The following is a 72,089-nucleotide window of genomic DNA, read 5'->3' as shown; positions in this document are numbered from 1 at the left end:
GATATGGCATCAATGTCTAGGAGAAATTGTCCGCACAGAAATCCCATGGAATTGCGTAGAGCCAAAAGTCTAAAATTTTCACTTAACAAAGCCCTAGAAGTCCACATTACATACCTGATATTACCTGAGCAGTAGAGGTGAAGAAGTACAGTAAAAGAAACAGGAAGTACCATTTTCAGTTCCAAAGATATTGAAGGCCCAAAAGATAAGCTTTCAAACAACTAGACTGCAAAACGCTATCCAGACCATGTGTTGAAAATGGAGGTCAGGAAATCACTGAAAAACAACAGTGTCTCAGAATCACATAAGGCAGAATACCGGAAAAGGGGAAGAGAAAGTCTAAAGACGAGCCAAAAAATATCAGGAAACTCAATGGATGTGATAATATCAGGGCTAAAATTTAGTCGTAAGCAGACTAGATAATGCAGAGGGACGCGTGAATGACTGTGAAGACATGGGATCAGAAAAACCTCGGTCAGAAGCAGACATAGGAAAGCAAGTGCAAAGCAATGTAAACATTGCTGTTGAACCCTGGGTTAAGACAGGGCATGAAAGACTAGAATTCATAAGGGTCCCAGATGGAAAAGCAAGAGATAAGGAAACAAAAAATGTCTGAAAATTTATCTGTAGAAAAATCAGACTGAAACTTCCTGAAAGCCAAGAAAGAATCATGTATGCGAATTCAGGAATTACACAGCATCCAAAGGAGGTGGAATCCCAATAGACCTACCAGCAGCTGTATGATTCAAATCAACAAAGCTCACGAATATCACAGTGATTTAAAATGCACCTGGAGGAAACAACATAGTCACAAGGGAACCTCAAGAGGGGATTCAGCTGATATCTCGGCAGCAATATTGCAGGAGAGGGAGGAGTGCCAGGACACAGACCATATCCTGAATGGCCAAATGCTGCCACCTAGGGGAGCCTATGCCACATGACCGCCAGTCCTAATAACGGCAGAGCTAGAAAATTCCACAAACCGGCCAATCTTAAAAGAATTCAGCAGTTCAAAACTTATCCTACAAGAATGGTTGAGAAATCTACCCTGAATAGAAAAGCAGCAAGATGAAATGGAAAGAAGAAACCATTATTGGAAATGCAAGAAGAGCAGGAGTGGCAAAGAAGAAACAAGAAGAAGGCAAGGAGGACATCAAAACCCTAAAGATGGGAGAGGGAAGCAGGAAATCATAGGTGATTGGAAGCACTCTGTTAAGTGAATCAGCTTATTTGACTCTCTGTTTCATGCTTAAGGAGAGATGCATGGCCTGTCGTGTTTGCAATACAAGCGAGAAGCAGACCAACAAAGAATCAAACCAACAAGCAAACACCAAAATGGTACGGTTGGCTGATATTTACCAAGGGAACCATGATTATTCAAAAGAAAATACTTAAGGTGATGTCAAGGATCATTCAGCATGCATCGACCCATTATCGCGGCTTGCATGTACTCAGCACACTTGTATTCGGAGGCGTGCATTCATATTCGTAAATTTTGATTCATAAGAACATATCGTGACCTAACCCTAATGCCGATTTGGAATCAAATGGATTCCTAGTCCGTGATGTAGACTTGTATGTCTTCCAACAGGATGAAGGAATGCCATATTCTAGGCTACGTAGAGAAGAATTGTAAGAAGCCTATAACAAAGGCAAGTAGCTCTGCCAAAGTGTACTAAGAGCAAAAGAGACTGACAGCAAAGTGCACATTGGGGTTGGTTTCATTTCTTGGAATTTCAGCCCCCATGAAACCAATGGATCCATGTCCTGAGAGTGCGGGTGTTTCAGCAGAAATCAGGCGACGCATATGTGTTCCGGGTGTACGGATATTATAGGAACATAAGTCTCCTTTAGTGGGTCTCTGTGTACTGTGAACTGTTAGAAAGTTTAAAGACGTGTGAAACCATCAACTGAAAAGGGACACACTTCCCTCCATTGGTACTGTGCATAGAGATCTGAACAAAAGGAAAGAGGGAAGAAGAAAGGCCCATGGGACGCTAGTGGGTAGAATCACATTTACCTTAGGAACTTCTCGTCGGATGCAGCCCCTCCCCCAACACTGACAAGATGCAGCAGCCATTGGGGATGGCAGTTAGCGGTTGGATTCCAGGTGGAATGTTGGTGTGTACCGCGAGGCTTGTTGTGGCTGTTGGATCCTAGGTAACCGGGCAGAGTTCTGTGGGTGGATCAGTGTGATGGAGGGGCTGCCGCCCTCTGTGGAGCTTGGCTTAGGTGTTTGGTCCGGGAAGCTGTGTAAGTTCGAGATACTGCTGCTGCCCAAAGACCTGAGGTCACAGGTCAGTTTCCAGAACCTGAAAGGGCAGACAGTGGAAGATCTGCCTGTCATCAGCTTACTGGTGAGGCTCCGAGGTACTTTCAGACTTGCCCAGTCCTGGTGAAGTCAACTTTAGGGGAGACACGAAGAGAAGCTGGCCGAAAAGCTGGCTGAACGGATTGAGGAGAGATGCGAACACATGGATGAGAGATGTTCTGCTACAATGGAGAATACTGGCGTGGAGACAGCTGTAGAGGATACCAGGCTCAAAAGACATTCATGAGACATATTGAACCTCGCTGATACTGGCAGAAACATACGGAGTGCCAACGTGGACTTGAGGAAGTTCCTCAATTCTCTTCTCCAAGAACGGGTCCAAGGTCCCTGACGTCTGCAAGAGAAGAGATGGCAGAGATGATCAAAACGCTCCTGTTCTTGGAAGAGGTCATGGGAATCCACACTTCCCAAGGGGCCTTCCCAAGCCATTCAGACCAGAATTCACCAAGCCCAGGTAAGCCTTTTCCCAGGTTTGGGCCTAGCTAGCAAGCACTTGCCTTCCCTCCCCTCCACACAGGCATCCATTTTGAAGGATCAGTAGCTGAGCTGCAATGAAGCCATTACGAGTAAAACAAGCCCCTCCTAGAATCAGAGTTCCTCCAGCTTCACACTCTGTGAACAACAGTGAACTCCTTAAAGGTCCAATAAACTTGGCTGAAATAGATAGGAATTGAATACTTAGCTCACACCTAGAAACGATGGCCTTCCGCTAGATTCAGCAAATGTTGTGTTTATGTCTTCCCTGGGGTGAAGGGAGTGTGGTAAGAGAGGGGAATCTGACTGAACTTGAATCTGTATTAGGCCTCAATTTTTCAAGACAGTATAGGTAAATAGTACAAGTCAGAAAGAGAACTGTACTGTAAAAGTCGCCAATGATATAAAAGACACAGCTTATGTGGATCGTCTTTCACTTGAGTCAAGCCCCCGTGGGCACTATATCATGCGGGTGCAGACTTGGTTGCGTTAAATGGCTTTACCCAACATGATCGGATGATTAAGCGTTCTCATCACTGATAGAAGAACACCTGGTTCTCCATAGACTAGCATAATTGCAGCAGGGTTCTCCTAGCTAGAATGCCTCTAGGTGCTTTTGGATTCAAACCTACATGTATATATTTGGTTTCTTTCCTCTTGTATTTTCCTAGAGAGGGATGTTACCCCTTGAAATGCCAATATTGGCCAGTAGGTGTCATTGGGAGTAAAGGGCACCAATGCACAAGTTTATCCAAGTTTGGGGGTTATTTCAAGTTTCCAATAGTTATTTCATGGTTCCTGTTGGTTTCGGAGGCTTCAACCGTAAAGAGCCGACATGAACCCTTTAACAGTTTGGACTGCCAATTTGCATTCTATCTGTCTAGGTTTTCCGTCGAGCTGACAAAATGTTACCAAAATTGACAAGTCTGGCTTCTAGGTCGATTGAGTGTGTTTCAAAAAATAACTTCATTTTCGTATAACTCCCAAAACATGTAAATGAATTCTTTTAAACTTCTTAAAGACTGCAAATGAGATATCAACACAATGTCAAAAGAGGTGTATTCGGACCATCCCTCCCACCACGGCTGTATAGAAACAAAGAGCTAAGCAAATATCACATTTCTGTGAAATGTATCTGGATAGTGTTGATTCATCGATGCCCAGTTGGCAGAGAAGAAGTGCAACCTGCACTCACTCGCTCCCATGAACAGAGCAATGGAAACATCCACTCACCCAGCCCTTGGCACAGGACACTTGCCGAAGAGAGGTCTGTTACTTCCAAAGACAGGATGAGGCCTCAGGACACCTGGAAGCAGGAGAAGGCAAAGCAGGAAATGGAATCCAGTGAGGGTCTGACCCCTGGTGATGGAGCAACAAGGGTGAAACTCTGTTTAACTTGGACGCACACTCTCAAGCGGACAGGAGACATGGGATAGAAGGTGATGTGCTGAGATTTACAAGAGTGCACAGCAGATGCTTGGCTGACAGAACTCAAAGAAACCAGCGCAAAATATCCCCACAGTTGATTCGGAGTCCAAGATCCCAGCTGCCACATTTGAGGTAGCAGAGGCAACGTTCTGTGAGGGATAGGGCTACGAATGATGGCACACGCTGAGTCTCAGGGATCTGGAGTGCATTGTGGGATGTGGTGGGTCGAATCAAGAGAGCAAACCAAAATGTGTACCAATGATAAAGCATCAAAACTGGTCACGTGGTTGAGATTACCAATATGTCCCATGGCCACACCCAGTGCATCTGCAGGACCAGGGACCAATTGGGCATTTTGCCAATAGAGCACGTGTGGGGCTGAATCAGAGATATCGTTCATCTGGTCTGAGGGATCCAGGGGGCCTTGGTTTTGAAATCAGAATGAAAAGCCTTAGGATCTGCTACATTCATAACCTGGGCTGGGATTATGGTTTGGTTTGAGGCACAGGATGCGCAACAGCTGTGTGGTTGCATTCGTGCACCCGTGCCACAAGGATGAGAGGACAAGGAAGAGTGGTCCAAGTCCACAGCGTTAGAAGAGGAAGCATTACCTACAGCCTTATCTCCCTAAAGCGGATGCTACATTTTGGATGGCACCAGCACGGTACGGCACCGAGGACACCAAGGTAGGTCTGCGGGATCATTCCAGCAGGCCCTGATATGTGACATCCATAGATATGCTTCCACTGGTGTTTCTGTAGACAGAGAAGATCTGAGAAGAACTGCTTTCATTGGGACATTCCCGTGGAACTACAAAGCACAAGCGCACTCTCAGTTTGCTGTTTTGGAAACACTCCAAAATGACATAGAGCAGAATGCAGAGCTGAGAACCTTTAAAAGCTTCATTTCCACAAGAGGAAGTGTCCTGCGCACTTTCAGAATTGTGAGATAAGCATTATCAAAATGAAGTTATGCAAATCGAAATAGTATTGTTTTTTCATCAAAACTAATGCAACAACAGCAATTGGAGATATACCAGACTACACACACAGGAATACGATATGGCATCAATGTCTAGGAGAAATTGTCCGCACAGAAATCCCATGGAATTGCGTAGAGCCAAAAGTCTAAAATTTTCACTTAACAAAGCCCTAGAAGTCCACATTACATACCTGATATTACCTGAGCAGTAGAGGTGAAGAAGTACAGTAAAAGAAACAGGAAGTACCATTTTCAGTTCCAAAGATATTGAAGGCCCAAAAGATAAGCTTTCAAACAACTAGACTGCAAAACGCTATCCAGACCATGTGTTGAAAATGGAGGTCAGGAAATCACTGAAAAACAACAGTGTCTCAGAATCACATAAGGCAGAATACCGGAAAAGGGGAAGAGAAAGTCTAAAGACGAGCCAAAAAATATCAGGAAACTCAATGGATGTGATAATATCAGGGCTAAAATTTAGTCGTAAGCAGACTAGATAATGCAGAGGGACGCGTGAATGACTGTGAAGACATGGGATCAGAAAAACCTCGGTCAGAAGCAGACATAGGAAAGCAAGTGCAAAGCAATGTAAACATTGCTGTTGAACCCTGGGTTAAGACAGGGCATGAAAGACTAGAATTCATAAGGGTCCCAGATGGAAAAGTAAGAGATAAGGAAACAAAAAATGTCTGAAAATTTATCTGTAGAAAAATCAGACTGAAACTTCCTGAAAGCCAAGAAAGAATCATGTATGCGAATTCAGGAATTACACAGCATCCAAAGGAGGTGGAATCCCTATAGACCTACCAGCAGCTGTATGATTCAAATCAACAAAGCTCACGAATATCACAGTGATTTAAAATGCACCTGGAGGAAACAACATAGTCACAAGGGAACCTCAAGAGGGGATTCAGCTGATATCTCGGCAGCAATATTGCAGGAGAGGGAGGAGTGCCAGGACACAGACCATATCCTGAATGGCCAAATGCTGCCACCTAGGGGAGCCTATGCCACATGACCGCCATTCCTAATAACGGCAGAGCTAGAAAATTCCACAAACCGGCAAATCTTAAAAGAATTCAGCAGTTCAAACTTATCCTACAAGAATGGTTGAGAAATCTACCCTGAATAGAAAAGCAGCAAGATGAAATGGAAAGAAGAAACCATTATTGGAAATGCAAGAAGAGCAGGAGTGTCAAAGAAGAAACAAGAAGAAGGCAAGGAGGACATCAAAACCCTAAAGATGGGAGAGGGAAGCAGGAAATCATAGGTGATTGGAAGCACTCTGTTAAGTGAATCAGCTTATTTGACTCTCTGTTTCATGCTTAAGGAGAGATGCATGGCCTGTCGTGTTTGCAATACAAGCGAGAAGCAGACCAACAAAGAATCAAACCAACAAGCAAACACCAAAATGGTACGGTTGGCTGATATTTACCAAGGGAACCATGATTATTCAAAAGAAAATACTTAAGGTGATGTCAAGGATCATTCAGCATGCATCGACCCATTATCGCGGCTTGCATGTACTCAGCACACTTGTATTCGGAGGCGTGCATTCATATTCGTAAATTTTGATTCATAAGAACATATCGTGACCTAACCCTAATGCCGATTTGGAATCAAATGGATTCCTAGTCCGTGATGTAGACTTGTATGTCTTCCAACAGGATGAAGGAATGCCATATTCTAGGCTACGTAGAGAAGAATTGTAAGAAGCCTATAACAAAGGCAAGTAGCTCTGCCAAAGTGTACTAAGAGCAAAAGAGACTGACAGCAAAGTGCACATTGGGGTTGGTTTCATTTCTTGGAATTTCAGCCCCCATGAAACCAATGGATCCATGTCCTGAGAGTGCGGGTGTTTCAGCAGAAATCAGGCGACGCATATGTGTTCCGGGTGTACGGATATTATAGGAACATAAGTCTCCTTTAGTGGGTCTCTGTGTACTGTGAACTGTTAGAAAGTTTAAAGACGTGTGAAACCATCAACTGAAAAGGGACACACTTCCCTCCATTGGTACTGTGCATAGAGATCTGAACAAAAGGAAAGAGGGAAGAAGAAAGGCCCATGGGACGCTAGTGGGTAGAATCACATTTACCTTAGGAACTTCTCGTCGGATGCAGCCCCTCCCCCAACACTGACAAGATGCAGCAGCCATTGGGGATGGCAGTTAGCGGTTGGATTCCAGGTGGAATGTTGGTGTGTACCGCGAGGCTTGTTGTGGCTGTTGGATCCTAGGTAACCGGGCAGAGTTCTGTGGGTGGATCAGTGTGATGGAGGGGCTGCCGCCCTCTGTGGAGCTTGGCTTAGGTGTTTGGTCCGGGAAGCTGTGTAAGTTCGAGATACTGCTGCTGCCCAAAGACCTGAGGTCACAGGTCAGTTTCCAGAACCTGAAAGGGCAGACAGTGGAAGATCTGCCTGTCATCAGCTTACTGGTGAGGCTCCGAGGTACTTTCAGACTTGCCCAGTCCTGGTGAAGTCAACTTTAGGGGAGACACGAAGAGAAGCTGGCCGAAAAGCTGGCTGAACGGATTGAGGAGAGATGCGAACACATGGATGAGAGATGTTCTGCTACAATGGAGAATACTGGCGTGGAGACAGCTGTAGAGGATACCAGGCTCAAAAGACATTCATGAGACATATTGAACCTCGCTGATACTGGCAGAAACATACGGAGTGCCAACGTGGACTTGAGGAAGTTCCTCAATTCTCTTCTCCAAGAACGGGTCCAAGGTCCCTGACGTCTGCAAGAGAAGAGATGGCAGAGATGATCAAAACGCTCCTGTTCTTGGAAGAGGTCATGGGAATCCACACTTCCCAAGGGGCCTTCCCAAGCCATTCAGACCAGAATTCACCAAGCCCAGGTAAGCCTTTTCCCAGGTTTGGGCCTAGCTAGCAAGCACTTGCCTTCCCTCCCCTCCACACAGGCATCCATTTTGAAGGATCAGTAGCTGAGCTGCAATGAAGCCATTACGAGTAAAACAAGCCCCTCCTAGAATCAGAGTTCCTCCAGCTTCACACTCTGTGAACAACAGTGAACTCCTTAAAGGTCCAATAAACTTGGCTGAAATAGATAGGAATTGAATACTTAGCTCACACCTAGAAACGATGGCCTTCCGCTAGATTCAGCAAATGTTGTGTTTATGTCTTCCCTGGGGTGAAGGGAGTGTGGTAAGAGAGGGGAATCTGACTGAACTTGAATCTGTATTAGGCCTCAATTTTTCAAGACAGTATAGGTAAATAGTACAAGTCAGAAAGAGAACTGTACTGTAAAAGTCGCCAATGATATAAAAGACACAGCTTATGTGGATCGTCTTTCACTTGAGTCAAGCCCCCGTGGGCACTATATCATGCGGGTGCAGACTTGGTTGCGTTAAATGGCTTTACCCAACATGATCGGATGATTAAGCGTTCTCATCACTGATAGAAGAACACCTGGTTCTCCATAGACTAGCATAATTGCAGCAGGGTTCTCCTAGCTAGAATGCCTCTAGGTGCTTTTGGATTCAAACCTACATGTATATATTTGGTTTCTTTCCTCTTGTATTTTCCTAGAGAGGGATGTTACCCCTTGAAATGCCAATATTGGCCAGTAGGTGTCATTGGGAGTAAAGGGCACCAATGCACAAGTTTATCCAAGTTTGGGGGTTATTTCAAGTTTCCAATAGTTATTTCATGGTTCCTGTTGGTTTCGGAGGCTTCAACCGTAAAGAGCCGACATGAACCCTTTAACAGTTTGGACTGCCAATTTGCATTCTATCTGTCTAGGTTTTCCGTCGAGCTGACAAAATGTTACCAAAATTGACAAGTCTGGCTTCTAGGTCGATTGAGTGTGTTTCAAAAAATAACTTCATTTTCGTATAACTCCCAAAACATGTAAATGAATTCTTTTAAACTTCTTAAAGACTGCAAATGAGATATCAACACAATGTCAAAAGAGGTGTATTCGGACCATCCCTCCCACCACGGCTGTATAGAAACAAAGAGCTAAGCAAATATCACATTTCTGTGAAATGTATCTGGATAGTGTTGATTCATCGATGCCCAGTTGGCAGAGAAGAAGTGCAACCTGCACTCACTCGCTCCCATGAACAGAGCAATGGAAACATCCACTCACCCAGCCCTTGGCACAGGACACTTGCCGAAGAGAGGTCTGTTACTTCCAAAGACAGGATGAGGCCTCAGGACACCTGGAAGCAGGAGAAGGCAAAGCAGGAAATGGAATCCAGTGAGGGTCTGACCCCTGGTGATGGAGCAACAAGGGTGAAACTCTGTTTAACTTGGACGCACACTCTCAAGCGGACAGGAGACATGGGATAGAAGGTGATGTGCTGAGATTTACAAGAGTGCACAGCAGATGCTTGGCTGACAGAACTCAAAGAAACCAGCGCAAAATATCCCCACAGTTGATTCGGAGTCCAAGATCCCAGCTGCCACATTTGAGGTAGCAGAGGCAACGTTCTGTGAGGGATAGGGCTACGAATGATGGCACACGCTGAGTCTCAGGGATCTGGAGTGCATTGTGGGATGTGGTGGGTCGAATCAAGAGAGCAAACCAAAATGTGTACCAATGATAAAGCATCAAAACTGGTCACGTGGTTGAGATTACCAATATGTCCCATGGCCACACCCAGTGCATCTGCAGGACCAGGGACCAATTGGGCATTTTGCCAATAGAGCACGTGTGGGGCTGAATCAGAGATATCGTTCATCTGGTCTGAGGGATCCAGGGGGCCTTGGTTTTGAAATCAGAATGAAAAGCCTTAGGATCTGCTACATTCATAACCTGGGCTGGGATTATGGTTTGGTTTGAGGCACAGGATGCGCAACAGCTGTGTGGTTGCATTCGTGCACCCGTGCCACAAGGATGAGAGGACAAGGAAGAGTGGTCCAAGTCCACAGCGTTAGAAGAGGAAGCATTACCTACAGCCTTATCTCCCTAAAGCGGATGCTACATTTTGGATGGCACCAGCACGGTACGGCACCGAGGACACCAAGGTAGGTCTGCGGGATCATTCCAGCAGGCCCTGATATGTGACATCCATAGATATGCTTCCACTGGTGTTTCTGTAGACAGAGAAGATCTGAGAAGAACTGCTTTCATTGGGACATTCCCGTGGAACTACAAAGCACAAGCGCACTCTCAGTTTGCTGTTTTGGAAACACTCCAAAATGACATAGAGCAGAATGCAGAGCTGAGAACCTTTAAAAGCTTCATTTCCACAAGAGGAAGTGTCCTGCGCACTTTCAGAATTGTGAGATAAGCATTATCAAAATGAAGTTATGCAAATCGAAATAGTATTGTTTTTTCATCAAAACTAATGCAACAACAGCAATTGGAGATATACCAGACTACACACACAGGAATACGATATGGCATCAATGTCTAGGAGAAATTGTCTGCACAGAAATCCCATGGAATTGCGTAGAGCCAAAAGTCTAAAATTTTCACTTAACAAAGCCCTAGAAGTCCACATTACATACCTGATATTACCTGAGCAGTAGAGGTGAAGAAGTACAGTAAAAGAAACAGGAAGTACCATTTTCAGTTCCAAAGATATTGAAGGCCCAAAAGATAAGCTTTCAAACAACTAGACTGCAAAACGCTATCCAGACCATGTGTTGAAAATGGAGGTCAGGAAATCACTGAAAAACAACAGTGTCTCAGAATCACATAAGGCAGAATACCGGAAAAGGGGAAGAGAAAGTCTAAAGACGAGCCAAAAAATATCAGGAAACTCAATGGATGTGATAATATCAGGGCTAAAATTTAGTCGTAAGCAGACTAGATAATGCAGAGGGACGCGTGAATGACTGTGAAGACATGGGATCAGAAAAACCTCGGTCAGAAGCAGACATAGGAAAGCAAGTGCAAAGCAATGTAAACATTGCTGTTGAACCCTGGGTTAAGACAGGGCATGAAAGACTAGAATTCATAAGGGTCCCAGATGGAAAAGCAAGAGATAAGGAAACAAAAAATGTCTGAAAATTTATCTGTAGAAAAATCAGACTGAAACTTCCTGAAAGCCAAGAAAGAATCATGTATGCGAATTCAGGAATTACACAGCATCCAAAGGAGGTGGAATCCCAATAGACCTACCAGCAGCTGTATGATTCAAATCAACAAAGCTCACGAATATCACAGTGATTTAAAATGCACCTGGAGGAAACAACATAGTCACAAGGGAACCTCAAGAGGGGATTCAGCTGATATCTCGGCAGCAATATTGCAGGAGAGGGAGGAGTGCCAGGACACAGACCATATCCTGAATGGCCAAATGCTGCCACCTAGGGGAGCCTATGCCACATGACCGCCATTCCTAATAACGGCAGAGCTAGAAATTTCCACAAACCGGCAAATCTTAAAAGAATTCAGCAGTTCAAAACTTATCCTACAAGAATGGTTGAGAAATCTACCCTGAATAGAAAAGCAGCAAGATGAAATGGAAAGAAGAAACCATTATTGGAAATGCAAGAAGAGCAGGAGTGGCAAAAAGAAACAAGAAGAAGGCAAGGAGGACATCAAAACCCTAAAGATGGGAGAGGGAAGCAGGAAATCATAGGTGATTGGAAGCACTCTGTTAAGTGAATCAGCTTATTTGACTCTCTGTTTCATGCTTAAGGAGAGATGCATGGCCTGTCGTGTTTGCAATACAAGCGAGAAGCAGACCAACAAAGAATCAAACCAACAAGCAAACACCAAAATGGTACGGTTGGCTGATATTTACCAAGGGAACCATGATTATTCAAAAGAAAATACTTAAGGTGATGTCAAGGATCATTCAGCATGCATCGACCCATTATCGCGGCTTGCATGTACTCAGCACACTTGTATTCGGAGGCGTGCATTCATATTCGTAAATTTTGATTCATAAGAACATATCGTGACCTAACCCTAATGCCGATTTGGAATCAAATGGATTCCTAGTCCGTGATGTAGACTTGTATGTCTTCCAACAGGATGAAGGAATGCCATATTCTAGGCTACGTAGAGAAGAATTGTAAGAAGCCTATAACAAAGGCAAGTAGCTCTGCCAAAGTGTACTAAGAGCAAAAGAGACTGACAGCAAAGTGCACATTGGGGTTGGTTTCATTTCTTGGAATTTCAGCCCCCATGAAACCAATGGATCCATGTCCTGAGAGTGCGGGTGTTTCAGCAGAAATCAGGCGACGCATATGTGTTCCGGGTGTACGGATATTATAGGAACATAAGTCTCCTTTAGTGGGTCTCTGTGTACTGTGAACTGTTAGAAAGTTTAAAGACGTGTGAAACCATCAACTGAAAAGGGACACACTTCCCTCCATTGGTACTGTGCATAGAGATCTGAACAAAAGGAAAGAGGGAAGAAGAAAGGCCCATGGGACGCTAGTGGGTAGAATCACATTTACCTTAGGAACTTCTCGTCGGATGCAGCCCCTCCCCCAACACTGACAAGATGCAGCAGCCATTGGGGATGGCAGTTAGCGGTTGGATTCCAGGTGGAATGTTGGTGTGTACCGCGAGGCTTGTTGTGGCTGTTGGATCCTAGGTAACCGGGCAGAGTTCTGTGGGTGGATCAGTGTGATGGAGGGGCTGCCGCCCTCTGTGGAGCTTGGCTTAGGTGTTTGGTCCGGGAAGCTGTGTAAGTTCGAGATACTGCTGCTGCCCAAAGACCTGAGGTCACAGGTCAGTTTCCAGAACCTGAAAGGGCAGACAGTGGAAGATCTGCCTGTCATCAGCTTACTGGTGAGGCTCCGAGGTACTTTCAGACTTGCCCAGTCCTGGTGAAGTCAACTTTAGGGGAGACACGAAGAGAAGCTGGCCGAAAAGCTGGCTGAACGGATTGAGGAGAGATGCGAACACATGGATGAGAGATGTTCTGCTACAATGGAGAATACTGGCGTGGAGACAGCTGTAGAGGATACCAGGCTCAAAAGACATTCATGAGACATATTGAACCTCGCTGATACTGGCAGAAACATACGGAGTGCCAACGTGGACTTGAGGAAGTTCCTCAATTCTCTTCTCCAAGAACGGGTCCAAGGTCCCTGACGTCTGCAAGAGAAGAGATGGCAGAGATGATCAAAACGCTCCTGTTCTTGGAAGAGGTCATGGGAATCCACACTTCCCAAGGGGCCTTCCCAAGCCATTCAGACCAGAATTCACCAAGCCCAGGTAAGCCTTTTCCCAGGTTTGGGCCTAGCTAGCAAGCACTTGCCTTCCCTCCCCTCCACACAGGCATCCATTTTGAAGGATCAGTAGCTGAGCTGCAATGAAGCCATTACGAGTAAAACAAGCCCCTCCTAGAATCAGAGTTCCTCCAGCTTCACACTCTGTGAACAACAGTGAACTCCTTAAAGGTCCAATAAACTTGGCTGAAATAGATAGGAATTGAATACTTAGCTCACACCTAGAAACGATGGCCTTCCGCTAGATTCAGCAAATGTTGTGTTTATGTCTTCCCTGGGGTGAAGGGAGTGTGGTAAGAGAGGGGAATCTGACTGAACTTGAATCTGTATTAGGCCTCAATTTTTCAAGACAGTATAGGTAAATAGTACAAGTCAGAAAGAGAACTGTACTGTAAAAGTCGCCAATGATATAAAAGACACAGCTTATGTGGATCGTCTTTCACTTGAGTCAAGCCCCCGTGGGCACTATATCATGCGGGTGCAGACTTGGTTGCGTTAAATGGCTTTACCCAACATGATCGGATGATTAAGCGTTCTCATCACTGATAGAAGAACACCTGGTTCTCCATAGACTAGCATAATTGCAGCAGGGTTCTCCTAGCTAGAATGCCTCTAGGTGCTTTTGGATTCAAACCTACATGTATATATTTGGTTTCTTTCCTCTTGTATTTTCCTAGAGAGGGATGTTACCCCTTGAAATGCCAATATTGGCCAGTAGGTGTCATTGGGAGTAAAGGGCACCAATGCACAAGTGTATCCAAGTTTGGGGGTTATTTCAAGTTTCCAATAGTTATTTCATGGTTCCTGTTGGTTTCGGAGGCTTCAACCGTAAAGAGCCGACATGAACCCTTTAACAGTTTGGACTGCCAATTTGCATTCTATCTGTCTAGGTTTTCCGTCGAGCTGACAAAATGTTACCAAAATTGACAAGTCTGGCTTCTAGGTCGATTGAGTGTGTTTCAAAAAATAACTTCATTTTCGTATAACTCCCAAAACATGTAAATGAATTCTTTTAAACTTCTTAAAGACTGCAAATGAGATATCAACACAATGTCAAAAGAGGTGTATTCGGACCATCCCTCCCACCACGGCTGTATAGAAACAAAGAGCTAAGCAAATATCACATTTCTGTGAAATGTATCTGGATAGTGTTGATTCATCGATGCCCAGTTGGCAGAGAAGAAGTGCAACCTGCACTCACTCGCTCCCATGAACAGAGCAATGGAAACATCCACTCACCCAGCCCTTGGCACAGGACACTTGCCGAAGAGAGGTCTGTTACTTCCAAAGACAGGATGAGGCCTCAGGACACCTGGAAGCAGGAGAAGGCAAAGCAGGAAATGGAATCCAGTGAGGGTCTGACCCCTGGTGATGGAGCAACAAGGGTGAAACTCTGTTTAACTTGGACGCACACTCTCAAGCGGACAGGAGACATGGGATAGAAGGTGATGTGCTGAGATTTACAAGAGTGCACAGCAGATGCTTGGCTGACAGAACTCAAAGAAACCAGCGCAAAATATCCCCACAGTTGATTCGGAGTCCAAGATCCCAGCTGCCACATTTGAGGTAGCAGAGGCAACGTTCTGTGAGGGATAGGGCTACGAATGATGGCACACGCTGAGTCTCAGGGATCTGGAGTGCATTGTGGGATGTGGTGGGTCGAATCAAGAGAGCAAACCAAAATGTGTACCAATGATAAAGCATCAAAACTGGTCACGTGGTTGAGATTACCAATATGTCCCATGGCCACACCCAGTGCATCTGCAGGACCAGGGACCAATTGGGCATTTTGCCAATAGAGCACGTGTGGGGCTGAATCAGAGATATCGTTCATCTGGTCTGAGGGATCCAGGGGGCCTTGGTTTTGAAATCAGAATGAAAAGCCTTAGGATCTGCTACATTCATAACCTGGGCTGGGATTATGGTTTGGTTTGAGGCACAGGATGCGCAACAGCTGTGTGGTTGCCTTCGTGCACCCGTGCCACAAGGATGAGAGGACAAGGAAGAGTGGTCCTAGTCCACAGTGTTAGAAGAGGAAGCATTACCTACAGCCTTATCTCCCTAAAGCGGATGCTACATTTTGGATGGCACCAGCAGTGTACGGCACCGAGGACACCAAGGTAGGTCTGCGGGATCATTCCAGCAGGCCCTGATATGTGACATCCATAGATATGCTTCCACTGGTGTTTCTGTAGACAGAGAAGCTCTGAGAAGAACTGCTTTCATTGGCACATTCCCGTGGAACTACAAAGCACAAGCGCACTCTCAGTTTGCTGTTTTGGAAACACTCCAAAATGACATAGAGCAGAATGCAGAGCTGAGAACTTTAAAAGCTTCATTTCCACAAGAGGAAGTGTCCTGCGCACTTTCAGATTTGTGAGATAAGCATTATCAAAATGAAGTTATGCAAATCGAAATAGTATTGGTTTTTCATCAAAACTAATGCAACAACAGCAATTGGAGATATACCAGACAACACACACAGGAACACGATATGGCATCAATGTCTAGGAGAAATTGTCCGCACAGAAATCCCATGGAATTGCGTAGAGCCAAAAGTCTAAAATTTTCACTTAACAAAGCCCTAGAAGTCCACATTACATACCTGATATTACCTGAGCAGTAGAGGTGAAGAAGTACAGTAAAAGAAACAGGAAGTACCATTTTCAGTTCCAAAGATATTGAAGGCCCAAAAGATAAGCTTTCAAACAACTAGACTGCAAAACGCTATCCAGACCATGTGTTGAAAATGGAGGTCAGGAAATCACTGAAAAACAACAGTGTCTCAGAATCACATAAGGCAGAATACCGGAAAAGGGGAAGAGAAAGTCTAAAGACGAGCCAAAAAATATCAGGAAACTCAATGGATGTGATAATATCAGGGCTAAAATTTAGTCGTAAGCAGACTAGATAATGCAGAGGGACGCGTGAATGACTGTGAAGACATGGGATCAGAAAAACCTCGGTCAGAAGCAGACATAGGAAAGCAAGTGCAAAGCAATGTAAACATTGCTGTTGAACCCTGGGTTAAGACAGGGCATGAAAGACTAGAATTCATAAGGGTCCCAGATGGAAAAGCAAGAGATAAGGAAACAAAAAATGTCTGAAAATTTATCTGTAGAAAAATCAGACTGAAACTTCCTGAAAGCCAAGAAAGAATCATGTATGCGAATTCAGGAATTACACAGCATCCAAAGGAGGTGGAATCCCTATAGACCTACCAGCAGCTGTATGATTCAAATCAACAAAGCTCACGAATATCACAGTGATTTAAAATGCACCTGGAGGAAACAACATAGTCACAAGGGAACCTCAAGAGGGGATTCAGCTGATATCTCGGCAGCAATATTGCAGGAGAGGGAGGAGTGCCAGGACACAGACCATATCCTGAATGGCCAAATGCTGCCACCTAGGGGAGCCTATGCCACATGACCGCCAGTCCTAATAACGGCAGAGCTAGAAAATTCCACAAACGGGCAAATCTTAAAAGAATTCAGCAGTTCAAAACTTATCCTACAAGAATGGTTGAGAAATCTACCCTGAATAGAAAAGCAGCAAGATGAAATGGAAAGAAGAAACCATTATTGGAAATGCAAGAAGAGCAGGAGTGGCAAAGAAGAAACAAGAAGAAGGCAAGGAGGACATCAAAACCCTAAAGATGGGAGAGGGAAGCAGGAAAACATAGGTGATTGGAAGCACTCTGTTAAGTGAATCAGCTTATTTGACTCTCTGTTTCATGCTTAAGGAGAGATGCATGGCCTGTCGTGTTTGCAATACAAGCGAGAAGCAGACCAACAAAGAATCAAACCAACAAGCAAACACCAAAATGGTACGGTTGGCTGATATTTACCAAGGGAACCATGATTATTCAAAAGAAAATACTTAAGGTGATGTCAAGGATCATTCAGCATGCATCGACCCATTATCGCGGCTTGCATGTACTCAGCACACTTGTATTCGGAGGCGTGCATTCATATTCGTAAATTTTGATTCATAAGAACATATCGTGACCTAACCCTAATGCCGATTTGGAATCAAATGGATTCCTAGTCCGTGATGTAGACTTGTATGTCTTCCAACAGGATGAAGGAATGCCATATTCTAGGCTACGTAGAGAAGAATTGTAAGAAGCCTATAACAAAGGCAAGTAGCTCTGCCAAAGTGTACTAAGAGCAAAAGAGACTGACAGCAAAGTGCACATTGGGGTTGGTTTCATTTCTTGGAATTTCAGCCCCCATGAAACCAATGGATCCATGTCCTGAGAGTGCGGGTGTTTCAGCAGAAATCAGGCGACGCATATGTGTTCCGGGTGTACGGATATTATAGGAACATAAGTCTCCTTTAGTGGGTCTCTGTGTACTGTGAACTGTTAGAAAGTTTAAAGACGTGTGAAACCATCAACTGAAAAGGGACACACTTCCCTCCATTGGTACTGTGCATAGAGATCTGAACAAAAGGAAAGAGGGAAGAAGAAAGGCCCATGGGACGCTAGTGGGTAGAATCACATTTACCTTAGGAACTTCTCGTCGGATGCAGCCCCTCCCCCAACACTGACAAGATGCAGCAGCCATTGGGGATGGCAGTTAGCGGTTGGATTCCAGGTGGAATGTTGGTGTGTACCGCGAGGCTTGTTGTGGCTGTTGGATCCTAGGTAACCGGGCAGAGTTCTGTGGGTGGATCAGTGTGATGGAGGGGCTGCCGCCCTCTGTGGAGCTTGGCTTAGGTGTTTGGTCCGGGAAGCTGTGTAAGTTCGAGATACTGCTGCTGCCCAAAGACCTGAGGTCACAGGTCAGTTTCCAGAACCTGAAAGGGCAGACAGTGGAAGATCTGCCTGTCATCAGCTTACTGGTGAGGCTCCGAGGTACTTTCAGACTTGCCCAGTCCTGGTGAAGTCAACTTTAGGGGAGACACGAAGAGAAGCTGGCCGAAAAGCTGGCTGAACGGATTGAGGAGAGATGCGAACACATGGATGAGAGATGTTCTGCTACAATGGAGAATACTGGCGTGGAGACAGCTGTAGAGGATACCAGGCTCAAAAGACATTCATGAGACATATTGAACCTCGCTGATACTGGCAGAAACATACGGAGTGCCAACGTGGACTTGAGGAAGTTCCTCAATTCTCTTCTCCAAGAACGGGTCCAAGGTCCCTGACGTCTGCAAGAGAAGAGATGGCAGAGATGATCAAAACGCTCCTGTTCTTGGAAGAGGTCATGGGAATCCACACTTCCCAAGGGGCCTTCCCAAGCCATTCAGACCAGAATTCACCAAGCCCAGGTAAGCCTTTTCCCAGGTTTGGGCCTAGCTAGCAAGCACTTGCCTTCCCTCCCCTCCACACAGGCATCCATTTTGAAGGATCAGTAGCTGAGCTGCAATGAAGCCATTACGAGTAAAACAAGCCCCTCCTAGAATCAGAGTTCCTCCAGCTTCACACTCTGTGAACAACAGTGAACTCCTTAAAGGTCCAATAAACTTGGCTGAAATAGATAGGAATTGAATACTTAGCTCACACCTAGAAACGATGGCCTTCCGCTAGATTCAGCAAATGTTGTGTTTATGTCTTCCCTGGGGTGAAGGGAGTGTGGTAAGAGAGGGGAATCTGACTGAACTTGAATCTGTATTAGGCCTCAATTTTTCAAGACAGTATAGGTAAATAGTACAAGTCAGAAAGAGAACTGTACTGTAAAAGTCGCCAATGATATAAAAGACACAGCTTATGTGGATCGTCTTTCACTTGAGTCAAGCCCCCGTGGGCACTATATCATGCGGGTGCAGACTTGGTTGCGTTAAATGGCTTTACCCAACATGATCGGATGATTAAGCGTTCTCATCACTGATAGAAGAACACCTGGTTCTCCATAGACTAGCATAATTGCAGCAGGGTTCTCCTAGCTAGAATGCCTCTAGGTGCTTTTGGATTCAAACCTACATGTATATATTTGGTTTCTTTCCTCTTGTATTTTCCTAGAGAGGGATGTTACCCCTTGAAATGCCAATATTGGCCAGTAGGTGTCATTGGGAGTAAAGGGCACCAATGCACAAGTGTATCCAAGTTTGGGGGTTATTTCAAGTTTCCAATAGTTATTTCATGGTTCCTGTTGGTTTCGGAGGCTTCAACCGTAAAGAGCCGACATGAACCCTTTAACAGTTTGGACTGCCAATTTGCATTCTATCTGTCTAGGTTTTCCGTCGAGCTGACAAAATGTTACCAAAATTGACAAGTCTGGCTTCTAGGTCGATTGAGTGTGTTTCAAAAAATAACTTCATTTTCGTATAACTCCCAAAACATGTAAATGAATTCTTTTAAACTTCTTAAAGACTGCAAATGAGATATCAACACAATGTCAAAAGAGGTGTATTCGGACCATCCCTCCCACCACGGCTGTATAGAAACAAAGAGCTAAGCAAATATCACATTTCTGTGAAATGTATCTGGATAGTGTTGATTCATCGATGCCCAGTTGGCAGAGAAGAAGTGCAACCTGCACTCACTCGCTCCCATGAACAGAGCAATGGAAACATCCACTCACCCAGCCCTTGGCACAGGACACTTGCCGAAGAGAGGTCAGTTACTTCCAAAGACAGGATGAGGCCTCAGGACACCTGGAAGCAGGAGAAGGCAAAGCAGGAAATGGAATCCAGTGAGGGTCTGACCCCTGGTGATGGAGCAACAAGGGTGAAACTCTGTTTAACTTGGACGCACACTCTCAAGCGGACAGGAGACATGGGATAGAAGGTGATGTGCTGAGATTTACAAGAGTGCACAGCAGATGCTTGGCTGACAGAACTCAAAGAAACCAGCGCAAAATATCCCCACAGTTGATTCGGAGTCCAAGATCCCAGCTGCCACATTTGAGGTAGCAGAGGCAAAGTTCTGTGAGGGATAGGGCTACGAATGATGGCACACGCTGAGTCTCAGGGATCTGGAGTGCATTGTGGGATGTGGTGGGTCGAATCAAGAGAGCAAACCAAAATGTGTACCAATGATAAAGCATCAAAACTGGTCACGTGGTTGAGATTACCAATATGTCCCATGGCCACACCCAGTGCATCTGCAGGACCAGGGACCAATTGGGCATTTTGCCAATAGAGCACGTGTGGGGCTGAATCAGAGATATCGTTCATCTGGTCTGAGGGATCCAGGGGGCCTTGGTTTTGAAATCAGAATGAAAAGCCTTAGGATCTGCTACATTCATAACCTGGGCTGGGATTATGGTTTGGTTTGAGGCACAGGATGCGCAACAGCTGTGTGGTTGCCTTCGTGCACCCGTGCCACAAGGATGAGAGGACAAGGAAGAGTGGTCCAAGTCCACAGCGTTAGAAGAGGAAGCATTACCTACAGCCTTATCTCCCTAAAGCGGATGCTACATTTTGGATGGCACCAGCACGGTACGGCACCGAGGACACCAAGGTAGGTCTGCGGGATCATTCCAGCAGGCCCTGATATGTGACATCCATAGATATGCTTCCACTGGTGTTTCTGTAGACAGAGAAGATCTGAGAAGAACTGCTTTCATTGGGACATTCCCGTGAAACTACAAAGCACAAGCGCACTCTCAGTTTGCTGTTTTGGAAACACTCCAAAATGACATAGAGCAGAATGCAGAGCTGAGAACCTTTAAAAGCTTCATTTCCACAAGAGGAAGTGTCCTGCGCACTTTCAGAATTGTGAGATAAGCATTATCAAAATGAAGTTATGCAAATCGAAATAGTATTGGTTTTTCATCAAAACTAATGCAACAACAGCAATTGGAGATATACCAGACTACACACACAGGAATACGATATGGCATCAATGTCTAGGAGAAATTGTCCGCACAGAAATCCCATGGAATTGCGTAGAGCCAAAAGTCTAAAATTTTCACTTAACAAAGCCCTAGAAGTCCACATTACATACCTGATATTACCTGAGCAGTAGAGGTGAAGAAGTACAGTAAAAGAAACAGGAAGTACCATTTTCAGTTCCAAAGATATTGAAGGCCCAAAAGATAAGCTTTCAAACAACTAGACTGCAAAACGCTATCCAGACCATGTGTTGAAAATGGAGGTCAGGAAATCACTGAAAAACAACAGTGTCTCAGAATCACATAAGGCAGAATACCGGAAAAGGGGAAGAGAAAGTCTAAAGACGAGCCAAAAAATATCAGGAAACTCAATGGATGTGATAATATCAGGGCTAAAATTTAGTCGTAAGCAGACTAGATAATGCAGAGGGACGCGTGAATGACTGTGAAGACATGGGATCAGAAAAACCTCGGTCAGAAGCAGACATAGGAAAGCAAGTGCAAAGCAATGTAAACATTGCTGTTGAACCCTGGGTTAAGACAGGGCATGAAAGACTAGAATTCATAAGGGTCCCAGATGGAAAAGCAAGAGATAAGGAAACAAAAAATGTCTGAAAATTTATCTGTAGAAAAATCAGACTGAAACTTCCTGAAAGCCAAGAAAGAATCATGTATGCGAATTCGGGAATTACACAGCATCCAAAGGAGGTGGAATCCCAATAGACCTACCAGCAGCTGTATGATTCAAATCAACAAAGCTCACGAATATCACAGTGATTTAAAATGCACCTGGAGGAAACAACATAGTCACAAGGGAACCTCAAGAGGGGATTCAGCTGATATCTCGGCAGCAATATTGCAGGAGAGGGAGGAGTGCCAGGACACAGACCATATCCTGAATGGCCAAATGCTGCCACCTAGGGGAGCCTATGCCACATGACCGCCAGTCCTAATAACGGCAGAGCTAGAAAATTCCACAAACCGGCCAATCTTAAAAGAATTCAGCAGTTCAAAACTTATCCTACAAGAATGGTTGAGAAATCTACCCTGAATAGAAAAGCAGCAAGATGAAATGGAAAGAAGAAACCATTATTGGAAATGCAAGAAGAGCAGGAGTGGCAAAGAAGAAACAAGAAGAAGGCAAGGAGGACATCAAAACCCTAAAGATGGGAGAGGGAAGCAGGAAATCATAGGTGATTGGAAGCACTCTGTTAAGTGAATCAGCTTATTTGACTCTCTGTTTCATGCTTAAGGAGAGATGCATGGCCTGTCGTGTTTGCAATACAAGCGAGAAGCAGACCAACAAAGAATCAAACCAACAAGCAAACACCAAAATGGTACGGTTGGCTGATATTTACCAAGGGAACCATGATTATTCAAAAGAAAATACTTAAGGTGATGTCAAGGATCATTCAGCATGCATCGACCCATTATCGCGGCTTGCATGTACTCAGCACACTTGTATTCGGAGGCGTGCATTCATATTCGTAAATTTTGATTCATAAGAACATATCGTGACCTAACCCTAATGCCGATTTGGAATCAAATGGATTCCTAGTCCGTGATGTAGACTTGTATGTCTTCCAACAGGATGAAGGAATGCCATATTCTAGGCTACGTAGAGAAGAATTGTAAGAAGCCTATAACAAAGGCAAGTAGCTCTGCCAAATTGTACTAAGAGCAAAAGAGACTGACAGCAAAGTGCACATTGGGGTTGGTTTCATTTCTTGGAATTTCAGCCCCCATGAAACCAATGGATCCATGTCCTGAGAGTGCGGGTGTTTCAGCAGAAATCAGGCGACGCATATGTGTTCCGGGTGTACGGATATTATAGGAACATAAGTCTCCTTTAGTGGGTCTCTGTGTACTGTGAACTGTTAGAAAGTTTAAAGACGTGTGAAACCATCAACTGAAAAGGGACACACTTCCCTCCATTGGTACTGTGCATAGAGATCTGAACAAAAGGAAAGAGGGAAGAAGAAAGGCCCATGGGACGCTAGTGGGTAGAATCACATTTACCTTAGGAACTTCTCGTCGGATGCAGCCCCTCCCCCAACACTGACAAGATGCAGCAGCCATTGGGGATGGCAGTTAGCGGTTGGATTCCAGGTGGAATGTTGGTGTGTACCGCGAGGCTTGTTGTGGCTGTTGGATCCTAGGTAACCGGGCAGAGTTCTGTGGGTGGATCAGTGTGATGGAGGGGCTGCCGCCCTCTGTGGAGCTTGGCTTAGGTGTTTGGTCCGGGAAGCTGTGTAAGTTCGAGATACTGCTGCTGCCCAAAGACCTGAGGTCACAGGTCAGTTTCCAGAACCTGAAAGGGCAGACAGTGGAAGATCTGCCTGTCATCAGCTTACTGGTGAGGCTCCGAGGTACTTTCAGACTTGCCCAGTCCTGGTGAAGTCAACTTTAGGGGAGACACGAAGAGAAGCTGGCCGAAAAGCTGGCTGAACGGATTGAGGAGAGATGCGAACACATGGATGAGAGATGTTCTGCTACAATGGAGAATACTGGCGTGGAGACAGCTGTAGAGGATACCAGGCTCAAAAGACATTCATGAGACATATTGAACCTCGCTGATACTGGCAGAAACATACGGAGTGCCAACGTGGACTTGAGGAAGTTCCTCAATTCTCTTCTCCAAGAACGGGTCCAAGGTCCCTGACGTCTGCAAGAGAAGAGATGGCAGAGATGATCAAAACGCTCCTGTTCTTGGAAGAGGTCATGGGAATCCACACTTCCCAAGGGGCCTTCCCAAGCCATTCAGACCAGAATTCACCAAGCCCAGGTAAGCCTTTTCCCAGGTTTGGGCCTAGCTAGCAAGCACTTGCCTTCCCTCCCCTCCACACAGGCATCCATTTTGAAGGATCAGTAGCTGAGCTGCAATGAAGCCATTACGAGTAAAACAAGCCCCTCCTAGAATCAGAGTTCCTCCAGCTTCACACTCTGTGAACAACAGTGAACTCCTTAAAGGTCCAATAAACTTGGCTGAAATAGATAGGAATTGAATACTTAGCTCACACCTAGAAACGATGGCCTTCCGCTAGATTCAGCAAATGTTGTGTTTATGTCTTCCCTGGGGTGAAGGGAGTGTGGTAAGAGAGGGGAATCTGACTGAACTTGAATCTGTATTAGGCCTCAATTTTTCAAGACAGTATAGGTAAATAGTACAAGTCAGAAAGAGAACTGTACTGTAAAAGTCGCCAATGATATAAAAGACACAGCTTATGTGGATCGTCTTTCACTTGAGTCAAGCCCCCGTGGGCACTATATCATGCGGGTGCAGACTTGGTTGCGTTAAATGGCTTTACCCAACATGATCGGATGATTAAGCGTTCTCATCACTGATAGAAGAACACCTGGTTCTCCATAGACTAGCATAATTGCAGCAGGGTTCTCCTAGCTAGAATGCCTCTAGGTGCTTTTGGATTCAAACCTACATGTATATATTTGGTTTCTTTCCTCTTGTATTTTCCTAGAGAGGGATGTTACCCCTTGAAATGCCAATATTGGCCAGTAGGTGTCATTGGGAGTAAAGGGCACCAATGCACAAGTGTATCCAAGTTTGGGGGTTATTTCAAGTTTCCAATAGTTATTTCATGGTTCCTGTTGGTTTCGGAGGCTTCAACCGTAAAGAGCCGACATGAACCCTTTAACAGTTTGGACTGCCAATTTGCATTCTATCTGTCTAGGTTTTCCGTCGAGCTGACAAAATGTTACCAAAATTGACAAGTCTGGCTTCTAGGTCGATTGAGTGTGTTTCAAAAAATAACTTCATTTTCGTATAACTCCCAAAACATGTAAATGAATTCTTTTAAACTTCTTAAAGACTGCAAATGAGATATCAACACAATGTCAAAAGAGGTGTATTCGGACCATCCCTCCCACCACGGCTGTATAGAAACAAAGAGCTAAGCAAATATCACATTTCTGTGAAATGTATCTGGATAGTGTTGATTCATCGATGCCCAGTTGGCAGAGAAGAAGTGCAACCTGCACTCACTCGCTCCCATGAACAGAGCAATGGAAACATCCACTCACCCAGCCCTTGGCACAGGACACTTGCCGAAGAGAGGTCAGTTACTTCCAAAGACAGGATGAGGCCTCAGGACACCTGGAAGCAGGAGAAGGCAAAGCAGGAAATGGAATCCAGTGAGGGTCTGACCCCTGGTGATGGAGCAACAAGGGTGAAACTCTGTTTAACTTGGACGCACACTCTCAAGCGGACAGGAGACATGGGATAGAAGGTGATGTGCTGAGATTTACAAGAGTGCACAGCAGATGCTTGGCTGACAGAACTCAAAGAAACCAGCGCAAAATATCCCCACAGTTGATTCGGAGTCCAAGATCCCAGCTGCCACATTTGAGGTAGCAGAGGCAAAGTTCTGTGAGGGATAGGGCTACGAATGATGGCACACGCTGAGTCTCAGGGATCTGGAGTGCATTGTGGGATGTGGTGGGTCGAATCAAGAGAGCAAACCAAAATGTGTACCAATGATAAAGCATCAAAACTGGTCACGTGGTTGAGATTACCAATATGTCCCATGGCCACACCCAGTGCATCTGCAGGACCAGGGACCAATTGGGCATTTTGCCAATAGAGCACGTGTGGGGCTGAATCAGAGATATCGTTCATCTGGTCTGAGGGATCCAGGGGGCCTTGGTTTTGAAATCAGAATGAAAAGCCTTAGGATCTGCTACATTCATAACCTGGGCTGGGATTATGGTTTGGTTTGAGGCACAGGATGCGCAACAGCTGTGTGGTTGCCTTCGTGCACCCGTGCCACAAGGATGAGAGGACAAGGAAGAGTGGTCCAAGTCCACAGCGTTAGAAGAGGAAGCATTACCTACAGCCTTATCTCCCTAAAGCGGATGCTACATTTTGGATGGCACCAGCACGGTACGGCACCGAGGACACCAAGGTAGGTCTGCGGGATCATTCCAGCAGGCCCTGATATGTGACATCCATAGATATGCTTCCACTGGTGTTTCTGTAGACAGAGAAGATCTGAGAAGAACTGCTTTCATTGGGACATTCCCGTGAAACTACAAAGCACAAGCGCACTCTCAGTTTGCTGTTTTGGAAACACTCCAAAATGACATAGAGCAGAATGCAGAGCTGAGAACCTTTAAAAGCTTCATTTCCACAAGAGGAAGTGTCCTGCGCACTTTCAGAATTGTGAGATAAGCATTATCAAAATGAAGTTATGCAAATCGAAATAGTATTGGTTTTTCATCAAAACTAATGCAACAACAGCAATTGGAGATATACCAGACTACACACACAGGAATACGATATGGCATCAATGTCTAGGAGAAATTGTCCGCACAGAAATCCCATGGAATTGCGTAGAGCCAAAAGTCTAAAATTTTCACTTAACAAAGCCCTAGAAGTCCACATTACATACCTGATATTACCTGAGCAGTAGAGGTGAAGAAGTACAGTAAAAGAAACAGGAAGTACCATTTTCAGTTCCAAAGATATTGAAGGCCCAAAAGATAAGCTTTCAAACAACTAGACTGCAAAACGCTATCCAGACCATGTGTTGAAAATGGAGGTCAGGAAATCACTGAAAAACAACAGTGTCTCAGAATCACATAAGGCAGAATACCGGAAAAGGGGAAGAGAAAGTCTAAAGACGAGCCAAAAAATATCAGGAAACTCAATGGATGTGATAATATCAGGGCTAAAATTTAGTCGTAAGCAGACTAGATAATGCAGAGGGACGCGTGAATGACTGTGAAGACATGGGATCAGAAAAACCTCGGTCAGAAGCAGACATAGGAAAGCAAGTGCAAAGCAATGTAAACATTGCTGTTGAACCCTGGGTTAAGACAGGGCATGAAAGACTAGAATTCATAAGGGTCCCAGATGGAAAAGCAAGAGATAAGGAAACAAAAAATGTCTGAAAATTTATCTGTAGAAAAATCAGACTGAAACTTCCTGAAAGCCAAGAAAGAATCATGTATGCGAATTCAGGAATTACACAGCATCCAAAGGAGGTGGAATCCCAATAGACCTACCAGCAGCTGTATGATTCAAATCAACAAAGCTCACGAATATCACAGTGATTTAAAATGCACCTGGAGGAAACAACATAGTCACAAGGGAACCTCAAGAGGGGATTCAGCTGATATCTCGGCAGCAATATTGCAGGAGAGGGAGGAGTGCCAGGACACAGACCATATCCTGAATGGCCAAATGCTGCCACCTAGGGGAGCCTATGCCACATGACCGCCAGTCCTAATAACGGCAGAGCTAGAAAATTCCACAAACCGGCCAATCTTAAAAGAATTCAGCAGTTCAAAACTTATCCTACAAGAATGGTTGAGAAATCTACCCTGAATAGAAAAGCAGCAAGATGAAATGGAAAGAAGAAACCATTATTGGAAATGCAAGAAGAGCAGGAGTGGCAAAGAAGAAACAAGAAGAAGGCAAGGAGGACATCAAAACCCTAAAGATGGGAGAGGGAAGCAGGAAATCATAGGTGATTGGAAGCACTCTGTTAAGTGAATCAGCTTATTTGACTCTCTGTTTCATGCTTAAGGAGAGATGCATGGCCTGTCGTGTTTGCAATACAAGCGAGAAGCAGACCAACAAAGAATCAAACCAACAAGCAAACACCAAAATGGTACGGTTGGCTGATATTTACCAAGGGAACCATGATTATTCAAAAGAAAATACTTAAGGTGATGTCAAGGATCATTCAGCATGCATCGACCCATTATCGCGGCTTGCATGTACTCAGCACACTTGTATTCGGAGGCGTGCATTCATATTCGTAAATTTTGATTCATAAGAACATATCGTGACCTAACCCTAATGCCGATTTGGAATCAAATGGATTCCTAGTCCGTGATGTAGACTTGTATGTCTTCCAACAGGATGAAGGAATGCCATATTCTAGGCTACGTAGAGAAGAATTGTAAGAAGCCTATAACAAAGGCAAGTAGCTCTGCCAAATTGTACTAAGAGCAAAAGAGACTGACAGCAAAGTGCACATTGGGGTTGGTTTCATTTCTTGGAATTTCAGCCCCCATGAAACCAATGGATCCATGTCCTGAGAGTGCGGGTGTTTCAGCAGAAATCAGGCGACGCATATGTGTTCCGGGTGTACGGATATTATAGGAACATAAGTCTCCTTTAGTGGGTCTCTGTGTACTGTGAACTGTTAGAAAGTTTAAAGACGTGTGAAACCATCAACTGAAAAGGGACACACTTCCCTCCATTGGTACTGTGCATAGAGATCTGAACAAAAGGAAAGAGGGAAGAAGAAAGGCCCATGGGACGCTAGTGGGTAGAATCACATTTACCTTAGGAACTTCTCGTCGGATGCAGCCCCTCCCCCAACACTGACAAGATGCAGCAGCCATTGGGGATGGCAGTTAGCGGTTGGATTCCAGGTGGAATGTTGGTGTGTACCGCGAGGCTTGTTGTGGCTGTTGGATCCTAGGTAACCGGGCAGAGTTCTGTGGGTGGATCAGTGTGATGGAGGGGCTGCCGCCCTCTGTGGAGCTTGGCTTAGGTGTTTGGTCCGGGAAGCTGTGTAAGTTCGAGATACTGCTGCTGCCCAAAGACCTGAGGTCACAGGTCAGTTTCCAGAACCTGAAAGGGCAGACAGTGGAAGATCTGCCTGTCATCAGCTTACTGGTGAGGCTCCGAGGTACTTTCAGACTTGCCCAGTCCTGGTGAAGTCAACTTTAGGGGAGACACGAAGAGAAGCTGGCCGAAAAGCTGGCTGAACGGATTGAGGAGAGATGCGAACACATGGATGAGAGATGTTCTGCTACAATGGAGAATACTGGCGTGGAGACAGCTGTAGAGGATACCAGGCTCAAAAGACATTCATGAGACATATTGAACCTCGCTGATACTGGCAGAAACATACGGAGTGCCAACGTGGACTTGAGGAAGTTCCTCAATTCTCTTCTCCAAGAACGGGTCCAAGGTCCCTGACGTCTGCAAGAGAAGAGATGGCAGAGATGATCAAAACGCTCCTGTTCTTGGAAGAGGTCATGGGAATCCACACTTCCCAAGGGGCCTTCCCAAGCCATTCAGACCAGAATTCACCAAGCCCAGGTAAGCCTTTTCCCAGGTTTGGGCCTAGCTAGCAAGCACTTGCCTTCCCTCCCCTCCACACAGGCATCCATTTTGAAGGATCAGTAGCTGAGCTGCAATGAAGCCATTACGAGTAAAACAAGCCCCTCCTAGAATCAGAGTTCCTCCAGCTTCACACTCTGTGAACAACAGTGAACTCCTTAAAGGTCCAATAAACTTGGCTGAAATAGATAGGAATTGAATACTTAGCTCACACCTAGAAACGATGGCCTTCCGCTAGATTCAGCAAATGTTGTGTTTATGTCTTCCCTGGGGTGAAGGGAGTGTGGTAAGAGAGGGGAATCTGACTGAACTTGAATCTGTATTAGGCCTCAATTTTTCAAGACAGTATAGGTAAATAGTACAAGTCAGAAAGAGAACTGTACTGTAAAAGTCGCCAATGATATAAAAGACACAGCTTATGTGGATCGTCTTTCACTTGAGTCAAGCCCCCGTGGGCACTATATCATGCGGGTGCAGACTTGGTTGCGTTAAATGGCTTTACCCAACATGATCGGATGATTAAGCGTTCTCATCACTGATAGAAGAACACCTGGTTCTCCATAGACTAGCATAATTGCAGCAGGGTTCTCCTAGCTAGAATGCCTCTAGGTGCTTTTGGATTCAAACCTACATGTATATATTTGGTTTCTTTCCTCTTGTATTTTCCTAGAGAGGGATGTTACCCCTTGAAATGCCAATATTGGCCAGTAGGTGTCATTGGGAGTAAAGGGCACCAATGCACAAGTGTATCCAAGTTTGGGGGTTATTTCAAGTTTCCAATAGTTATTTCATGGTTCCTGTTGGTTTCGGAGGCTTCAACCGTAAAGAGCCGACATGAACCCTTTAACAGTTTGGACTGCCAATTTGCATTCTATCTGTCTAGGTTTTCCGTCGAGCTGACAAAATGTTACCAAAATTGACAAGTCTGGCTTCTAGGTCGATTGAGTGTGTTTCAAAAAATAACTTCATTTTCGTATAACTCCCAAAACATGTAAATGAATTCTTTTAAACTTCTTAAAGACTGCAAATGAGATATCAACACAATGTCAAAACAGGTGTATTCGGACCATCCCTCCCACCACGGCTGTATAGAAACAAAGAGCTAAGCAAATATCACATTTCTGTGAAATGTATCTGGATAGTGTTGATTCATCGATGCCCAGTTGGCAGAGAAGAAGTGCAACCTGCACTCACTCGCTCCCATGAACAGAGCAATGGAAACATCCACTCACCCAGCCCTTGGCACAGGACACTTGCCGAAGAGAGGTCTGTTACTTCCAAAGACAGGATGAGGCCTCAGGACACCTGGAAGCAGGAGAAGGCAAAGCAGGAAATGGAATCCAGTGAGGGTCTGACCCCTGGTGATGGAGCAACAAGGGTGAAACTCTGTTTAACTTGGACGCACACTCTCAAGCGGACAGGAGACATGGGATAGAAGGTGATGTGCTGAGATTTACAAGAGTGCACAGCAGATGCTTGGCTGACAGAACTCAAAGAAACCAGCGCAAAATATCCCCACAGTTGATTCGGAGTCCAAGATCCCAGCTGCCACATTTGAGGTAGCAGAGGCAACGTTCTGTGAGGGATAGGGCTACGAATGATGGCACACGCTGAGTCTCAGGGATCTGGAGTGCATTGTGGGATGTGGTGGGTCGAATCAAGAGAGCAAACCAAAATGTGTACCAATGATAAAGCATCAAAACTGGTCACGTGGTTGAGATTACCAATATGTCCCATGGCCACACCCAGTGCATCTGCAGGACCAGGGACCAATTGGGCATTTTGCCAATAGAGCACGTGTGGGGCTGAATCAGAGATATCGTTCATCTGGTCTGAGGGATCCAGGGGGCCTTGGTTTTGAAATCAGAATGAAAAGCCTTAGGATCTGCTACATTCATAACCTGGGCTGGGATTATGGTTTGGTTTGAGGCACAGGATGCGCAACAGCTGTGTGGTTGCCTTCGTGCACCCGTGCCACAAGGATGAGAGGACAAGGGTGAGGGGTCCAAGTCCACAGCGTTAGAAGAGGAAGCATTACCTACAGCCTTATCTCCCTAAAGCGGATGCTATATTTTGGATGGCACCAGCACGGTACGGCACCGAGGACACCAAGGTAGGTCTGCGGGATCATTCCAGCAGGCCCTGATATGTGACATCCATAGATATGCTTCCACTGGTGTTTCTGTAGACAGAGAAGCTCTGAGAAGAACTGCTTTCATTGGGACATTCCCGTGGAACTACAAAGCACAAGCGCACTCACAGTTTGCTGTTTTGGAAACACTCCAAAATGACATAGAGCAGAATGCAGAGCTGAGAACCTTTAAAAGCTTCATTTCCACAAGAGGAAGTGTCCTGCGCACTTTCAGAATTGTGAGATAAGCATTATCAAAATGAAGTTATGCAAATCGAAATAGTATTGGTTTTTCATCAAAACTAATGCAACAACAGCAATTGGAGATATACCAGACTACACACACAGGAACACGATATGGCATCAATGTTTAGGAGAAATTGTCCGCACAGAAATCCCATGGAATTGCGTAGAGCCAAAAGTCTAAAATTTTCACTTAACAAAGCCCTAGAAGTCCACATTACATACCTGATATTACCTGAGCAGTAGAGGTGAAGAAGTACAGTAAAAGAAACAGGAAGTACCATTTTCAGTTCCAAAGATATTGAAGGCCCAAAGATAAGCTTTCAAACAACTAGACTGCAAAACGCTATCCAGACCATGTGTTGAAAATGGAGGTCAGGAAATCACTGAAAAACAACAGTGTCTCAGAATCACATAAGGCAGAATACCGGAATAGGGGAAGAGAAAGTCTAAAGACGAGCCAAAAAATATCAGGAAACTCAATGGATGTGATAATATCAGGGCTAAAATTTAGTCGTAAGCAGACTAGATAATGCAGAGGGACGCGTGAATGACTGTGAAGACATGGGATCAGAAAAACCTCGGTCAGAAGCAGACATAGGAAAGCAAGTGCAAAGCAATGTAAACATTGCTGTTGAACCCTGGGTTAAGACAGGGCATGAAAGACTAGAATTCATAAGGGTCCCAGATGGAAAAGCAAGAGATAAGGAAACAAAAAATGTCTGAAAATTTATCTGTAGAAAAATCAGACTGAAACTTCCTGAAAGCCAAGAAAGAATCATGTATGCGAATTCAGGAATTACACAGCATCCAAAGGAGGTGGAATCCCAATAGACCTACCAGCAGCTGTATGATTCAAATCAACAAAGCTCACGAATATCACAGTGATTTAAAATGCACCTGGAGGAAACAACATAGTCACAAGGGAACCTCAAGAGGGGATTCAGCTGATATCTCGGCAGCAATATTGCAGGAGAGGGAGGAGTGCCAGGACACAGACCATATCCTGAATGGCCAAATGCTGCCACCTAGGGGAGCCTATGCCACATGACCGCCAGTCCTAATAACGGCAGAGCTAGAAATTTCCACAAACCGGCAAATCTTAAAAGAATTCAGCAGTTCAAAACTTATCCTACAAGAATGGTTGAGAAATCTACCCTGAATAGAAAAGCAGCAAGATGAAATGGAAAGAAGAAACCATTATTGGAAATGCAAGAAGAGCAGGAGTGGCAAAGAAGAAACAAGAAGAAGGCAAGGAGGACATCAAAACCCTAAAGATGGGAGAGGGAAGCAGGAAATCATAGGTGATTGGAAGCACTCTGTTAAGTGAATCAGCTTATTTGACTCTCTGTTTCATGCTTAAGGAGAGATGCAAGGCCTGTCGTGTTTGCAATACAAGCGAGAAGCAGACCAACAAAGAATCAAACCAACAAGCAAACACCAAAATGGTACGGTTGGCTGATATTTACCAAGGGAACCATGATTATTCAAAAGAAAATACTTAAGGTGATGTCAAGGATCATTCAGCATGCATCGACCCATTATCGCGGCTTGCATGTACTCAGCACACTTGTATTCGGAGGCGTGCATTCATATTCGTAAATTTTGATTCATAAGAACATATCGTGACCTAACCCTAATGCCGATTTGGAATCAAATGGATTCCTAGTCCGTGATGTAGACTTGTATGTCTTCCAACAGGATGAAGGAATGCCATATTCTAGGCTACGTAGAGAAGAATTGTAAGAAGCCTATAACAAAGGCAAGTAGCTCTGCCAAAGTGTACTAAGAGCAAAAGAGACTGACAGCAAAGTGCACATTGGGGTTGGTTTCATTTCTTGGAATTTCAGCCCCCATGAAACCAATGGATCCATGTCCTGAGAGTGCGGGTGTTTCAGCAGAAATCAGGCGACGCATATGTATTCCGGGTGTACGGATATTATAGGAACATAAGTCTCCTTTAGTGGGTCTCTGTGTACTGTGAACTGTTAGAAAGTTTAAAGACGTGTGAAACCATCAACTGAAAAGGGACACACTTCCCTCCATTGGTACTGTGCATAGAGATCTGAACAAAAGGAAAGAGGGAAGAAGAAAGGCCCATGGGACGCTAGTGGGTAGAATCACATTTACCTTAGGAACTTCTCGTCGGATGCAGCCCCTCCCCCAACACTGACAAGATGCAGCAGCCATTGGGGATGGCAGTTAGCGGTTGGATTCCAGGTGGAATGTTGGTGTGTACCGCGAGGCTTGTTGTGGCTGTTGGATCCTAGGTAACCGGGCAGAGTTCTGTGGGTGGATCAGTGTGATGGAGGGGCTGCCGCCCTCTGTGGAGCTTGGCTTAGGTGTTTGGTCCGGGAAGCTGTGTAAGTTCGAGATACTGCTGCTGCCCAAAGACCTGAGGTCACAGGTCAGTTTCCAGAACCTGAAAGGGCAGACAGTGGAAGATCTGCCTGTCATCAGCTTACTGGTGAGGCTCCGAGGTACTTTCAGACTTGCCCAGTCCTGGTGAAGTCAACTTTAGGGGAGACACGAAGAGAAGCTGGCCGAAAAGCTGGCTGAACGGATTGAGGAGAGATGCGAACACATGGATGAGAGATGTTCTGCTACAATGGAGAATACTGGCGTGGAGACAGCTGTAGAGGATACCAGGCTCAAAAGACATTCATGAGACATATTGAACCTCGCTGATACTGGCAGAAACATACGGAGTGCCAACGTGGACTTGAGGAAGTTCCTCAATTCTCTTCTCCAAGAACGGGTCCAAGGTCCCTGACGTCTGCAAGAGAAGAGATGGCAGAGATGATCAAAACGCTCCTGTTCTTGGAAGAGGTCATGGGAATCCACACTTCCCAAGGGGCCTTCCCAAGCCATTCAGACCAGAATTCACCAAGCCCAGGTAAGCCTTTTCCCAGGTTTGGGCCTAGCTAGCAAGCACTTGCCTTCCCTCCCCTCCACACAGGCATCCATTTTGAAGGATCAGTAGCTGAGCTGCAATGAAGCCATTACGAGTAAAACAAGCCCCTCCTAGAATCAGAGTTCCTCCAGCTTCACACTCTGTGAACAACAGTGAACTCCTTAAAGGTCCAATAAACTTGGCTGAAATAGATAGGAATTGAATACTTAGCTCACACCTAGAAACGATGGCCTTCCGCTAGATTCAGCAAATGTTGTGTTTATGTCTTCCCTGGGGTGAAGGGAGTGTGGTAAGAGAGGGGAATCTGACTGAACTTGAATCTGTATTAGGCCTCAATTTTTCAAGACAGTATAGGTAAATAGTACAAGTCAGAAAGAGAACTGTGCTGCAAAAGTCGCCAATGATATAAAAGACACAGCTTATGTGGATCGTCTTTCACTTGAGTCAAGCCCCCGTGGGCACTATATCATGCGGGTGCAGACTTGGTTGCGTTAAATGGCTTTACCCAACATGATCGGATGATTAAGCGTTCTCATCACTGATAGAAGAACACCTGGTTCTCCATAGACTAGCATAATTGCAGCAGGGTTCTCCTAGCTAGAATGCCTCTAGGTGCTTTTGGATTCAAACCTACATGTATATATTTGGTTTCTTTCCTCTTGTATTTTCCTAGAGAGGGATGTTACCCCTTGAAATGCCAATATTGGCCAGTAGGTGTCATTGGGAGTAAAGGGCACCAATGCACAAGTGTATCCAAGTTTGGGGGTTATTTCAAGTTTCCAATAGTTATTTCATGGTTCCTGTTGGTTTCGGAGGCTTCAACCGTAAAGAGCCGACATGAACCCTTTAACAGTTTGGACTGCCAATTTGCATTCTATCTGTCTAGGTTTTCCGTCGAGCTGACAAAATGTTACCAAAATTGACAAGTCTGGCTTCTAGGTCGATTGAGTGTGTTTCAAAAAATATCTTCATTTTCGTATAACTCCCAAAACATGTAAATGAATTCTTTTAAACTTCTTAAAGACTGCAAATGAGATATCAACACAATGTCAAAACAGGTGTATTCGGACCATCCCTCCCACCACGGCTGTATAGAAACAAAGAGCTAAGCAAATATCACATTTCTGTGAAATGTATCTGGATAGTGTTGATTCATCGATACCCAGTTGGCAGAGAAGAAGTGCAACCTGCACTCACTCGCTCCCATGAACAGAGCAATGGAAACATCCACTCACCCAGCCCTTGGCACAGGACACTTGCCGAAGAGAGGTCAGTTACTTCCAAAGACAGGATGAGGCCTCAGGACACCTGGAAGCAGGAGAAGGCAAAGCAGGAAATGGAATCCAGTGAGGGTCTGACCCCTGGTGATGGAGCAACAAGGGTGAAACTCTGTTTAACTTGGATGCACACTCTCAAGCGGACAGGAGACATGGGATAGAAGGTGATGTGCTGAGATTTACAAGAGTGCACAGCAGATGCTTGGCTGACAGAACTCAAAGAAACCAGCGCAAAATAACCCCACAGTTGATTCGGAGTCCAAGATCCCAGCTGCCACATTTGAGGTAGCACAGGCAACGTTCTGTGAGGGATAGGGCTACGAATGATGGCACACGCTGAGTCTCAGGGATCTGGAGTGCATTGTGGGATGTGGTGGGTCGAATCAAGAGAGCAAACCAAAATGTGTACCAATGATAAAGCATCAAAACTGGTCACGTGGTTGAGATTACCAATATGTCCCATGGCCACACCCAGTGCATCTGCAGGACCAGGGACCAATTGGGCATTTTGCCAATAGAGCACGTGTGGGGCTGAATCAGAGATATCGTTCATCTGGTCTGAGGGATCCAGGGGGCCTTGGTTTTGAAATCAGAATGAAAAGACTTAGGATCTGCTACATTCATAACCTGGGCTGGGATTATGGTTTGGTTTGAGGCACAGGATGCGCAACAGCTGTGTGGTTGCCTTCGTGCACCCGTGCCACAAGGATGAGAGGACAAGGAAGAGGGGTCCAAGTCCACAGCGTTAGAAGAGGAAGCATTACCTACAGCCTTATCTCCCTAAAGCGGATGCTATATTTTGGATGGCACCAGCACGGTACGGCACCGAGGACACCAAGGTAGGTCTGCGGGATCATTCCAGCAGGCCCTGATATGTGACATCCATAGATATGCTTCCACTGGTGTTTCTGTAGACAGAGAAGCTCTGAGAAGAACTGCTTTCATTGGGACATTCCCGTGGAACTACAAAGCACAAGCGCACTCACAGTTTGCTGTTTTGGAAACACTCCAAAATGACATAGAGCAGAATGCAGAGCTGAGAACCTTTAAAAGCTTCATTTCCACAAGAGGAAGTGTCCTGCGCACTTTCAGAATTGTGAGATAAGCATTATCAAAATGAAGTTATGCAAATCGAAATAGTATTGGTTTTTCATCAAAACTAATGCAACAACAGCAATTGGAGATATACCAGACTACACACACAGGAACACGATATGGCATCAATGTTTAGGAGAAATTGTCCGCACAGAAATCCCATGGAATTGCGTAGAGCCAAAAGTCTAAAATTTTCACTTAACAAAGCCCTAGAAGTCCACATTACATACCTGATATTACCTGAGCAGTAGAGGTGAAGAAGTACAGTAAAAGAAACAGGAAGTACCATTTTCAGTTCCAAAGATATTGAAGGCCCAAAAGATAAGCTTTCAAACAACTAGACTGCAAAACGCTATCCAGACCATGTGTTGAAAATGGAGGTCAGGAAATCACTGAAAAACAACAGTGTCTCAGAATCACATAAGGCAGAATACCGGAATAGGGGAAGAGAAAGTCTAAAGACGAGCCAAAAAATATCAGGAAACTCAATGGATGTGATAATATCAGGGCTAAAATTTAGTCGTAAGCAGACTAGATAATGCAGAGGGACGCGTGAATGACTGTGAAGACATGGGATCAGAAAAACCTCGGTCAGAAGCAGACATAGGAAAGCAAGTGCAAAGCAATGTAAACATTGCTGTTGAACCCTGGGTTAAGACAGGGCATGAAAGACTAGAATTCATAAGGGTCCCAGATGGAAAAGCAAGAGATAAGGAAACAAAAAATGTCTGAAAATTTATCTGTAGAAAAATCAGACTGAAACTTCCTGAAAGCCAAGAAAGAATCATGTATGCGAATTCAGGAATTACACAGCATCCAAAGGAGGTGGATTCCCAATAGACCTACCAGCAGCTGTATGATTCAAATCAACAAAGCTCACGAATATCACAGTGATTTAAAATGCACCTGGAGGAAACAACATAGTCACAAGGGAACCTCAAGAGGGGATTCAGCTGATATCTCGGCAGCAATATTGCAGGAGAGGGAGGAGTGCCAGGACACAGACCATATCCTGAATGGCCAAATGCTGCCACCTAGGGGAGCCTATGCCACATGACCGCCAGTCCTAATAACGGCAGAGCTAGAAATTTCCACAAACCGGCAAATCTTAAAAGAATTCAGCAGTTCAAAACTTATCCTACAAGAATGGTTGAGAAATCTACCCTGAATAGAAAAGCAGCAAGATGAAATGGAAAGAAGAAACCATTATTGGAAATGCAAGAAGAGCAGGAGTGGCAAAGAAGAAACAAGAAGAAGGCAAGGAGGACATCAAAACCCTAAAGATGGGAGAGGGAAGCAGGAAATCATAGGTGATTGGAAGCACTCTGTTAAGTGAATCAGCTTATTTGACTCTCTGTTTCATGCTTAAGGAGAGATGCATGGCCTGTCGTGTTTGCAATACAAGCGAGAAGCAGACCAACAAAGAATCAAACCAACAAGCAAACACCAAAATGGTACGGTTGGCTGATATTTACCAAGGGAACCATGATTATTCAAAAGAAAATACTTAAGGTGATGTCAAGGATCATTCAGCATGCATCGACCCATTATCGCGGCTTGCATGTACTCAGCACACTTGTATTCGGAGGCGTGCATTCATATTCGTAAATTTTGATTCATAAGAACATATCGTGACCTAACCCTAATGCCGATTTGGAATCAAATGGATTCCTAGTCCGTGATGTAGACTTGTATGTCTTCCAACAGGATGAAGGAATGCCATATTCTAGGCTACGTAGAGAAGAATTGTAAGAAGCCTATAACAAAGGCAAGTAGCTCTGCCAAAGTGTACTAAGAGCAAAAGAGACTGACAGCAAAGTGCACATTGGGGTTGGTTTCATTTCTTGGAATTTCAGCCCCCATGAAACCAATGGATCCATGTCCTGAGAGTGCGGGTGTTTCAGCAGAAATCAGGCGACGCATATGTATTCCGGGTGTACGGATATTATAGGAACATAAGTCTCCTTTAGTGGGTCTCTGTGTACTGTGAACTGTTAGAAAGTTTAAAGACGTGTGAAACCATCAACTGAAAAGGGACACACTTCCCTCCATTGGTACTGTGCATAGAGATCTGAACAAAAGGAAAGAGGGAAGAAGAAAGGCCCATGGGACGCTAGTGGGTAGAATCACATTTACCTTAGGAACTTCTCGTCGGATGCAGCCCCTCCCCCAACACTGACAAGATGCAGCAGCCATTGGGGATGGCAGTTAGCGGTTGGATTCCAGGTGGAATGTTGGTGTGTACCGCGAGGCTTGTTGTGGCTGTTGGATCCTAGGTAACCGGGCAGAGTTCTGTGGGTGGATCAGTGTGATGGAGGGGCTGCCGCCCTCTGTGGAGCTTGGCTTAGGTGTTTGGTCCGGGAAGCTGTGTAAGTTCGAGATACTGCTGCTGCCCAAAGACCTGAGGTCACAGGTCAGTTTCCAGAACCTGAAAGGGCAGACAGTGGAAGATCTGCCTGTCATCAGCTTACTGGTGAGGCTCCGAGGTACTTTCAGACTTGCCCAGTCCTGGTGAAGTCAACTTTAGGGGAGACACGAAGAGAAGCTGGCCGAAAAGCTGGCTGAACGGATTGAGGAGAGATGCGAACACATGGATGAGAGATGTTCTGCTACAATGGAGAATACTGGCGTGGAGACAGCTGTAGAGGATACCAGGCTCAAAAGACATTCATGAGACATATTGAACCTCGCTGATACTGGCAGAAACATACGGAGTGCCAACGTGGACTTGAGGAAGTTCCTCAATTCTCTTCTCCAAGAACGGGTCCAAGGTCCCTGACGTCTGCAAGAGAAGAGATGGCAGAGATGATCAAAACGCTCCTGTTCTTGGAAGAGGTCATGGGAATCCACACTTCCCAAGGGGCCTTCCCAAGCCATTCAGACCAGAATTCACCAAGCCCAGGTAAGCCTTTTCCCAGGTTTGGGCCTAGCTAGCAAGCACTTGCCTTCCCTCCCCTCCACACAGGCATCCATTTTGAAGGATCAGTAGCTGAGCTGCAATGAAGCCATTACGAGTAAAACAAGCCCCTCCTAGAATCAGAGTTCCTCCAGCTTCACACTCTGTGAACAACAGTGAACTCCTTAAAGGTCCAATAAACTTGGCTGAAATAGATAGGAATTGAATACTTAGCTCACACCTAGAAACGATGGCCTTCCGCTAGATTCAGCAAATGTTGTGTTTATGTCTTCCCTGGGGTGAAGGGAGTGTGGTAAGAGAGGGGAATCTGACTGAACTTGAATCTGTATTAGGCCTCAATTTTTCAAGACAGTATAGGTAAATAGTACAAGTCAGAAAGAGAACTGTACTGTAAAAGTCGCCAATGATATAAAAGACACAGCTTATGTGGATCGTCTTTCACTTGAGTCAAGCCCCCGTGGGCACTATATCATGCGGGTGCAGACTTGGTTGCGTTAAATGGCTTTACCCAACATGATCGGATGATTAAGCGTTCTCATCACTGATAGAAGAACACCTGGTTCTCCATAGACTAGCATAATTGCAGCAGGGTTCTCCTAGCTAGAATGCCTCTAGGTGCTTTTGGATTCAAACCTACATGTATATATTTGGTTTCTTTCCTCTTGTATTTTCCTAGAGAGGGATGTTACCCCTTGAAATGCCAATATTGGCCAGTAGGTGTCATTGGGAGTAAAGGGCACCAATGCACAAGTGTATCCAAGTTTGGGGGTTATTTCAAGTTTCCAATAGTTATTTCATGGTTCCTGTTGGTTTCGGAGGCTTCAACCGTAAAGAGCCGACATGAACCCTTTAACAGTTTGGACTGCCAATTTGCATTCTATCTGTCTAGGTTTTCCGTCGAGCTGACAAAATGTTACCAAAATTGACAAGTCTGGCTTCTAGGTCGATTGAGTGTGTTTCAAAAAATAACTTCATTTTCGTATAACTCCCAAAACATGTAAATGAATTCTTTTAAACTTCTTAAAGACTGCAAATGAGATATCAACACAATGTCAAAACAGGTGTATTCGGACCATCCCTCCCACCACGGCTGTATAGAAACAAAGAGCTAAGCAAATATCACATTTCTGTGAAATGTATCTGGATAGTGTTGATTCATCGATGCCCAGTTGGCAGAGAAGAAGTGCAACCTGCACTCACTCGCTCCCATGAACAGAGCAATGGAAACATCCACTCACCCAGCCCTTGGCACAGGACACTTGCCGAAGAGAGGTCTGTTACTTCCAAAGACAGGATGAGGCCTCAGGACACCTGGAAGCAGGAGAAGGCAAAGCAGGAAATGGAATCCAGTGAGGGTCTGACCCCTGGTGATGGAGCAACAAGGGTGAAACTCTGTTTAACTTGGACGCACACTCTCAAGCGGACAGGAGACATGGGATAGAAGGTGATGTGCTGAGATTTACAAGAGTGCACAGCAGATGCTTGGCTGACAGAACTCAAAGAAACCAGCGCAAAATATCCCCACAGTTGATTCGGAGTCCAAGATCCCAGCTGCCACATTTGAGGTAGCAGAGGCAACGTTCTGTGAGGGATAGGGCTACGAATGATGGCACACGCTGAGTCTCAGGGATCTGGAGTGCATTGTGGGATGTGGTGGGTCGAATCAAGAGAGCAAACCAAAATGTGTACCAATGATAAACATCAAAACTGGTCACGTGGTTGAGATTACCAATATGTCCCATGGCCACACCCAGTGCATCTGCAGGACCAGGGACCAATTGGGCATTTTGCCAATAGAGCACGTGTGGGGCTGAATCAGAGATATCGTTCATCTGGTCTGAGGGATCCAGGGGGCCTTGGTTTTGAAATCAGAATGAAAAGCCTTAGGATCTGCTACATTCATAACCTGGGCTGGGATTATGGTTTGGTTTGAGGCACAGGATGCGCAACAGCTGTGTGGTTGCCTTCGTGCACCCGTGCCACAAGGATGAGAGGACAAGGAAGAGTGGTCCAAGTCCACAGCGTTAGAAGAGGAAGCATTACCTACAGCCTTATCTCCCTAAAGCGGATGCTACATTTTGGATGGCACCAGCACGGTACGGCACCGAGGACACCAAGGTAGGTCTGCGGGATCATTCCAGCAGGCCCTGATATGTGACATCCATAGATATGCTTCCACTGGTGTTTCTGTAGACAGAGAAGCTCTGAGAAGAACTGCTTTCATTGGCACATTCCCGTGGAACTACAAAGCACAAGTGCACTCTCAGTTTGCTGTTTTGGAAACACTCCAAAATGACATAGAGCAGAATGCAGAGCTGAGAACCTTTAAAAGCTTCATTTCCACAAGAGGAAGTGTCCTGCGCACTTTCAGAATTGTGAGATAAGCATTATCAAAATGAAGTTATGCAAATCGAAATAGTATTGGTTTTTCATCAAAACTAATGCAACAACAGCAATTGGAGATATACCAGACAACACACACAGGAACACGATATGGCATCAATGTCTAGGAGAAATTGTCCGCACAGAAATCCCATGGAATTGCGTAGAGCCAAAAGTCTAAAATTTTCACTTAACAAAGCCCTAGAAGTCCACATTACATACCTGATATTACCTGAGCAGTAGAGGTGAAGAAGTACAGTAAAAGAAACAGGAAGTACCATTTTCAGTTCCAAAGATATTGAAGGCCCAAAAGATAAGCTTTCAAACAACTAGACTGCAAAACGCTATCCAGACCATGTGTTGAAAATGGAGGTCAGGAAATCACTGAAAAACAACAGTGTCTCAGAATCACATAAGGCAGAATACCGGAATAGGGGAAGAGAAAGTCTAAAGACGAGCCAAAAAATATCAGGAAACTCAATGGATGTGATAATATCAGGGCTAAAATTTAGTCGTAAGCAGACTAGATAATGCAGAGGGACGCGTGAATGACTGTGAAGACATGGGATCAGAAAAACCTCGGTCAGAAGCAGACATAGGAAAGCAAGTGCAAAGCAATGTAAACATTGCTGTTGAACCCTGGGTTAAGACAGGGCATGAAAGACTAGAATTCATAAGGGTCCCAGATGGAAAAGCAAGAGATAAGGAAACAAAAAATGTCTGAAAATTTATCTGTAGAAAAATCAGACTGAAACTTCCTGAAAGCCAAGAAAGAATCATGTATGCGAATTCAGGAATTACACAGCATCCAAAGGAGGTGGAATCCCAATAGACCTACCAGCAGCTGTATGATTCAAATCAACAAAGCTCACGAATATCACAGTGATTTAAAATGCACCTGGAGGAAACAACATAGTCACAAGGGAACCTCAAGAGGGGATTCAGCTGATATCTCGGCAGCAATATTGCAGGAGAGGGAGGAGTGCCAGGACACAGACCATATCCTGAATGGCCAAATGCTGCCACCTAGGGGAGCCTATGCCACATGACCGCCAGTCCTAATAACGGCAGAGCTAGAAAATTCCACAAACCGGCCAATCTTAAAAGAATTCAGCAGTTCAAAACTTATCCTACAAGAATGGTTGAGAAATCTACCCTGAATAGAAAAGCAGCAAGATGAAATGGAAAGAAGAAACCATTATTGGAAATGCAAGAAGAGCAGGAGTGGCAAAGAAGAAACAAGAAGAAGGCAAGGAGGACATCAAAACCCTAAAGATGGGAGAGGGAAGCAGGAAATCATAGGTGATTGGAAGCACTCTCTTAAGTGAATCAGCTTATTTGACTCTCTGTTTCAAGCTTAAGGAGAGATGCATGGCCTGTCCTGTTTGCAATACAAGCGAGAAGCAGACCAACAAAGAATCAAACCAACAAACAAACACCAAAATGGTACGGTTGGCTGATATTTACCAAGGGAACCATGATTATTCAAAAGAAAATACTTAAGGTGATGTCAAGGATCATTCAGCATGCATCGACCCATTATCGCGGCTTGCATGTACTCAGCACACTTGTATTCGGAGGCGTGCATTCATATTCGTAAATTTTGATTCATAAGAACATATCGTGACCTAACCCTAATGCCGATTTGGAATCAAATGGATTCCTAGTCCGTGATGTAGACTTGTATGTCTTCCAACAGGATGAAGGAATGCCATATTCTAGGCTACGTAGAGAAGAATTGTAAGAAGCCTATAACAAAGGCAAGTAGCTCTGCCAAAGTGTACTAAGAGCAAAAGAGACTGACAGCAAAGTGCACATTGGGGTTGGTTTCATTTCTTGGAATTTCAGCCCCCATGAAACCAATGGATCCATGTCCTGAGAGTGCGGGTGTTTCAGCAGAAATCAGGCGACGCATATGTATTCCGGGTGTACGGATATTATAGGAACATAAGTCTCCTTTAGTGGGTCTCTGTGTACTGTGAACTGTTAGAAAGTTTAAAGACGTGTGAAACCATCAACTGAAAAGGGACACACTTCCCTCCATTGGTACTGTGCATAGAGATCTGAACAAAAGGAAAGAGGGAAGAAGAAAGGCCCATGGGACGCTAGTGGGTAGAATCACATTTACCTTAGGAACTTCTCGTCGGATGCAGCCCCTCCCCCAACACTGACAAGATGCAGCAGCCATTGGGGATGGCAGTTAGCGGTTGGATTCCAGGTGGAATGTTGGTGTGTACCGCGAGGCTTGTTGTGGCTGTTGGATCCTAGGTAACCGGGCAGAGTTCTGTGGGTGGATCAGTGTGATGGAGGGGCTGCCGCCCTCTGTGGAGCTTGGCTTAGGTGTTTGGTCCGGGAAGCTGTGTAAGTTCGAGATACTGCTGCTGCCCAAAGACCTGAGGTCACAGGTCAGTTTCCAGAACCTGAAAGGGCAGACAGTGGAAGATCTGCCTGTCATCAGCTTACTGGTGAGGCTCCGAGGTACTTTCAGACTTGCCCAGTCCTGGTGAAGTCAACTTTAGGGGAGACACGAAGAGAAGCTGGCCGAAAAGCTGGCTGAACGGATTGAGGAGAGATGCGAACACATGGATGAGAGATGTTCTGCTACAATGGAGAATACTGGCGTGGAGACAGCTGTAGAGGATACCAGGCTCAAAAGACATTCATGAGACATTTTGAACCTCGCTGATACTGGCAGAAACATACGGAGTGCCAACGTGGACTTGAGGAAGTTCCTCAATTCTCTTCTCCAAGAACGGGTCCAAGGTCCCTGACGTCTGCAAGAGAAGAGATGGCAGAGATGATCAAAACGCTCCTGTTCTTGGAAGAGGTCATGGGAATCCACACTTCCCAAGGGGCCTTCCCAAGCCATTCAGACCAGAATTCACCAAGCCCAGGTAAGCCTTTTCCCAGGTTTGGGCCTAGCTAGCAAGCACTTGCCTTCCCTCCCTTCCACACAGGCATTCATTTTGAAGGATCAGTAGCTGAGCTGCAATGAAGCCATTACGAGTAAAACAAGCCCCTCCTAGAATCAGAGTTCCTCCAGCTTCACACTCTGTGAACAACAGTGAACTCCTTAAAGGTCCAATAAACTTGGCTGAAATAGATAGGAATTGAATACTTAGCTCACACCTAGAAACGATGGCCTTCCGCTAGATTCAGCAAATGTTGTGTTTATGTCTTCCCTGGGGTGAAGGGAGTGTGGTAAGAGAGGGGAATCTGACTGAACTTGAATCTGTATTAGGCCTCAATTTTTCAAGACAGTATAGGTAAATAGTACAAGTCAGAAAGAGAACTGTGCTGCAAAAGTCGCCAATGATATAAAAGACACAGCTTATGTGGATCGTCTTTCACTTGAGTCAAGCCCCCGTGGGCACTATATCATGCGGGTGCAGACTTGGTTGCGTTAAATGGCTTTACCCAACATGATCGGATGATTAAGCGTTCTCATCACTGATAGAAGAACACCTGGTTCTCCATAGACTAGCATAATTGCAGCAGGGTTCTCCTAGCTAGAATGCCTCTAGGTGCTTTTGGATTCAAACCTACATGTATATATTTGGTTTCTTTCCTCTTGTATTTTCCTAGAGAGGGATGTTACCCCTTGAAATGCCAATATTGGCCAGTAGGTGTCATTGGGAGTAAAGGGCACCAATGCACAAGTGTATCCAAGTTTGGGGGTTATTTCAAGTTTCCAATAGTTATTTCATGGTTCCTGTTGGTTTCGGAGGCTTCAACCGTAAAGAGCCGACATGAACCCTTTAACAGTTTGGACTGCCAATTTGCATTCTATCTGTCTAGGTTTTCCGTCGAGCTGACAAAATGTTACCAAAATTGACAAGTCTGGCTTCTAGGTCGATTGAGTGTGTTTCAAAAAATATCTTCATTTTCGTATAACTCCCAAAACATGTAAATGAATTCTTTTAAACTTCTTAAAGACTGCAAATGAGATATCAACACAATGTCAAAACAGGTGTATTCGGACCATCCCTCCCACCACGGCTGTATAGAAACAAAGAGCTAAGCAAATATCACATTTCTGTGAAATGTATCTGGATAGTGTTGATTCATCGATACCCAGTTGGCAGAGAAGAAGTGCAACCTGCACTCACTCGCTCCCATGAACAGAGCAATGGAAACATCCACTCACCCAGCCCTTGGCACAGGACACTTGCCGAAGAGAGGTCAGTTACTTCCAAAGACAGGATGAGGCCTCAGGACACCTGGAAGCAGGAGAAGGCAAAGCAGGAAATGGAATCCAGTGAGGGTCTGACCCCTGGTGATGGAGCAACAAGGGTGAAACTCTGTTTAACTTGGACGCACACTCTCAAGCGGACAGGAGACATGGGATAGAAGGTGATGTGCTGAGATTTACAAGAGTGCACAGCAGATGCTTGGCTGACAGAACTCAAAGAAACCAGCGCAAAATATCCCCACAGTTGATTCGGAGTCCAAGATCCCAGCTGCCACATTTGAGGTAGCAGAGGCAACGTTCTGTGAGGGATAGGGCTACGAATGATGGCACACGCTGAGTCTCAGGGATCTGGAGTGCATTGTGGGATGTGGTGGGTCGAATCAAGAGAGCAAACCAAAATGTGTACCAATGATAAAGCATCAAAACTGGTCTCATGGTTGAGATTACCAATATGTCCCATGGCCACACCCAGTGCATCTGCAGGACCAGGGACCAATTGGGCATTTTGCCAATAGAGCACGTGTGGGGCTGAATCAGAGATATCGTTCATCTGGTCTGAGGGATCCAGGGGGCCTTGGTTTTGAAATCAGAATGAAAAGCCTTAGGATCTGCTACATTCATAACCTGGGCTGGGATTATGGTTTGGTTTGAGGCACAGGATGCGCAACAGCTGTGTGGTTGCCTTCGTGCACCCGTGCCACAAGGATGAGAGGACAAGGAAGAGTGGTCCAAGTCCACAGCGTTAGAAGAGGAAGCATTACCTACAGCATTATCTCCCTAAAGCGGATGCTACATTTTGGATGGCACCAGCACGGTACGGCACCGAGGACACCAAGGTAGGTCTGCGGGATCATTCCAGCAGGCCCTGATATGTGACATCCATAGATATGCTTCCACTGGTGTTTCTGTAGACAGAGAAGCTCTGAGAAGAACTGCTTTCATTGGCACATTCCCGTGGAACTACAAAGCACAAGCGCACTCTCAGTTTGCTGTTTTGGAAACACTCCAAAATGACATAGAGCAGAATGCAGAGCTGAGAACCTTTAAAAGCTTCATTTCCACAAGAGGAAGTGTCCTGCGCACTTTCAGAATTGTGAGATAAGCATTATCAAAATGAAGTTATGCAAATCGAAATAGTATTGGTTTTTCATCAAAACTAATGCAACAACAGCAATTGGAGATATACCAGACAACACACACAGGAACACGATATGGCATCAATGTCTAGGAGAAATTGTCCGCACAGAAATCCCATGGAATTGCGTAGAGCCAAAAGTCTAAAATTTTCACTTAACAAAGCCCTAGAAGTCCACATTACATACCTGATATTACCTGAGCAGTAGAGGTGAAGAAGTACAGTAAAAGAAACAGGAAGTACCATTTTCAGTTCCAAAGATATTGAAGGCCCAAAAGATAAGCTTTCAAACAACTAGACTGCAAAACGCTATCCAGACCATGTGTTGAAAATGGAGGTCAGGAAATCACTGAAAAACAACAGTGTCTCAGAATCACATAAGGCAGAATACCGGAATAGGGGAAGAGAAAGTCTAAAGACGAGCCAAAAAATATCAGGAAACTCAATGGATGTGATAATATCAGGGCTAAAATTTAGTCGTAAGCAGACTAGATAATGCAGAGGGACGCGTGAATGACTGTGAAGACATGGGATCAGAAAAACCTCGGTCAGAAGCAGACATAGGAAAGCAAGTGCAAAGCAATGTAAACATTGCTGTTGAACCCTGGGTTAAGACAGGGCATGAAAGACTAGAATTCATAAGGGTCCCAGATGGAAAAGCAAGAGATAAGGAAACAAAAAATGTCTGAAAATTTATCTGTAGAAAAATCAGACTGAAACTTCCTGAAAGCCAAGAAAGAATCATGTATGCGAATTCAGGAATTACACAGCATCCAAAGGAGGTGGAATCCCAATAGACCTACCAGCAGCTGTATGATTCAAATCAACAAAGCTCACGAATATCACAGTGATTTAAAATGCACCTGGAGGAAACAACATAGTCACAAGGGAACCTCAAGAGGGGATTCAGCTGATATCTCGGCAGCAATATTGCAGGAGAGGGAGGAGTGCCAGGACACAGACCATATCCTGAATGGCCAAATGCTGCCACCTAGGGGAGCCTATGCCACATGACCGCCAGTCCTAATAACGGCAGAGCTAGAAAATTCCACAAACCGGCAAATCTTAAAAGAATTCAGCAGTTCAAAACTTATCCTACAAGAATGGTTGAGAAATCTACCCTGAATAGAAAAGCAGCAAGATGAAATGGAAAGAAGAAACCATTATTGGAAATGCAAGAAGAGCAGGAGTGGCAAAGAAGAAACAAGAAGAAGGCAAGGAGGACATCAAAACCCTAAAGATGGGAGAGGGAAGCAGGAAATCATAGGTGATTGGAAGCACTCTCTTAAGTGAATCAGCTTATTTGACTCTCTGTTTCAAGCTTAAGGAGAGATGCATGGCCTGTCGTGTTTGCAATACAAGCGAGAAGCAGACCAACAAAGAATCAAACCAACAAGCAAACACCAAAATGGTACGGTTGGCTGATATTTACCAAGGGAACCATGATTATTCAAAAGAAAATACTTAAGGTGATGTCAAGGATCATTCAGCATGCATCGACCCATTATCGCGGCTTGCATGTACTCAGCACACTTGTATTCGGAGGCGTGCATTCATATTCGTAAATTTTGATTCATAAGAACATATCGTGACCTAACCCTAATGCCGATTTGGAATCAAATGGATTCCTAGTCCGTGATGTAGACTTGTATGTCTTCCAACAGGATGAAGGAATGCCATATTCTAGGCTACGTAGAGAAGAATTGTAAGAAGCCTATAACAAAGGCAAGTAGCTCTGCCAAAGTGTACTAAGAGCAAAAGAGACTGACAGCAAAGTGCACATTGGGGTTGGTTTCATTTCTTGGAATTTCAGCCCCCATGAAACCAATGGATCCATGTCCTGAGAGTGCGGGTGTTTCAGCAGAAATCAGGCGACGCATATGTATTCCGGGTGTACGGATATTATAGGAACATAAGTCTCCTTTAGTGGGTCTCTGTGTACTGTGAACTGTTAGAAAGTTTAAAGACGTGTGAAACCATCAACTGAAAAGGGACACACTTCCCTCCATTGGTACTGTGCATAGAGATCTGAACAAAAGGAAAGAGGGAAGAAGAAAGGCCCATGGGACGCTAGTGGGTAGAATCACATTTACCTTAGGAACTTCTCGTCGGATGCAGCCCCTCCCCCAACACTGACAAGATGCAGCAGCCATTGGGGATGGCAGTTAGCGGTTGGATTCCAGGTGGAATGTTGGTGTGTACCGCGAGGCTTGTTGTGGCTGTTGGATCCTAGGTAACCGGGCAGAGTTCTGTGGGTGGATCAGTGTGATGGAGGGGCTGCCGCCCTCTGTGGAGCTTGGCTTAGGTGTTTGGTCCGGGAAGCTGTGTAAGTTCGAGATACTGCTGCTGCCCAAAGACCTGAGGTCACAGGTCAGTTTCCAGAACCTGAAAGGGCAGACAGTGGAAGATCTGCCTGTCATCAGCTTACTGGTGAGGCTCCGAGGTACTTTCAGACTTGCCCAGTCCTGGTGAAGTCAACTTTAGGGGAGACACGAAGAGAAGCTGGCCGAAAAGCTGGCTGAACGGATTGAGGAGAGATGCGAACACATGGATGAGAGATGTTCTGCTACAATGGAGAATACTGGCGTGGAGACAGCTGTAGAGGATACCAGGCTCAAAAGACATTCATGAGACATATTGAACCTCGCTGATACTGGCAGAAACATACGGAGTGCCAACGTGGACTTGAGGAAGTTCCTCAATTCTCTTCTCCAAGAACGGGTCCAAGGTCCCTGACGTCTGCAAGAGAAGAGATGGCAGAGATGATCAAAACGCTCCTGTTCTTGGAAGAGGTCATGGGAATCCACACTTCCCAAGGGGCCTTCCCAAGCCATTCAGACCAGAATTCACCAAGCCCAGGTAAGCCTTTTCCCAGGTTTGGGCCTAGCTAGCAAGCACTTGCCTTCCCTCCCCTCCACACAGGCATCCATTTTGAAGGATCAGTAGCTGAGCTGCAATGAAGCCATTACGAGTAAAACAAGCCCCTCCTAGAATCAGAGTTCCTCCAGCTTCACACTCTGTGAACAACAGTGAACTCCTTAAAGGTCCAATAAACTTGGCTGAAATAGATAGGAATTGAATACTTAGCTCACACCTAGAAACGATGGCCTTCCGCTAGATTCAGCAAATGTTGTGTTTATGTCTTCCCTGGGGTGAAGGGAGTGTGGTAAGAGAGGGGAATCTGACTGAACTTGAATCTGTATTAGGCCTCAATTTTTCAAGACAGTATAGGTAAATAGTACAAGTCAGAAAGAGAACTGTACTGTAAAAGTCGCCAATGATATAAAAGACACAGCTTATGTGGATCGTCTTTCACTTGAGTCAAGCCCCCGTGGGCACTATATCATGCGGGTGCAGACTTGGTTGCGTTAAATGGCTTTACCCAACATGATCGGATGATTAAGCGTTCTCATCACTGATAGAAGAACACCTGGTTCTCCATAGACTAGCATAATTGCAGCAGGGTTCTCCTAGCTAGAATGCCTCTAGGTGCTTTTGGATTCAAACCTACATGTATATATTTGGTTTCTTTCCTCTTGTATTTTCCTAGAGAGGGATGTTACCCCTTGAAATGCCAATATTGGCCAGTAGGTGTCATTGGGAGTAAAGGGCACCAATGCACAAGTGTATCCAAGTTTGGGGGTTATTTCAAGTTTCCAATAGTTATTTCATGGTTCCTGTTGGTTTCGGAGGCTTCAACCGTAAAGAGCCGACATGAACCCTTTAACAGTTTGGACTGCCAATTTGCATTCTATCTGTCTAGGTTTTCCGTCGAGCTGACAAAATGTTACCAAAATTGACAAGTCTGGCTTCTAGGTCGATTGAGTGTGTTTCAAAAAATAACTTCATTTTCGTATAACTCCCAAAACATGTAAATGAATTCTTTTAAACTTCTTAAAGACTGCAAATGAGATATCAACACAATGTCAAAACAGGTGTATTCGGACCATCCCTCCCACCACGGCTGTATAGAAACAAAGAGCTAAGCAAATATCACATTTCTGTGAAATGTATCTGGATAGTGTTGATTCATCGATGCCCAGTTGGCAGAGAAGAAGTGCAACCTGCACTCACTCGCTCCCATGAACAGAGCAATGGAAACATCCACTCACCCAGCCCTTGGCACAGGACACTTGCCGAAGAGAGGTCTGTTACTTCCAAAGACAGGATGAGGCCTCAGGACACCTGGAAGCAGGAGAAGGCAAAGCAGGAAATGGAATCCAGTGAGGGTCTGACCCCTGGTGATGGAGCAACAAGGGTGAAACTCTGTTTAACTTGGACGCACACTCTCAAGCGGACAGGAGACATGGGATAGAAGGTGATGTGCTGAGATTTACAAGAGTGCACAGCAGATGCTTGGCTGACAGAACTCAAAGAAACCAGCGCAAAATATCCCCACAGTTGATTCGGAGTCCAAGATCCCAGCTGCCACATTTGAGGTAGCAGAGGCAACGTTCTGTGAGGGATAGGGCTACGAATGATGGCACACGCTGAGTCTCAGGGATCTGGAGTGCATTGTGGGATGTGGTGGGTCGAATCAAGAGAGCAAACCAAAATGTGTACCAATGATAAAGCATCAAAACTGGTCACGTGGTTGAGATTACCAATATGTCCCATGGCCACACCCAGTGCATCTGCAGGACCAGGGACCAATTGGGCATTTTGCCAATAGAGCACGTGTGGGGCTGAATCAGAGATATCGTTCATCTGGTCTGAGGGATCCAGGGGGCCTTGGTTTTGAAATCAGAATGAAAAGCCTTAGGATCTGCTACATTCATAACCTGGGCTGGGATTATGGTTTGGTTTGAGGCACAGGATGCGCAACAGCTGTGTGGTTGCCTTCGTGCACCCGTGCCACAAGGATGAGAGGACAAGGGTGAGGGGTCCAAGTCCACAGCGTTAGAAGAGGAAGCATTACCTACAGCCTTATCTCCCTAAAGCGGATGCTATATTTTGGATGGCACCAGCACGGTACGGCACCGAGGACACCAAGGTAGGTCTGCGGGATCATTCCAGCAGGCCCTGATATGTGACATCCATAGATATGCTTCCACTGGTGTTTCTGTAGACAGAGAAGCTCTGAGAAGAACTGCTTTCATTGGGACATTCCCGTGGAACTACAAAGCACAAGCGCACTCACAGTTTGCTGTTTTGGAAACACTCCAAAATGACATAGAGCAGAATGCAGAGCTGAGAACCTTTAAAAGCTTCATTTCCACAAGAGGAAGTGTCCTGCGCACTTTCAGAATTGTGAGATAAGCATTATCAAAATGAAGTTATGCAAATCGAAATAGTATTGGTTTTTCATCAAAACTAATGCAACAACAGCAATTGGAGATATACCAGACAACACACACAGGAACACGATATGGCATCAATGTCTAGGAGAAATTGTCCGCACAGAAATCCCATGGAATTGCGTAGAGCCAAAAGTCTAAAATTTTCACTTAACAAAGCCCTAGAAGTCCACATTACATACCTGATATTACCTGAGCAGTAGAGGTGAAGAAGTACAGTAAAAGAAACAGGAAGTACCATTTTCAGTTCCAAAGATATTGAAGGCCCAAAAGATAAGCTTTCAAACAACTAGACTGCAAAACGCTATCCAGACCATGTGTTGAAAATGGAGGTCAGGAAATCACTGAAAAACAACAGTGTCTCAGAATCACATAAGGCAGAATACCGGAATAGGGGAAGAGAAAGTCTAAAGACGAGCCAAAAAATATCAGGAAACTCAATGGATGTGATAATATCAGGGCTAAAATTTAGTCGTAAGCAGACTAGATAATGCAGAGGGACGCATGAATGACTGTGAAGACATGGGATCAGAAAAACCTCGGTCAGAAGCAGACATAGGAAAGCAAGTGCAAAGCAATGTAAACATTGCTGTTGAACCCTGGGTTAAGACAGGGCATGAAAGACTAGAATTCATAAGGGTCCCAGATGGAAAAGCAAGAGATAAGGAAACAAAAAATGTCTGAAAATTTATCTGTAGAAAAATCAGACTGAAACTTGCTGAAAGCCAAGAAAGAATCATGTATGCGAATTCAGGAATTACACAGCATCCAAAGGAGGTGGAATCCCAATAGACCTACCAGCAGCTGTATGATTCAAATCAACAAAGCTCACGAATATCACAGTGATTTAAAATGCACCTGGAGGAAACAACATAGTCACAAGGGAACCTCAAGAGGGGATTCAGCTGATATCTCGGCAGCAATATTGCAGGAGAGGGAGGAGTGCCAGGACACAGACCATATCCTGAATGGCCAAATGCTGCCACCTAGGGGAGCCTATGCCACATGACCGCCAGTCCTAATAACGGCAGAACTAGAAATTTCCACAAACCGGCAAATCTTAAAAGAATTCAGCAGTTCAAAACTTATCCTACAAGAATGGTTGAGAAATCTACCCTGAATAGAAAAGCAGCAAGATGAAATGGAAAGAAGAAACCATTATTGGAAATGCAAGAAGAGCAGGAGTGGCAAAGAAGAAACAAGAAGAAGGCAAGGAGGACATCAAAACCCTAAAGATGGGAGAGGGAAGCAGGAAATCATAGGTGATTGGAAGCACTCTCTTAAGTGAATCAGCTTATTTGACTCTCTGTTTCAAGCTTAAGGAGAGATGCATGGCCTGTCGTGTTTGCAATACAAGCGAGAAGCAGACCAACAAAGAATCAAACCAACAAACAAACACCAAAATGGTACGGTTGGCTGATATTTACCAAGGGAACCATGATTATTCAAAAGAAAATACTTAAGGTGATGTCAAGGATCATTCAGCATGCATCGACCCATTATCGCGGCTTGCATGTACTCAGCACACTTGTATTCGGAGGCGTGCATTCATATTCGTAAATTTTGATTCATAAGAACATATCGTGACCTAACCCTAATGCCGATTTGGAATCAAATGGATTCCTAGTCCGTGATGTAGACTTGTATGTCTTCCAACAGGATGAAGGAATGCCATATTCTAGGCTACGTAGAGAAGAATTGTAAGAAGCCTATAACAAAGGCAAGTAGCTCTGCCAAAGTGTACTAAGAGCAAAAGAGACTGACAGCAAAGTGCACATTGGGGTTGGTTTCATTTCTTGGAATTTCAGCCCCCATGAAACCAATGGATCCATGTCCTGAGAGTGCGGGTGTTTCAGCAGAAATCAGGCGACGCATATGTGTTCCGGGTGTACGGATATTATAGGAACATAAGTCTCCTTTAGTGGGTCTCTGTGTACTGTGAACTGTTAGAAAGTTTAAAGACGTGTGAAACCATCAACTGAAAAGGGACACACTTCCCTCCATTGGTACTGTGCATAGAGATCTGAACAAAAGGAAAGAGGGAAGAAGAAAGGCCCATGGGACGCTAGTGGGTAGAATCACATTTACCTTAGGAACTTCTCGTCGGATGCAGCCCCTCCCCCAACACTGACAAGATGCAGCAGCCATTGGGGATGGCAGTTAGCGGTTGGATTCCAGGTGGAATGTTGGTGTGTACCGCGAGGCTTGTTGTGGCTGTTGGATCCTAGGTAACCGGGCAGAGTTCTGTGGGTGGATCAGTGTGATGGAGGGGCTGCCGCCCTCTGTGGAGCTTGGCTTAGGTGTTTGGTCCGGGAAGCTGTGTAAGTTCGAGATACTGCTGCTGCCCAAAGACCTGAGGTCACAGGTCAGTTTCCAGAACCTGAAAGGGCAGACAGTGGAAGATCTGCCTGTCATCAGCTTACTGGTGAGGCTCCGAGGTACTTTCAGACTTGCCCAGTCCTGGTGAAGTCAACTTTAGGGGAGACACGAAGAGAAGCTGGCCGAAAAGCTGGCTGAACGGATTGAGGAGAGATGCGAACACATGGATGAGAGATGTTCTGCTACAATGGAGAATACTGGCGTGGAGACAGCTGTAGAGGATACCAGGCTCAAAAGACATTCATGAGACATATTGAACCTCGCTGATACTGGCAGAAACATACGGAGTGCCAACGTGGACTTGAGGAAGTTCCTCAATTCTCTTCTCCAAGAACGGGTCCAAGGTCCCTGACGTCTGCAAGAGAAGAGATGGCAGAGATGATCAAAACGCTCCTGTTCTTGGAAGAGGTCATGGGAATCCACACTTCCCAAGGGGCCTTCCCAAGCCATTCAGACCAGAATTCACCAAGCCCAGGTAAGCCTTTTCCCAGGTTTGGGCCTAGCTAGCAAGCACTTGCCTTCCCTCCCCTCCACACAGGCATCCATTTTGAAGGATCACTAGCTGAGCTGCAATGAAGCCATTACGAGTAAAACAAGCCCCTCCTAGAATCAGAGTTCCTCCAGCTTCACACTCTGTGAACAACAGTGAACTCCTTAAAGGTCCAATAAACTTGGCTGAAATAGATAGGAATTGAATACTTAGCTCACACCTAGAAACGATGGCCTTCCGCTAGATTCAGCAAATGTTGTGTTTATGTCTTCCCTGGGGTGAAGGGAGTGTGGTAAGAGAGGGGAATCTGACTGAACTTGAATCTGTATTAGGCCTCAATTTTTCAAGACAGTATAGGTAAATAGTACAAGTCAGAAAGAGAACTGTACTGTAAAAGTCGCCAATGATATATAAGACACAGCTTATGTGGATCGTCTTTCACTTGAGTCAAGCCCCCGTGGGCACTATATCATGCGGGTGCAGACTTGGTTGCGTTAAATGGCTTTACCCAACATGATCGGATGATTAAGCGTTCTCATCACTGATAGAAGAACACCTGGTTCTCCATAGACTAGCATAATTGCAGCAGGGTTCTCCTAGCTAGAATGCCTCTAGGTGCTTTTGGATTCAAACCTACATGTATATATTTGGTTTCTTTCCTCTTGTATTTTCCTAGAGAGGGATGTTACCCCTTGAAATGCCAATATTGGCCAGTAGGTGTCATTGGGAGTAAAGGGCACCAATGCACAAGTGTATCCAAGTTTGGGGGTTATTTCAAGTTTCCAATAGTTATTTCATGGTTCCTGTTGGTTTCGGAGGCTTCAACCGTAAAGAGCCGACATGAACCCTTTAACAGTTTGGACTGCCAATTTGCATTCTATCTGTCTAGGTTTTCCGTCGAGCTGACAAAATGTTACCAAAATTGACAAGTCTGGCTTCTAGGTCGATTGAGTGTGTTTCAAAAAATAACTTCATTTTCGTATAACTCCCAAAACATGTAAATGAATTCTTTTAAACTTCTTAAAGACTGCAAATGAGATATCAACACAATGTCAAAACAGGTGTATTCGGACCATCCCTCCCACCACGGCTGTATAGAAACAAAGAGCTAAGCAAATATCACATTTCTGTGAAATGTATCTGGATAGTGTTGATTCATCGATGCCCAGTTGGCAGAGAAGAAGTGCAACCTGCACTCACTCGCTCCCATGAACAGAGCAATGGAAACATCCACTCACCCAGCCCTTGGCACAGGACACTTGCCGAAGAGAGGTCTGTTACTTCCAAAGACAGGATGAGGCCTCAGGACACCTGGAAGCAGGAGAAGGCAAAGCAGGAAATGGAATCCAGTGAGGGTCTGACCCCTGGTGATGGAGCAACAAGGGTGAAACTCTGTTTAACTTGGACGCACACTCTCAAGCGGACAGGAGACATGGGATAGAAGGTGATGTGCTGAGATTTACAAGAGTGCACAGCAGATGCTTGGCTGACAGAACTCAAAGAAACCAGCGCAAAATATCCCCACAGTTGATTCGGAGTCCAAGATCCCAGCTGCCACATTTGAGGTAGCAGAGGCAACGTTCTGTGAGGGATAGGGCTACGAATGATGGCACACGCTGAGTCTCAGGGATCTGGAGTGCATTGTGGGATGTGGTGGGTCGAATCAAGAGAGCAAACCAAAATGTGTACCAATGATAAAGCATCAAAACTGGTCACGTGGTTGAGATTACCAATATGTCCCATGGCCACACCCAGTGCATCTGCAGGACCAGGGACCAATTGGGCATTTTGCCAATAGAGCACGTGTGGGGCTGAATCAGAGATATCGTTCATCTGGTCTGAGGGATCCAGGGGGCCTTGGTTTTGAAATCAGAATGAAAAGCCTTAGGATCTGCTACATTCATAACCTGGGCTGGGATTATGGTTTGGTTTGAGGCACAGGATGCGCAACAGCTGTGTGGTTGCCTTCGTGCACCCGTGCCACAAGGATGAGAGGACAAGGAAGAGTGGTCCAAGTCCACAGCGTTAGAAGAGGAAGCATTACCTACAGCCTTATCTCCCTAAAGCGGATGCTACATTTTGGATGGCACCAGCACGGTACGGCACCGAGGACACCAAGGTAGGTCTGCGGGATCATTCCAGCAGGCCCTGATATGTGACATCCATAGATATGCTTCCACTGGTGTTTCTGTAGACAGAGAAGCTCTGAGAAGAACTGCTTTCATTGGCACATTCCCGTGGAACTACAAAGCACAAGCGCACTCTCAGTTTGCTGTTTTGGAAACACTCCAAAATGACATAGAGCAGAATGCAGAGCTGAGAACCTTTAAAAGCTTCATTTCCACAAGAGGAAGTGTCCTGCGCACTTTCAGAATTGTGAGATAAGCATTATCAAAATGAAGTTATGCAAATCGAAATAGTATTGGTTTTTCATCAAAACTAATGCAACAACAGCAATTGGAGATATACCAGACAACACACACAGGAACACGATATGGCATCAATGTCTAGGAGAAATTGTCCGCACAGAAATCCCATGGAATTGCGTAGAGCCAAAAGTCTAAAATTTTCACTTAACAAAGCCCTAGAAGTCCACATTACATACCTGATATTACCTGAGCAGTAGAGGTGAAGAAGTACAGTAAAAGAAACAGGAAGTACCATTTTCAGTTCCAAAGATATTGAAGGCCCAAAAGATAAGCTTTCAAACAACTAGACTGCAAAACGCTATCCAGACCATGTGTTGAAAATGGAGGTCAGGAAATCACTGAAAAACAACAGTGTCTCAGAATCACATAAGGCAGAATACCGGAATAGGGGAAGAGAAAGTCTAAAGACGAGCCAAAAAATATCAGGAAACTCAATGGATGTGATAATATCAGGGCTAAAATTTAGTCGTAAGCAGACTAGATAATGCAGAGGGACGCGTGAATGACTGTGAAGACATGGGATCAGAAAAACCTCGGTCAGAAGCAGACATAGGAAAGCAAGTGCAAAGCAATGTAAACATTGCTGTTGAACCCTGGGTTAAGACAGGGCATGAAAGACTAGAATTCATAAGGGTCCCAGATGGAAAAGCAAGAGATAAGGAAACAAAAAATGTCTGAAAATTTATCTGTAGAAAAATCAGACTGAAACTTCCTGAAAGCCAAGAAAGAATCATGTATGCGAATTCAGGAATTACACAGCATCCAAAGGAGGTGGAATCCCAATAGACCTACCAGCAGCTGTATGATTCAAATCAACAAAGCTCACGAATATCACAGTGATTTAAAATGCACCTGGAGGAAACAACATAGTCACAAGGGAACCTCAAGAGGGGATTCAGCTGATATCTCGGCAGCAATATTGCAGGAGAGGGAGGAGTGCCAGGACACAGACCATATCCTGAATGGCCAAATGCTGCCACCTAGGGGAGCCTATGCCACATGACCGCCAGTCCTAATAACGGCAGAGCTAGAAAATTCCACAAACCGGCCAATCTTAAAAGAATTCAGCAGTTCAAAACTTATCCTACAAGAATGGTTGAGAAATCTACCCTGAATAGAAAAGCAGCAAGATGAAATGGAAAGAAGAAACCATTATTGGAAATGCAAGAAGAGCAGGAGTGGCAAAGAAGAAACAAGAAGAAGGCAAGGAGGACATCAAAACCCTAAAGATGGGAGAGGGAAGCAGGAAATCATAGGTGATTGGAAGCACTCTCTTAAGTGAATCAGCTTATTTGACTCTCTGTTTCAAGCTTAAGGAGAGATGCATGGCCTGTCGTGTTTGCAATACAAGCGAGAAGCAGACCAACAAAGAATCAAACCAACAAACAAACACCAAAATGGTACGGTTGGCTGATATTTACCAAGGGAACCATGATTATTCAAAAGAAAATACTTAAGGTGATGTCAAGGATCATTCAGCATGCATCGACCCATTATCGCGGCTTGCATGTACTCAGCACACTTGTATTCGGAGGCGTGCATTCATATTCGTAAATTTTGATTCATAAGAACATATCGTGACCTAACCCTAATGCCGATTTGGAATCAAATGGATTCCTAGTCCGTGATGTAGACTTGTATGTCTTCCAACAGGATGAAGGAATGCCATATTCTAGGCTACGTAGAGAAGAATTGTAAGAAGCCTATAACAAAGGCAAGTAGCTCTGCCAAAGTGTACTAAGAGCAAAAGAGACTGACAGCAAAGTGCACATTGGGGTTGGTTTCATTTCTTGGAATTTCAGCCCCCATGAAACCAATGGATCCATGTCCTGAGAGTGCGGGTGTTTCAGCAGAAATCAGGCGACGCATATGTGTTCCGGGTGTACGGATATTATAGGAACATAAGTCTCCTTTAGTGGGTCTCTGTGTACTGTGAACTGTTAGAAAGTTTAAAGACGTGTGAAACCATCAACTGAAAAGGGACACACTTCCCTCCATTGGTACTGTGCATAGAGATCTGAACAAAAGGAAAGAGGGAAGAAGAAAGGCCCATGGGACGCTAGTGGGTAGAATCACATTTACCTTAGGAACTTCTCGTCGGATGCAGCCCCTCCCCCAACACTGACAAGATGCAGCAGCCATTGGGGATGGCAGTTAGCGGTTGGATTCCAGGTGGAATGTTGGTGTGTACCGCGAGGCTTGTTGTGGCTGTTGGATCCTAGGTAACCGGGCAGAGTTCTGTGGGTGGATCAGTGTGATGGAGGGGCTGCCGCCCTCTGTGGAGCTTGGCTTAGGTGTTTGGTCCGGGAAGCTGTGTAAGTTCGAGATACTGCTGCTGCCCAAAGACCTGAGGTCACAGGTCAGTTTCCAGAACCTGAAAGGGCAGACAGTGGAAGATCTGCCTGTCATCAGCTTACTGGTGAGGCTCCGAGGTACTTTCAGACTTGCCCAGTCCTGGTGAAGTCAACTTTAGGGGAGACACGAAGAGAAGCTGGCCGAAAAGCTGGCTGAACGGATTGAGGAGAGATGCGAACACATGGATGAGAGATGTTCTGCTACAATGGAGAATACTGGCGTGGAGACAGCTGTAGAGGATACCAGGCTCAAAAGACATTCATGAGACATATTGAACCTCGCTGATACTGGCAGAAACATACGGAGTGCCAACGTGGACTTGAGGAAGTTCCTCAATTCTCTTCTCCAAGAACGGGTCCAAGGTCCCTGACGTCTGCAAGAGAAGAGATGGCAGAGATGATCAAAACGCTCCTGTTCTTGGAAGAGGTCATGGGAATCCACACTTCCCAAGGGGCCTTCCCAAGCCATTCAGACCAGAATTCACCAAGCCCAGGTAAGCCTTTTCCCAGGTTTGGGCCTAGCTAGCAAGCACTTGCCTTCCCTCCCCTCCACACAGGCATCCATTTTGAAGGATCAGTAGCTGAGCTGCAATGAAGCCATTACGAGTAAAACAAGCCCCTCCTAGAATCAGAGTTCCTCCAGCTTCACACTCTGTGAACAACAGTGAACTCCTTAAAGGTCCAATAAACTTGGCTGAAATAGATAGGAATTGAATACTTAGCTCACACCTAGAAACGATGGCCTTCCGCTAGATTCAGCAAATGTTGTGTTTATGTCTTCCCTGGGGTGAAGGGAGTGTGGTAAGAGAGGGGAATCTGACTGAACTTGAATCTGTATTAGGCCTCAATTTTTCAAGACAGTATAGGTAAATAGTACAAGTCAGAAAGAGAACTGTACTGTAAAAGTCGCCAATGATATAAAAGACACAGCTTATGTGGATCGTCTTTCACTTGAGTCAAGCCCCCGTGGGCACTATATCATGCGGGTGCAGACTTGGTTGCGTTAAATGGCTTTACCCAACATGATCGGATGATTAAGCGTTCTCATCACTGATAGAAGAACACCTGGTTCTCCATAGACTAGCATAATTGCAGCAGGGTTCTCCTAGCTAGAATGCCTCTAGGTGCTTTTGGATTCAAACCTACATGTATATATTTGGTTTCTTTCCTCTTGTATTTTCCTAGAGAGGGATGTTACCCCTTGAAATGCCAATATTGGCCAGTAGGTGTCATTGGGAGTAAAGGGCACCAATGCACAAGTGTATCCAAGTTTGGGGGTTATTTCAAGTTTCCAATAGTTATTTCATGGTTCCTGTTGGTTTCGGAGGCTTCAACCGTAAAGAGCCGACATGAACCCTTTAACAGTTTGGACTGCCAATTTGCATTCTATCTGTCTAGGTTTTCCGTCGAGCTGACAAAATGTTACCAAAATTGACAAGTCTGGCTTCTAGGTCGATTGAGTGTGTTTCAAAAAATAACTTCATTTTCGTATAACTCCCAAAACATGTAAATGAATTCTTTTAAACTTCTTAAAGACTGCAAATGAGATATCAACACAATGTCAAAACAGGTGTATTCGGACCATCCCTCCCACCACGGCTGTATAGAAACAAAGAGCTAAGCAAATATCACATTTCTGTGAAATGTATCTGGATAGTGTTGATTCATCGATGCCCAGTTGGCAGAGAAGAAGTGCAACCTGCACTCACTCGCTCCCATGAACAGAGCAATGGAAACATCCACTCACCCAGCCCTTGGCACAGGACACTTGCCGAAGAGAGGTCTGTTACTTCCAAAGACAGGATGAGGCCTCAGGACACCTGGAAGCAGGAGAAGGCAAAGCAGGAAATGGAATCCAGTGAGGGTCTGACCCCTGGTGATGGAGCAACAAGGGTGAAACTCTGTTTAACTTGGACGCACACTCTCAAGCGGACAGGAGACATGGGATAGAAGGTGATGTGCTGAGATTTACAAGAGTGCACAGCAGATGCTTGGCTGACAGAACTCAAAGAAACCAGCGCAAAATATCCCCACAGTTGATTCGGAGTCCAAGATCCCAGCTGCCACATTTGAGGTAGCAGAGGCAACGTTCTGTGAGGGATAGGGCTACGAATGATGGCACACGCTGAGTCTCAGGGATCTGGAGTGCATTGTGGGATGTGGTGGGTCGAATCAAGAGAGCAAACCAAAATGTGTACCAATGATAAAGCATCAAAACTGGTCACGTGGTTGAGATTACCAATATGTCCCATGGCCACACCCAGTGCATCTGCAGGACCAGGGACCAATTGGGCATTTTGCCAATAGAGCACGTGTGGGGCTGAATCAGAGATATCGTTCATCTGGTCTGAGGGATCCAGGGGGCCTTGGTTTTGAAATCAGAATGAAAAGCCTTAGGATCTGCTACATTCATAACCTGGGCTGGGATTATGGTTTGGTTTGAGGCACAGGATGCGCAACAGCTGTGTGGTTGCCTTCGTGCACCCGTGCCACAAGGATGAGAGGACAAGGAAGAGTGGTCCAAGTCCACAGCGTTAGAAGAGGAAGCATTACCTACAGCCTTATCTCCCTAAAGCGGATGCTACATTTTGGATGGCACCAGCACGGTACGGCACCGAGGACACCAAGGTAGGTCTGCGGGATCATTCCAGCAGGCCCTGATATGTGACATCCATAGATATGCTTCCACTGGTGTTTCTGTAGACAGAGAAGCTCTGAGAAGAACTGCTTTCATTGGCACATTCCCGTGGAACTACAAAGCACAAGCGCACTCTCAGTTTGCTGTTTTGGAAACACTCCAAAATGACATAGAGCAGAATGCAGAGCTGAGAACCTTTAAAAGCTTCATTTCCACAAGAGGAAGTGTCCTGCGCACTTTCAGAATTGTGAGATAAGCATTATCAAAATGAAGTTATGCAAATCGAAATAGTATTGGTTTTTCATCAAAACTAATGCAACAACAGCAATTGGAGATATACCAGACAACACACACAGGAACACGATATGGCATCAATGTCTAGGAGAAATTGTCCGCACAGAAATCCCATGGAATTGCGTAGAGCCAAAAGTCTAAAATTTTCACTTAACAAAGCCCTAGAAGTCCACATTACATACCTGATATTACCTGAGCAGTAGAGGTGAAGAAGTACAGTAAAAGAAACAGGAAGTACCATTTTCAGTTCCAAAGATATTGAAGGCCCAAAAGATAAGCTTTCAAACAACTAGACTGCAAAACGCTATCCAGACCATGTGTTGAAAATGGAGGTCAGGAAATCACTGAAAAACAACAGTGTCTCAGAATCACATAAGGCAGAATACCGGAATAGGGGAAGAGAAAGTCTAAAGACGAGCCAAAAAATATCAGGAAACTCAATGGATGTGATAATATCAGGGCTAAAATTTAGTCGTAAGCAGACTAGATAATGCAGAGGGACGCGTGAATGACTGTGAAGACATGGGATCAGAAAAACCTCGGTCAGAAGCAGACATAGGAAAGCAAGTGCAAAGCAATGTAAACATTGCTGTTGAACCCTGGGTTAAGACAGGGCATGAAAGACTAGAATTCATAAGGGTCCCAGATGGAAAAGCAAGAGATAAGGAAACAAAAAATGTCTGAAAATTTATCTGTAGAAAAATCAGACTGAAACTTCCTGAAAGCCAAGAAAGAATCATGTATGCGAATTCAGGAATTACACAGCATCCAAAGGAGGTGGAATCCCAATAGACCTACCAGCAGCTGTATGATTCAAATCAACAAAGCTCACGAATATCACAGTGATTTAAAATGCACCTGGAGGAAACAACATAGTCACAAGGGAACCTCAAGAGGGGATTCAGCTGATATCTCGGCAGCAATATTGCAGGAGAGGGAGGAGTGCCAGGACACAGACCATATCCTGAATGGCCAAATGCTGCCACCTAGGGGAGCCTATGCCACATGACCGCCAGTCCTAATAACGGCAGAGCTAGAAAATTCCACAAACCGGCCAATCTTAAAAGAATTCAGCAGTTCAAAACTTATCCTACAAGAATGGTTGAGAAATCTACCCTGAATAGAAAAGCAGCAAGATGAAATGGAAAGAAGAAACCATTATTGGAAATGCAAGAAGAGCAGGAGTGGCAAAGAAGAAACAAGAAGAAGGCAAGGAGGACATCAAAACCCTAAAGATGGGAGAGGGAAGCAGGAAATCATAGGTGATTGGAAGCACTCTCTTAAGTGAATCAGCTTATTTGACTCTCTGTTTCAAGCTTAAGGAGAGATGCATGGCCTGTCGTGTTTGCAATACAAGCGAGAAGCAGACCAACAAAGAATCAAACCAACAAACAAACACCAAAATGGTACGGTTGGCTGATATTTACCAAGGGAACCATGATTATTCAAAAGAAAATACTTAAGGTGATGTCAAGGATCATTCAGCATGCATCGACCCATTATCGCGGCTTGCATGTACTCAGCACACTTGTATTCGGAGGCGTGCATTCATATTCGTAAATTTTGATTCATAAGAACATATCGTGACCTAACCCTAATGCCGATTTGGAATCAAATGGATTCCTAGTCCGTGATGTAGACTTGTATGTCTTCCAACAGGATGAAGGAATGCCATATTCTAGGCTACGTAGAGAAGAATTGTAAGAAGCCTATAACAAAGGCAAGTAGCTCTGCCAAAGTGTACTAAGAGCAAAAGAGACTGACAGCAAAGTGCACATTGGGGTTGGTTTCATTTCTTGGAATTTCAGCCCCCATGAAACCAATGGATCCATGTCCTGAGAGTGCGGGTGTTTCAGCAGAAATCAGGCGACGCATATGTGTTCCGGGTGTACGGATATTATAGGAACATAAGTCTCCTTTAGTGGGTCTCTGTGTACTGTGAACTGTTAGAAAGTTTAAAGACGTGTGAAACCATCAACTGAAAAGGGACACACTTCCCTCCATTGGTACTGTGCATAGAGATCTGAACAAAAGGAAAGAGGGAAGAAGAAAGGCCCATGGGACGCTAGTGGGTAGAATCACATTTACCTTAGGAACTTCTCGTCGGATGCAGCCCCTCCCCCAACACTGACAAGATGCAGCAGCCATTGGGGATGGCAGTTAGCGGTTGGATTCCAGGTGGAATGTTGGTGTGTACCGCGAGGCTTGTTGTGGCTGTTGGATCCTAGGTAACCGGGCAGAGTTCTGTGGGTGGATCAGTGTGATGGAGGGGCTGCCGCCCTCTGTGGAGCTTGGCTTAGGTGTTTGGTCCGGGAAGCTGTGTAAGTTCGAGATACTGCTGCTGCCCAAAGACCTGAGGTCACAGGTCAGTTTCCAGAACCTGAAAGGGCAGACAGTGGAAGATCTGCCTGTCATCAGCTTACTGGTGAGGCTCCGAGGTACTTTCAGACTTGCCCAGTCCTGGTGAAGTCAACTTTAGGGGAGACACGAAGAGAAGCTGGCCGAAAAGCTGGCTGAACGGATTGAGGAGAGATGCGAACACATGGATGAGAGATGTTCTGCTACAATGGAGAATACTGGCGTGGAGACAGCTGTAGAGGATACCAGGCTCAAAAGACATTCATGAGACATATTGAACCTCGCTGATACTGGCAGAAACATACGGAGTGCCAACGTGGACTTGAGGAAGTTCCTCAATTCTCTTCTCCAAGAACGGGTCCAAGGTCCCTGACGTCTGCAAGAGAAGAGATGGCAGAGATGATCAAAACGCTCCTGTTCTTGGAAGAGGTCATGGGAATCCACACTTCCCAAGGGGCCTTCCCAAGCCATTCAGACCAGAATTCACCAAGCCCAGGTAAGCCTTTTCCCAGGTTTGGGCCTAGCTAGCAAGCACTTGCCTTCCCTCCCCTCCACACAGGCATCCATTTTGAAGGATCAGTAGCTGAGCTGCAATGAAGCCATTACGAGTAAAACAAGCCCCTCCTAGAATCAGAGTTCCTCCAGCTTCACACTCTGTGAACAACAGTGAACTCCTTAAAGGTCCAATAAACTTGGCTGAAATAGATAGGAATTGAATACTTAGCTCACACCTAGAAACGATGGCCTTCCGCTAGATTCAGCAAATGTTGTGTTTATGTCTTCCCTGGGGTGAAGGGAGTGTGGTAAGAGAGGGGAATCTGACTGAACTTGAATCTGTATTAGGCCTCAATTTTTCAAGACAGTATAGGTAAATAGTACAAGTCAGAAAGAGAACTGTACTGTAAAAGTCGCCAATGATATAAAAGACACAGCTTATGTGGATCGTCTTTCACTTGAGTCAAGCCCCCGTGGGCACTATATCATGCGGGTGCAGACTTGGTTGCGTTAAATGGCTTTACCCAACATGATCGGATGATTAAGCGTTCTCATCACTGATAGAAGAACACCTGGTTCTCCATAGACTAGCATAATTGCAGCAGGGTTCTCCTAGCTAGAATGCCTCTAGGTGCTTTTGGATTCAAACCTACATGTATATATTTGGTTTCTTTCCTCTTGTATTTTCCTAGAGAGGGATGTTACCCCTTGAAATGCCAATATTGGCCAGTAGGTGTCATTGGGAGTAAAGGGCACCAATGCACAAGTGTATCCAAGTTTGGGGGTTATTTCAAGTTTCCAATAGTTATTTCATGGTTCCTGTTGGTTTCGGAGGCTTCAACCGTAAAGAGCCGACATGAACCCTTTAACAGTTTGGACTGCCAATTTGCATTCTATCTGTCTAGGTTTTCCGTCGAGCTGACAAAATGTTACCAAAATTGACAAGTCTGGCTTCTAGGTCGATTGAGTGTGTTTCAAAAAATAACTTCATTTTCGTATAACTCCCAAAACATGTAAATGAATTCTTTTAAACTTCTTAAAGACTGCAAATGAGATATCAACACAATGTCAAAACAGGTGTATTCGGACCATCCCTCCCACCACGGCTGTATAGAAACAAAGAGCTAAGCAAATATCACATTTCTGTGAAATGTATCTGGATAGTGTTGATTCATCGATGCCCAGTTGGCAGAGAAGAAGTGCAACCTGCACTCACTCGCTCCCATGAACAGAGCAATGGAAACATCCACTCACCCAGCCCTTGGCACAGGACACTTGCCGAAGAGAGGTCTGTTACTTCCAAAGACAGGATGAGGCCTCAGGACACCTGGAAGCAGGAGAAGGCAAAGCAGGAAATGGAATCCAGTGAGGGTCTGACCCCTGGTGATGGAGCAACAAGGGTGAAACTCTGTTTAACTTGGACGCACACTCTCAAGCGGACAGGAGACATGGGATAGAAGGTGATGTGCTGAGATTTACAAGAGTGCACAGCAGATGCTTGGCTGACAGAACTCAAAGAAACCAGCGCAAAATATCCCCACAGTTGATTCGGAGTCCAAGATCCCAGCTGCCACATTTGAGGTAGCAGAGGCAACGTTCTGTGAGGGATAGGGCTACGAATGATGGCACACGCTGAGTCTCAGGGATCTGGAGTGCATTGTGGGATGTGGTGGGTCGAATCAAGAGAGCAAACCAAAATGTGTACCAATGATAAAGCATCAAAACTGGTCACGTGGTTGAGATTACCAATATGTCCCATGGCCACACCCAGTGCATCTGCAGGACCAGGGACCAATTGGGCATTTTGCCAATAGAGCACGTGTGGGGCTGAATCAGAGATATCGTTCATCTGGTCTGAGGGATCCAGGGGGCCTTGGTTTTGAAATCAGAATGAAAAGCCTTAGGATCTGCTACATTCATAACCTGGGCTGGGATTATGGTTTGGTTTGAGGCACAGGATGCGCAACAGCTGTGTGGTTGCCTTCGTGCACCCGTGCCACAAGGATGAGAGGACAAGGAAGAGTGGTCCAAGTCCACAGCGTTAGAAGAGGAAGCATTACCTACAGCCTTATCTCCCTAAAGCGGATGCTACATTTTGGATGGCACCAGCACGGTACGGCACCGAGGACACCAAGGTAGGTCTGCGGGATCATTCCAGCAGGCCCTGATATGTGACATCCATAGATATGCTTCCACTGGTGTTTCTGTAGACAGAGAAGCTCTGAGAAGAACTGCTTTCATTGGCACATTCCCGTGGAACTACAAAGCACAAGCGCACTTTCAGTTTGCTGTTTTGGAAACACTCCAAAATGACATAGAGCAGAATGCAGAGCTGAGAACCTTTAAAAGCTTCATTTCCACAAGAGGAAGTGTCCTGCGCACTTTCAGAATTGTGAGATAAGCATTATCAAAATGAAGTTATGCAAATCGAAATAGTATTGGTTTTTCATCAAAACTAATGCAACAACAGCAATTGGAGATATACCAGACAACACACACAGGAACACGATATGGCATCAATGTCTAGGAGAAATTGTCCGCACAGAAATCCCATGGAATTGCGTAGAGCCAAAAGTCTAAAATTTTCACTTAACAAAGCCCTAGAAGTCCACATTACATACCTGATATTACCTGAGCAGTAGAGGTGAAGAAGTACAGTAAAAGAAACAGGAAGTACCATTTTCAGTTCCAAAGATATTGAAGGCCCAAAAGATAAGCTTTCAAACAACTAGACTGCAAAACGCTATCCAGACCATGTGTTGAAAATTGAGGTCAGGAAATCACTGAAAAACAACAGTGTCTCAGAATCACATAAGGCAGAATACTGGAATAGGGGAAGAGAAAGTCTAAAGACGAGCCAAAAAATATCAGGAAACTCAATGGATGTGATAATATCAGGGCTAAAATTTAGTCGTAAGCAGACTAGATAATGCAGAGGGACGCGTGAATGACTGTGAAGACATGGGATCAGAAAAACCTCGGTCAGAAGCAGACATAGGAAAGCAAGTGCAAAGCAATGTAAACATTGCTGTTGAACCCTGGGTTAAGACAGGGCATGAAAGACTAGAATTCATAAGGGTCCCAGATGGAAAAGCAAGAGATAAGGAAACAAAAAATGTCTGAAAATTTATCTGTAGAAAAATCAGACTGAAACTTCCTGAAAGCCAAGAAAGAATCATGTATGCGAATTCAGGAATTACACAGCATCCAAAGGAGGTGGAATCCCAATAGACCTACCAGCAGCTGTATGATTCAAATCAACAAAGCTCACGAATATCACAGTGATTTAAAATGCACCTGGAGGAAACAACATAGTCACAAGGGAACCTCAAGAGGGGATTCAGCTGATATCTCGGCAGCAATATTGCAGGAGAGGGAGGAGTGCCAGGACACAGACCATATCCTGAATGGCCAAATGCTGCCACCTAGGGGAGCCTATGCCACATGACCGCCAGTCCTAATAACGGCAGAGCTAGAAAATTCCACAAACCGGCAAATCTTAAAAGAATTCAGCAGTTCAAAACTTATCCTACAAGAATGGTTGAGAAATCTACCCTGAATAGAAAAGCAGCAAGATGAAATGGAAAGAAGAAACCATTATTGGAAATGCAAGAAGAGCAGGAGTGGCAAAGAAGAAACAAGAAGAAGGCAAGGAGGACATCAAAACCCTAAAGATGGGAGAGGGAAGCAGGAAATCATAGGTGATTGGAAGCACTCTCTTAAGTGAATCAGCTTATTTGACTCTCTGTTTCAAGCTTAAGGAGAGATGCATGGCCTGTCGTGTTTGCAATACAACCGAGAAGCAGACCAACAAAGAATCAAACCAACAAACAAACACCAAAATGGTACGGTTGGCTGATATTTACCAAGGGAACCATGATTATTCAAAAGAAAATACTTAAGGTGATGTCAAGGATCATTCAGCATGCATCGACCCATTATCGCGGCTTGCATGTACTCAGCACACTTGTATTCGGAGGCGTGCATTCATATTCGTAAATTTTGATTCATAAGAACATATCGTGACCTAACCCTAATGCCGATTTGGAATCAAATGGATTCCTAGTCCGTGATGTAGACTTGTATGTCTTCCAACAGGATGAAGGAATGCCATATTCTAGGCTACGTAGAGAAGAATTGTAAGAAGCCTATAACAAAGGCAAGTAGCTCTGCCAAAGTGTACTAAGAGCAAAAGAGACTGACAGCAAAGTGCACATTGGGGTTGGTTTCATTTCTTGGAATTTCAGCCCCCATGAAACCAATGGATCCATGTCCTGAGAGTGCGGGTGTTTCAGCAGAAATCAGGCGACGCATATGTGTTCCGGGTGTACGGATATTATAGGAACATAAGTCTCCTTTAGTGGGTCTCTGTGTACTGTGAACTGTTAGAAAGTTTAAAGACGTGTGAAACCATCAACTGAAAAGGGACACACTTCCCTCCATTGGTACTGTGCATAGAGATCTGAACAAAAGGAAAGAGGGAAGAAGAAAGGCCCATGGGACGCTAGTGGGTAGAATCACATTTACCTTAGGAACTTCTCGTCGGATGCAGCCCCTCCCCCAACACTGACAAGATGCAGCAGCCATTGGGGATGGCAGTTAGCGGTTGGATTCCAGGTGGAATGTTGGTGTGTACCGCGAGGCTTGTTGTGGCTGTTGGATCCTAGGTAACCGGGCAGAGTTCTGTGGGTGGATCAGTGTGATGGAGGGGCTGCCGCCCTCTGTGGAGCTTGGCTTAGGTGTTTGGTCCGGGAAGCTGTGTAAGTTCGAGATACTGCTGCTGCCCAAAGACCTGAGGTCACAGGTCAGTTTCCAGAACCTGAAAGGGCAGACAGTGGAAGATCTGCCTGTCATCAGCTTACTGGTGAGGCTCCGAGGTACTTTCAGACTTGCCCAGTCCTGGTGAAGTCAACTTTAGGGGAGACACGAAGAGAAGCTGGCCGAAAAGCTGGCTGAACGGATTGAGGAGAGATGCGAACACATGGATGAGAGATGTTCTGCTACAATGGAGAATACTGGCGTGGAGACAGCTGTAGAGGATACCAGGCTCAAAAGACATTCATGAGACATATTGAACCTCGCTGATACTGGCAGAAACATACGGAGTGCCAACGTGGACTTGAGGAAGTTCCTCAATTCTCTTCTCCAAGAACGGGTCCAAGGTCCCTGACGTCTGCAAGAGAAGAGATGGCAGAGATGATCAAAACGCTCCTGTTCTTGGAAGAGGTCATGGGAATCCACACTTCCCAAGGGGCCTTCCCAAGCCATTCAGACCAGAATTCACCAAGCCCAGGTAAGCCTTTTCCCAGGTTTGGGCCTAGCTAGCAAGCACTTGCCTTCCCTCCCCTCCACACAGGCATCCATTTTGAAGGATCAGTAGCTGAGCTGCAATGAAGCCATTACGAGTAAAACAAGCCCCTCCTAGAATCAGAGTTCCTCCAGCTTCACACTCTGTGAACAACAGTGAACTCCTTAAAGGTCCAATAAACTTGGCTGAAATAGATAGGAATTGAATACTTAGCTCACACCTAGAAACGATGGCCTTCCGCTAGATTCAGCAAATGTTGTGTTTATGTCTTCCCTGGGGTGAAGGGAGTGTGGTAAGAGAGGGGAATCTGACTGAACTTGAATCTGTATTAGGCCTCAATTTTTCAAGACAGTATAGGTAAATAGTACAAGTCAGAAAGAGAACTGTACTGTAAAAGTCGCCAATGATATAAAAGACACAGCTTATGTGGATCGTCTTTCACTTGAGTCAAGCCCCCGTGGGCACTATATCATGCGGGTGCAGACTTGGTTGCGTTA

General features: G+C 45.1%; 1 long non-coding RNA gene across 1 annotated transcript; it reads right to left on the bottom strand.

Moving 5' to 3' along the window:
• Positions 1-44,749: 44,749 nt before the first annotated feature.
• Positions 44,750-49,879, bottom strand: LOC140694086 (uncharacterized). The gene is made up of 3 exons (XR_012069841.1): positions 49,644-49,879; positions 46,371-46,443; positions 44,750-44,997 (listed from the first exon to the last, which is right to left on the bottom strand). It is a non-coding gene; the product is annotated as an uncharacterized lncRNA (long non-coding RNA).
• Positions 49,880-72,089: the final 22,210 nt, after the last annotated feature.

Source organism: Vicugna pacos, unplaced genomic scaffold (assembly GCF_048564905.1).
Source record: "Vicugna pacos unplaced genomic scaffold, VicPac4 scaffold_20, whole genome shotgun sequence".
Taxonomy (NCBI): Eukaryota; Metazoa; Chordata; class Mammalia; order Artiodactyla; family Camelidae; genus Vicugna; species Vicugna pacos.
This window is presented reverse-complemented; position numbering and strand designations above follow the sequence as displayed.